Source organism: Ziziphus jujuba, chromosome 6 (genome assembly GCF_031755915.1).
Source record: "Ziziphus jujuba cultivar Dongzao chromosome 6, ASM3175591v1".
NCBI classification, from domain to species: domain Eukaryota; kingdom Viridiplantae; phylum Streptophyta; class Magnoliopsida; order Rosales; family Rhamnaceae; genus Ziziphus; species Ziziphus jujuba.
In genome coordinates, this window is record NC_083384.1 from 6,837,326 (window position 1) to 6,898,273 (window position 60,948).

A 60,948-nucleotide genomic window follows, 5' to 3' on the forward strand; every position below is an offset into this window, starting at 1 on the left:
AAAGATGTTTCTGGTGAGTTGGATGACATTCTGGATGAGTGCTCAATGGAGGCATCACTGCTGGAGTACAAAACGCAGAGGTTTGGATCTACCCAAAAGGTAAAAGCTTCTTTCTTGTCCTGTTTAAACCCAAAAAATACTTGGTTTCGTTTTCAAATTGCAAAAAAGATGGAAGATGTTTCAGAGAGATTGGATGATATTGCAAAAGAACGTGAGAAATTTCACTTGCGTGAGGTTGTTCAGGATCAGAGACGCGTCCAAATAAGAAACGAACGGGACACTGGCTCCATTGTTGATGAGAAACAGGTATATGGAAGAGAACAAGATAAAGATAAGATTGTGGAGTTTTTGGTAGAGTCCAATTCAAGCAATTCCAAAGATCGTCTCTCTACCTATGCGATTATAGGCATGGGAGGCATGGGGAAAACTACCCTCGCTAAACTTGTGTACAATGATCCAAGGGTTACTGACCATTTTGATCTGACAATATGGGTATGTGTCTCTGAGGACTTTGACGTGTGGAGATTGATAAAATCTATAATAGAATCTGCCTCTGGAAATCCTTGTGAAGCTTTGGACATGGATCCTCTGCAGAAACGCCTCCAAAACATGTTGGAAATGAAGAAGTATTTACTTATTTTGGATGATGTGTGGAATGAAGATAAAGATAAATGGGAAAGATTGAGAAATGTACTTGCTTGTGGATTAAATGGTTCTTCGATCGTAGTTACCACTCGTCTCGAAAAGGTTGCATCAATTATGGGAGCAACCCAAATGCATCATATATCTAGCTTGTCGGAAGATGAATGTTGGTTATTGTTCAGCCAACGTGCATTTCTCAATGAAAGCGAAAAAAGACCAAGTCTTGTGAAAATTGGAAAGGAGATTGTGAAGAAGTGCAAGGGAAATCCGCTAGCAGCAAAGAGTTTAGGAAGCTTAATGTGCTCCAAAAGTGAGGAACAGCAATGGCTTTTGGTCATGGAAAGTGAACTTTGGAATTTGCCACAACATGAAACTTCCATCCTACCAGCTTTGAGATTAAGCTACCACCAACTAACGGCACAATTACGAAGATGTTTTACTTTCTGTGCCATTTTTCCAAAGGATTTTGAAATAGTGAAGGAAAAATTAATTCATCTGTGGATGGCTAATGGCCTTATATCTTCCAAAGAAAACATGGAGGCGGAAGAGATGGGCAATGAAATTTTTAATGAATTATATTGGCGATCATTCTTTCAAGATGCTAAAAAGGATGAATGTGGCAACATTAAAAGCTTCAAGATGCATGATCTAGTACATGATCTGGCTCAATGTATTATGAAGGATGAATGCACAGTTACCAAGTCTGATTTCCCAGATTTCTTCTTTACATTTTGCAATGGAAAATCCTTGCGTACTCTACTGTTAATGGAGATTTCTAGCTTTATGGCTCAAGCTAAGTTGCCTCATCGCTTATATTTTCCTAGTTTACGTGCTTTTGATATAGAAGATGCTTTCATCTTGAAGTTGAAGTCCATATCTTCTCTAATCAGTAATTCCAAACATCTACGATATTTGAATCTTTCGAGAACTAACATTAGAATCCTTCCTGAGTCAATTTGTTTGTTGGTAAACTTACAGACTTTGGATGTAAGTGGGTGTTATAATCTTGAGAAGCTACCAAAGCATATGAGTCGCTTAAGGGGTCTACGTCATTTTTATATTGAAGGTTGTCATTCGTTAAATCACATGCCTCCTAACATTGGGAAACTAAGTTGCTTAAGAAGTTTAAGCAGGTTTATTGTGGATAGGAGAAGAGGATGTGATATAGATGAATTGGGAAGCTTGTTGAAACTTGGTGGTAGTCTGAGAATCGAACACCTTGAGAAAGTGAAGAGTCCAATGGAAGCCAAAAAAGCCAATCTAGTGGGAAAGACGAATCTCCAAAGGTTGCATCTGCGGTGGCCTGACTACCTAAATGAAAAAGGAGACCAAAAGATGAATCATGAGAAGATACTCGATGCTCTTGAACCTCCTCCGACTTTAAAAGATTTGTATATTTCAAATTTTAGAGGTGGACATTTCCCGCATTGGCTTAATGCAAACTTGGAAAATTTAGTCAGCATAAATTTCAGTTACTGCAGAAACTGTATGGAACTTCCTACAGCCATGGGGAAACTACCATCTCTAACATCTCTTTGTTTAAGTGCTATGGAATGTTTGCGGTATGTGGATAATGAATCCTGTGATGGACGGCTATTCGGCGGTTTCTTCCGATTAGAAACTCTCGTGATTGATTGTTTACGGAGTTTAGAAGGGTTGTCCAGGGTGGAAAGAAGCGACATATTCCCACGCCTATCCAATTTGAGGATTGTTGGATGCCCTAAATTGACCTCCTTACACAGTCTTCGGTCAATCGAGGAGTTATATCTATGGGGATGCAATGAGACACTGTTAGAATCAGTTTCGAATCGCCATACTCTAACGTTACTTAAAATATTTAATAATGATGATTTGGCTTCCTTTCCCGATGGGTTCCTACATAATCTCACCGCTCTCAAATCACTTGATATTTCAAGATTCAGAAAGCTTCAAGATTTGCCATCTGACATGCTTATTGACCTAACCGCTTTGGAAGAAATATCTATCTCTCGTTGCGATATGCTTGAGTGGTTTCCTACGGCAATATTTCAAGGCTTAATTAGCCTTAAAAAGATAGGCATTGAGAAGTGTAGAAGGCTGAAAAGCTTGTCAGATAGTTTTGAAGACCTTACTGCACTTGAATCATTGCAAATCCAAGGTTGTCCAAAGTTGGACACTTTCCCAAATGGTCTTAACAATCTTTCTTCCCTCCAACGTCTGACCCTAGTAGACTTGGCAGCTTTGCCTGAGAACTTAAACCATCTCCCCTCCCTCAAAGATATGGAAATTTCTGGGTTTCGAAATCTTGAAAAGTTGCCTGACTGGCTTGGAGACTTGACATCTCTTGAATCATTATCTATTGTCAATTGTCGACATTTGGAATATCTACCCAAATGTATCCAACACCTCACCAACTTACAGAGCTTGAAAATTGAAAATTGCCCTAAATTAACGGAACGATGTAAAAAGGAAATCGGAGAGGACTGGCACAAGATAGCCCACATTCCACGTATCCATGTGTGGTGTGGCCTGCTAGCTAGCGGCCAACCCATATGAGAAGACACTGCAGATTGTTTGTTCAACGTAGAGGTATTTGAATATAAGTCCCTCCCTGGCTTTATTTATTTATTTTTTGTTGGGATCAACTTTTTATGTTCTTTTCTCTAGCGTTTAAATATAAGAAGACACCGCTAGTATTAATTCTCTCTCTCTCTCTCTCTCTCTCTCTCTCTCTCTCTCACACACACACACACACACACACAAAAGAGTATCATTTATATGTGATACTTAAATAGCTTGCATATGGTTCATGCAGAGTATAGAGGGATAACGTCAGTTTGTATTGCCTAAAATCTAGCTAACCGACTTTATCATGTGGTTAACATTTACTATTCTATAATCATCCATTTTCTATTTTTTTACGGTCACCAGTTTTTACTTATTGTCCAAATAGTACTAAATTATTCTAGAAGCTCTGTTTTACTATAATTTCCTTTCTAGATGTTATTAGTATATGCTCATCATTAATTTTACCAATATGCAATATGTTAGTAATGCTGCAGTAATTTTGGACAGCAACCAGGTCCAGAAACAGATGGGTAAGTGGGCTAGAATTGAGGCCCAAGGGGAAGAGACCCAAGTCAAGGCTAAAGATGAAATTAAGGGAACAGGGGGTCATTTTGAAGCTGGTATCAAAGAGGCAGCCGTGAAAACGGGAAGAAGCTTTCAGGAGAGGCAGGCACGCTTCGGAATGCTAGGAAACGTGTGAAACCTCGCTGGCTCAACGATTTTGTGATGCCAGGGCAGAGTTGAGATTTTTACGGGAAGCCTTGGCTCATAACCGTTTCTGTTATCTGATTTCTGTTATTTTGCTATTATTTGTAATTTTGAATATTTGAAAAATTGTGTGAGGTGGAACTATAAAGTCTGAGGCAGCATTCTGTAAAGGTGTTGTTGAATGAAGAAAATCCTTTAGAGAGGAGTTGGGCACTGACTCGAAGAGTGCGAATTTCCATTAATTTGTATCACAATAGCTATAGAGCATTTTAACTCTATATTAAACCATGATCTGTGTTTTCTATCATTCTTACAAATCTTCATACAGAGACATATTAGTTGTTTTAAAATATATGTGAGTATTTGTTGCACTTGCTAACTAGGAAAGTTATATATCATTTTAACAACAAGACTATCCTACCTAGTTGTGTTACCATTTTTATAACGGTGCAAGTCTTTGGAGAACTTCTATATTCTATTTATTTATTTAAAATCTTTGTACTTTATAAAATATTCATTCTATATTTGATTAGTTTTGTCTGCCGGTCTCTATTTTTTTTTTTCTCTTCGAATTACTTACTTGATATGAAAGTCATGTTTGATTTAGAAACTTTATTTAAAAATCTATAGATGAATGGAAGGCTTTTATTTCTGATTAACTTCTGCCCAATGGATGTCAGTTATGCTATTTTTAAACGTTTGGCATTAAGAAACAACATGCATTGAATAGATGTAGTCGATGCGAAGAATTTTGAGAACAATGAGTGGCAATATTGTTAAAAACACATTATAAAGACCGTATTTAGGAGAATTTAACATTATTATTATTATTATTTTTTGTGTGGTCCCATTTGATTTATGTCACCAGGGAAATAAAATAATGGATATGTCAGTCACAATAATTCTGCTCCAAACTGTGAGCTGCCACCAGCTACTTCAGCAGCCACTGTAAGATTCTCTAATAGAATTTTCCATTTCATACTAAGTTACCATGAATAATAATCTTTAGTAACCTGTTTATTGCACTAGTCTCTGCCGGAAAACTGATAATAAAGCTCCTCATGCCCACTGGTGTTGCTGAATCTGCATTTCAGAAGGCAGAGGATGTGGTGCTTCTGTGGTGGGTGAAGAAGTCGGTGAAGTGGTTCAGAAATTTCAGGTTTGGTTTGCAGCTCCTGAGCAGAAAGTGAGGAGTGCAGGATCAGCCATAATGAAGAAAGTTAGCCGAAATTTCATGATATGGATTTATATTGTAAATGCTTTTTAGCATTTGTATTAAGTTATATGTTTACCATTTGCTTAGTTCTTCTAGCCTGAAAGTATTGAGACCATAGCATGTGTCTATAATTAATTAGTTAGACATATTTGCTATTTGTGGTTTCACCTTGTCTTTTTATTAAAAATTAAAATAGGGACAAATTTTTGTGTGGAGACTGATGTTTAAAGTTTATATATATGTAATCTTGTTTCTAGAGTTTTGCATTTTATTTTTGTTAATTAGTTGGAGCACCAAATTATTTTTCAACTTTCTTGGTTGGAATTCAATTTGCTATTATGACAATATGGTTGAAGATCTACTTACTGCTATGCTTGAGAATATCAAATAGTTGATCCAAAAAGAGTTTGGATTGCTTTGGCGGTGCCAACAGGGAGATGAAGAAGCTGTCAAGCATCCTCTCAGCAATCTGTGTTGTGTTTGAAGATGCCGAGGAAAGGCAGGAAAAGAGACAGGGCAATCAAGCGTTGGATTTAAATGCTTAAAGAATGTTGCAGATGAGTTGGATGACTTTTTGGATGGGGGTTCAATAGAGACATTCACTACTGGTGTACAAAAGGCAGAGGTTTGGATAACCCAAAAACTACGTTGTTTCCGTTTAGAATTCCACATGTTAATCTGTGGCCTCAAACTGTGAACAGCCTATACAAGAAGAAGTTTAGCTATTTACATAAAAGTTTGTCTTTTTTTTTCCACTTTATATTTATTTATTGTTTTTCAAGTGGAATACTGTTCATATTATTTGCAGTGAATTTAGAGCATTTTGACAATATACTAAATCTTCACAGATTGAATTGGTGAAGAAAAACGGAGTCATATCATAGCATTTGATTTGTTTAGTGAAGGAAAACAGAGTCATATTATAGTATTTGATTTGTTTTCAGTCATAGGTTGATTTCTCCTATGGTACACCTTTCCCCCATTCACGTACCAACTCGGCTAATGATTTAATTTATTATTATACTCCGTAGGAGAGTGTATGTATTACATGCAGTTTGATTAATTACTGATTCAGTTTGTGACAAAATTGGTGAAGTGGGATTAGAAATTTGAGGTTAATGACAAATTTTTTTTTTCTTTCTATTTTTGTGCATATTTTTAGAAAAACGAAGGAGTAGTGAATAAAAATATGGTATCCAAGATATGTATCAATCATTGAACCAAGGCAAATGCTTGGAGAAGGAACGATAAATATTAATAAAAAAAAATTATTCAACTGACTTTAATTTAGTTAACTATTCTCAGTTAAAAAATTTTTTCTTCGAGATGGTAACAATTTATTAAATATCTATTTTTAAAAATAGTATTTCTGTATTGTTGTTTCAAATTTAACATATATTTCAATAAATTATATGTATAATAATTTCATAAATTTCATATGTTTTATTACCTAAATTATAAATTAAACTACTTATAAATTAAAATTTATGAAAATAAATATATTAGTCAATGGGATTTTACAATATATATACTAAAGGTTTATTATAAATCAAAACATAATGCTAGAGATAAAACAAACAAAAAAGGAGGAGTAATGAGTTAATTATTGAACCAACCAAATATATAAACAAAACGAAAATGAAAAAGAGGAAATCTAAAGCTTAATCAAATGCAAAAAGGAATCCGCATTCATTCATTGATAAGAAAATATATAAACACAAGTTTACAACAGTAATTAACCTAACTTTCACCTAACATTGTAGTAATCATACTACCATAAGCAAAACCATACTTTAGCTATACAATACATCAGTTTTTTTTTTAGCAAAAAAACTGACTATAAACCAAACTAAATATATATTTCCATAAACTAAATATCAAAAAAAGAAACTAATGACTGCAGCAAAAGTGTCATTACTCTAACACATGTAGCCAATAACAGGATTTGGATATCAAAATGAGTTGCTGTGTACTATTAAGATAAATCATAAACAGCATGCTTGCTACGACCTTTATCTTAGGCAAAGAATTAGTGAACATAGGCAAACAACATTTGTGACAAACATCAGTTGTCTTCAAAAGCCTCAGCCAAAGTTGCTTCTTTTGATAGAAAAAGAATTGGATTCACTGAGGAAGTAATTGACAAAGTAGCAAAGTTCATGAAGTGAGTAAAAAATTTCATGTTTTTAAAATATTGAGTCAGCATTCGCAGTGCTGAGCAGAAAGTTAGCGATGCTGGATTTGCCATAATGAAGAATTTTTTTACAGGATACAAAAGCATATATATGGAGAAGTTGGTCAGAAGACAAAGTAGAAAGATGGAATTGTTGAAGAGGAATAAAAGTGGAAATTGGTAGATGACCATGCTCAAGTTTTATCCAAGAGTCTCCAAAGTTTCCGCACCAAGTGAGCAGCAGTCATCTAAGCGTAACCTACTCAAGGTTTGACCCTGTGATATGGACTCTTACTGTATATACGCTTTTTAACCTCTAAAGCATTTTTCCTCAATTAGTCGGACATGTTTGCAATATATGTTTTGCCTTTTTTTAATATATCATATACTCAATAAACACAACTATGGTTTTTATAGAAAATATCATTCTTTTTTGCATTAAAAGCACCGATCAGTGGTGAAAATCTGTTTGCCTTCAATGTATCTTCTTCTGAAGAGGAGAAGAGCAAATAGAAAAGGAGACACTTCAAAATATGCTACATACGAGCAAGGAAAAATTAGTATTCACATATTTATACAAATTATCTACACAGACTGAAATCTAAAACTGGTAGTTTGATAGGCTAAAACTGTACAGATTAAAAACTAAAGTTGGTGGGTAATATGATAATAGGTCTACTGAAGTAAAAGAAAGGAAATCGACTGCAAATTGTTTCTTCAGGTAATTAATTAAATAAAAGAGGCATTATGGTTTATTTCCATTTGATTTTTACTCGAGTAGAATGTTATCATGCAATGAATTTAGCAATTTTCACAACATTTTAAAGTCTTCTCATGTTGAATTAATGCAGAAACTGTAGGTAGAGATCCAGTCCTTGATAATAATTCTCACCATATTCACATATGAAACAATACTTATAAGTCACCATGTTTTCACCATATTAAGAGTCATTTTCAGTTAAAGAAGCTGAAGACCTATGTACCTGTATCCCCTGCATATGATTCCTAATTAATCCAAATTGCAGTTCATGTTTGATTTTCAATGTCTATTCATGACTCAACTCGGTTAATTATTTGATTCGTTGTTGTACTTTGGAAGAGTATGTTACATGCAGGGTGGTTTACTCATTCCATCTTGCTAGTTTTGGTGTTTGGTTTGTCTGGTATTCAAACTATAATGCTTTTACTATATGATCGTTTATACTGTAATATAACATGATAATGCTTTTACTTATGATTGTTTGTTCTGTAATATAACATGATAATCTATCCAAATTCCAAGTAAAGCCCAAAATTGACAAAGGAAACTTGCATTGAAATGTATAGCCATATACCTGGATTTTGAGATGATAATAGGTGGCAATACTTTTAAGCGAACTCATAAATAATGCATTTAGGAGAATTTGACGTACATTTTCCACTTGGTTTTTGGTGACATGCTTCAGTTTAAACTTTATGTATGGAAAATTTTCATTTCATGCTTACCATGAGAATGTTAATGAAAAATAATTGCACTAGTATCTGCAGGGGAACTTGTAACACAGCACCTGGTTATGCTGAATCTGCATCTTAGGCAAAGATGCAGACAAGAAGGAAAACAACTTAAGTGATGTTACTTCAACAGCATGAGCCAAAGTTGCTTCTGTTTTGACCAAAAAAAGAATTAGGTTATCAGGAAATAAGTGATGGTACTTCCACGTTTAGTAATGAAGTTCGTGAAGTGGATCAGAATGTTTTTACAGGTTGCAAAAACAACAAGGAGAGGTTGGGCATAAAACAAAGGAGAAAGTTGGGATGGTTGAAGAGGACTAAAAAAGGGAAAATGATTGATGAATATATATGCTCAAGTTCATCTATATATACATGTTGTTACAATTTCAGCAACACAAACATTCAAGAAATTAAATAATAAACTAGATCAAAACACCACAGAATTTATGAGGTTCGATTCAAGATTGAATCTACGTCCTCGGAGCTCCACAAGAAGTTCAAATGCACTATAACTGAATGTGTTTTACAGCTTATCTAGTTCTCTTTCTTCGTTTTAGAAGCTCCACCTAAAACCCATATACCAGACCCAAAATCCCCTTTTACAACCTTTCTCACCTCACAACTCTCACCCAAGAGAATACTAAAGAGAAAACCTTAAAGGGAAAGAGAAAGAGAACTTAAATTATATTAACACCAAAGAAAACGGTTGCTGCAGAATTGTTGCTGCTGCAGAACTGTTGCTGCTGTAGAACTATTGCTGCATATCTCTATTGCTGTTAGGACTCTTGGAAAGCCTTTACGTGACTGCCAGCTTCTCTTTAAACCACCAAGCCAAAACTCACAGTTTTGTTTAATGATATAAGGTTGAAACGATGTAGTTTTGATGACAGCAACTATGCAGAAAAAATAACTCAAGCTTTGACTTCTTTGAATCACATAACCAACAATCTCCACCTTGATTCAAATAAGTCAAGCAATATAAAGTGCATTGAACTTCCTTTGCTTCTCATCTCACTTTCTTCATTATCAACCTGTATCAATCTTGAGCAAACTTTTGCAAAACTCAAGCTTGCTCATAGGTAACACCTTAGTTCCCATATCTGTAGGATTCCTTTCTGTGGATATCTTTTCCAACTTTACCAAACCTTCCTCAACCACATCTCTATTAAAATGATATTTAATATCAATATGCTTAGTCTTCTCATGAAAAACTGGATTATTACAAAGTTAAATAGAACTCTGACTATTTGAATAAACCATTACCTTTTGCTCCAACAACTTCAACTCTTCTAACATGCCTTTCAACCAAAGTGCTTCCTTCATAGCTGCTGTTGTTGCAACATATTCAGCCTCAGCTGTGGAAAGAGCTACCTGAGACTGTAATTGTGATTTCCAACTAACACAATTGTCACACACAGTAAATATACAAGCTGAAGTAGATCTTCTTCTATCTCTATCTCCTCCATAATCAGCATCTACATAGCCTCTAAGTATCACACCATCTTTGCAATGATTAAATACTAAACCAAAATTTGAAGTTCCTTTCAAATACCTTAACAGCCACTTCACAGCTTCCCAATGTTCTCTTCCTAGATTAGCCATATACCTACTCAAAACACAAATTGCATGAGCCAAATCTGGTCTACAACAAATCATGGTGTACATGACAGAATCAACTGCATTGGAGTATGGAACATCAGCCATTTCCTCTTGTTCTTCTTCAGTGCTAGGACAAAGCTTTGCAGATAACTTGTAGTGATTTGCCAAAGGAACACTTATTGATCTTGATTTTGAAATTGAAAATCTAGAAAGGAGTTTTGGAATGTAATCTTCCTGATTCAAGAATAACCAATTCTTTCCTTTGTTTCTTTTAATACTCATTCCCAAAATCTTCTTTACAGGTCCAAGCTCCTTCATATCAAATTCAGCTTTCAAAGCTTCCTTAACTTGATTGATAGTCTCTAAACTTTGACTAGCAAGCAACATGTCATCCACATACAGAAGTAGATAAACTGAAAAATTAATATTTTCACCTTTGTAATACAAACATCTATCATAACTACTCCTCTTAAAACCAATTCTAATTACATAGGTGTCAAACCTCTTGTACCATTGCCTAGGGGATTGTTTCAGCCCATATAATAACCTTTTTAATAGGCAAATCAGCTCATGTTTTGAATTCTTCACCTCAAAACCTTCAGGTTGTTTCACATAAATTGTCTCATCTAATTCTCCATGTAAAAAAGCTGTCTTAACATCTAGCTGCTCCAATTCCAATTGAAAAAGCTGTCTTACTCTAATAGTTGTATACTTGATCACCGGAGAAAAGATTTCCTTGTAATCTATACCTTCTACTTGTGTGAATCCTTTGGCCACAAGTCTAGCTTTAAATCTTATAGGTTCTGAATCTGTCATACCTTCTTTCACCTTGAATATCCATTTGCAATCTACCAACTTCTAATCTTTTGGTTTGGGAACTAAAATCCATGTTTGATTCTTATGTAGAGATTCTAACTCCTCTAACATGGCATTTTGCCACTGCTTAGCTTGTTTACCTCTTACTGCCTTGGTATATGATTGTGGTTCATTTTCTGAAAGATCCTGATATGAAACCAAAGCAAACATATTATAATCAGAAGGATTAAATTTGGTTGGGGTTCTTACCACCCTTCGTTCTCTATCTCTGGCAAGTTGGTAATGTTGTAGTGGATTATACTGCTGTGAGATGACAGATCTTTGATTTTATTGAGGTGTTGTCTCTCCTTGAGGTACATCTACTACTTCCAGCGGTTGTACTTGCTGAAATTCACCTGTTTCACCTATTGGCTGTTGAGTTTCTTTACTACTTGGCTGGTTATAAGGCTCCACCTCAAACTGTACCGTATTTTTAGTAGGCGTTTTACTAGAATCTGCAACTTGGTCACTCAAACAAGGCATTATATCTTCCTTAAACAAAACATCTCTACTAATAATTGTTTTATAGCTTTTTGAGTCTCTAACCCATAGTCTATATCCTTTAACTCCCTCGGGATAGCCTAGAAAAACACATTTAACAGACCTAGGCTCAAGTTTTCCATCATTATGATGTACATAAGCTGCACATCCAAAAACTTTCAGTTTTGTATAATCTCCTGGGTGACCACTCCACTTTTCTTCTGGAGTTTTCAACTCAATAGCTGTTGAAGGGCATCTATTAACTAAGTATGCTGCTGTCATAATAGCCTCACCCCAGAAAAGCTTTGGTAAACCAGAACTAGTGAGCATACATCTAACCTTTTCTAATAAGGTTCTATTCATCCTCTCAGCAACACCATTTTGTTGAGGGGAATATGGAACTGTTTTGTGTCTCAAGATGCCTTTTTCTTTACAAAAATTATCAAATTCATAATTGCCAAACTCAAGACCATTATCAGTTCTTAAAACTTTGAGTTTCTTGCTGGTTTGGTTTTGTACTAAAGCATGCCAGAATCTAAATTTTGTAAAAGCTTCATTTTTATGCTTTAAAAGAAAAACCCAAACCTTTCTAGAGAAATCATCAACAATAGATAAAAAATACCTATTACCTCCATGAGTTAGTGTTGTTGAAGGTCCCCACAAATTTGCATGTGCATAATCCAAGATTGAGGTTGATTTGTGTGAGCCTAGCTTGAAACTCAACTTGTGTTGCTTCCCCAAAATGTAATACTCACAGAATTCTATTTTACTGATCTTATTTGTTCCAAAGAAACCTTGTTTGTTCAGTACTTGAAGCCCCTTTTCACTAATGTTCCCCAATCTTCTAAGCCATAGTTGTGTTTCATCATGACTTTCTGAACTTGTAGCCGCCGTAGATGTAACACCCCATCCCAAATCGCACCGGAATCTGTGCACGTTGACCGAGGTTGACCATTGACCGAGCGGGTCAAAAGTTGACTTTTTGCTCCAGTTGGAATTTTGAGTTGCCCAGGGTACCGTGGCGAAGTGCATGACGCCCTGAGTTTGTAGACTAGTAGCACGTCAAAAACGGAGCTACGGTTTGAAAGTTATGGGCGAAACAAATTGAAGTGCAAACTGTCCAAAAGGTGCCGAGAGTTGACTTTTTCTTGTGATGTAATTTTGAGTTGACTCTTGTATGGTTGTAAAGTACTCGTCGATACGAGTTCATAGACTAGCGGCACGCTTAAATCGGACATTTGGTTAAAAAGTTATGGACGTTTGAAATTCACCGGGTACCGTATTATTTTAATATATCTGGCTTAAGTGCACAGTAACGCCACGTGTCAGCTTCTGATTGGTCCACGTGGCATGAACAGTGTCACACAGGGGTTTTTATTTGTTAAAACTCTCGGGGAAGAGAGAGAAAGAGAGAGAGGAGAGAGAAAGAGAGAGAGAGAGTCGCCGGCCACAGGAGATTTTCAAATTTTCCAGCCGAGTTACTGCACACGCGCCGGCCAGCCAGGTTGCCCTCCTCATTTCAGGTAAAACCTCCAAATTTCACGGTGAACGGCCACCGGACGCGCCCGGATCGGACGTCCGAAGTTCGGCGGCGAGTTTTTCCCCTCCACCGCCGGCCACCGCAAATCGACCCACTTCCGGCCATTTTCTGGCCACACGCGCCGTACACCCATCATCCTCTCCTCAAGTCCGGCCGACCCACCAAAAATCACGGCCATCGGACCACCGACGCGCCGGGATCGGAGCGTTTTCCGGCTAGGGGCCGGAAATCTTCAAACGGTGATTTCTCCGCCGTCCGACCTCCGTTTTGCTCACCGCCGGTCCCGTTGAGTTGCTCTCCTCACGATCTACAAGTCTGCAAAATTTCACGACCAACGGCCACTGCACGCGCCGCCGCGGGCGACGGTTGCCGGTGACCGCGGCGGCTCGCCGGAAAGTACTGTTCCGGCGAGTGCCCAGTTTTCCGGCCGGTTCTAGTCCGCTGTGTTCGACCTCCTGAACCGAATCCGGCATCGGTTTCTGCCAATTCATGATGGTTTGGGAGAATTACGAAGCCGAAACCCGAAAAGCTTCCCAACGAAATTCCGACCCCGTCGGGTATGATCATCGGAAATTAAGACCGGATCTGTGATTAGCATCACTCGAGCTTCGATTCTGTATATAATTCGTAAATTTTAGTTATCGTTTGGTGTACGCTCCCCGGGTACCCATTTGGGGATTATCCGAATAAAATATTAATAATTGTGGTTTGGTACTGTGGATGTTTTAGGTGCACGTGCGAGTAGCGGAGTCGATCCTACGGAGGATCTTGATTGAGATACGTGCATAAGGTGAGTGACCCACCTTCAAATAAATTTTGGGAATTGAATTGTTGAATATATTATGTGTGATTTAAATATTTGGAATTTAATTTCTATGCCAAATATTTATTGGATTTATTGTGGAATTATTTATGAACTTATTGGATTTAAGAAAATGTGCATTTTACAAATTTATGCCATGTGAAATTATTTTATGGTTTTGAGGATTTTGAAATTGGTGTGGTTTTAATAGTAAAATGGGCACGATTTGATTTTCAAATATTTCAAAGAAAATATTTGGTTATGTTGGTGACTTCAATTTTTTATAAAATATGCCCATGGAATATTATGAGATTTGATTATGATATTTCGAGAAATTATTTATGCTTGGAAAAATGTGGATATTTGAATTGATGGATTTTGGGAGTTGGTGGATTTGAAAATCATGGAATTTATGGTATTGATTAGAAAGAAATTGTGGAGAATTTCCCGGTTCAAGCGGATAGATTATGCCCGCTATGCTTATGAAAAATGTGAAATTTGTTTTATAATTTAAATTTGTGGATTTTATGATTTTTGGATGCACCGTGCACGTACTGGTGTTCTGATTATATGTGCTATGGTATATGTGATATGGATATTGTGCACACGGATATGATTAGCGTGCAGGTGGGTGTGAGTAGCGCGCAGGTGATATTATGAGGGTGTCCTGTGGATGCCATCGGAGAGGGTGGCCACCCCCCTTTGGCCGGGACACCAGGTTAGCAGCGGCGCAGTGGGAAGCCACGCGACCGTATGCCGGTTTCTTTCTATAACCTCCTGTCTGGCGGTACCTCGGGACGCTGGGTACTGTTGGCGCCACTGGTATATAGTGGGTGCATCAACTGATTTTCGGAACTATGTTTTAAAAATAAAATGTTTTAAAACTATATTGGAGTTAAAATTAATTATTACTGTTCGGATATTTATTTGATGTCTTGGTTTTCGGGGAATATGAAATAAGGGTTTTGTGAAAATGTTTTAAAAGGGGAACCTTTCCAACTGAGAGAATTGTAAGGGTTTTGAGAGAAAATATTATTTCCAAATAATTATTATTTATATACCTATTACCGTAGTATTATATTGTATAGTAGTAGGGTCGCTCACTGAGATGATTAGCATCTCACACTCTTAAATTTCGTTCCTCTAGGTACCAGGTTGTCGGTGTTCATTCGGAGCGGACTTGATCTTCCTCGCTGTATTAGTTCATGCAGTACCTTGTTCTTTTTTTACTGCAGTTGTAATATTTCTTTCACTCTTGCTGTATTCTATACGTTGTAGTATTTCATAAAGCTCTGTATACTGTATGGGACACTTATGTATTTAAATTGCACTGGATTACTGTATTTTTATTTTGGAGTGCTGAAATTTATGGAACCAGTTTGTAGTATTGTGGGAGGAATAAGGGGACAATTATAGAAGTGAGTTTTCAGTGCAGGGAATCTTGTGGTAAGTAAATCCCTTAGGGGAGGTTCTGCCGGATTTTCCATTGGAGGGTCCGGTAGGGTTTCCCTGGGATCAGGGCTTGTCTAGGGTTCCGGGGAAGGAATTCTGGACGGGTCCTGACAGTAGAGCCTATTACTGTTTGCCTTTGAAGAACATATAGTCCATTCCTCTTGATACCTTTCATAACTGTCAAAGCTCCCTTTGAAATCTTCATTTGTCCATTTTCAGATTTGCAAGAGTATCCAGCTTCATCCAATACCCCGATACATGCCTCATATTGCTCAATATTCTAACCACTCCATTTGCCATTTTGATTGAGATATTGCCTATCCCAACCACATTGCAAGCCATATTGTTTCCCAATAGAACCTGTCCACCACTGATCCTTTTGTAGTTCCTAAACCAATCCTCTCTTGGACACATGTGAAAGGTGCAGCCTGAGTCTAGTATCCATTCTTGACTTGCTTGATCAGTTGATACAGCAAGAACATCACCAATTTCACTCTCATTGCTGGGGCTAGAGCAGCATCTCCATCTTCCTCAGATCTTTCTCTATTTTCTCTGCTTTCTTTGTTCTTCCTTTTGTAACAATCTTTGATAAAATGCCCTTCTTTTTGACAATAGAAGCACATTTTTCCTCCTGTTCTGGACTTAGATCTACTCTTCCCTCTAGATTTGCTTCTCCAATTATTATTATACTTTCTAGAATCTCTACTACCTTTTCTGCCTCTAGTAATAAGTCCTTCTCCATGTATATTTTCTTGTTTTTCAATTTTCATCTCCAATTCCTTGGATCTTAAAGAACTTATTACAATTTCAGTAGTTAGAACCTCTCTCCCATATTTAGTTACATTCTTTACTTCCTTGTAGCTTTCAGAAATTGAATTTAGTAAAATCACAGCTTGGTGCTCATCTGAAAACTTCTCATTATAGTTTGCTAAATCCAAGCACAACCTATTAAACTCATCTAGATTTTCATCTAAATCCTTAGAAGGATTCATCTTGAATCCAAAGAATTTTTCTAGAAGATATATTTTGTTGGGAAGAGATTTTACAGAATATAATTGTTCTAATTTTTTCCAAAGACCAAAGGTAGTAACTGAATCATTTACCTTTCTCAGAATACTATCTGCGAGATGGAGGATTATGGTGCTATAAGCTATCTCATCCATATCCTTCTTCTGTGATTCGGTCAGTTCTAGAGGGAAGGAATTGTCTAGTGCTTTTACCACTCTCTGCTGGACTAGAATAGCCTTCATCTTTTGCCTTCAGAGAAGAAAATCCCCTTTGCAATTGAATACTTCAAGTTCAAAAGTTGAACCCATAAGTTGCTTCTTAGGAATATTATCAAACACGTTGCAAGCAGGAATTAATTTCTCTAATCCTTGAATGTATTGAAAATGCTCTGATACCACTGTTACAATTTCAGCAGCACAAACATTCAAGAAATTAAATAATAAACTAGATCAAAACACCACAGAATTTACGAGGTTCGATTCAAGATTGAATCTACGTCCTTGGAGCTCCACAAAGAGTTCAAATGCACTATAACTGAATGTGTTTTACAGCTTATCTAGTTCTCTTTCTTTGTTTTAGAAGCTCCACCTAAAACCCATATACCAGACCGAAAATCCCCTTTTACAACCTTTCTCACCTCACAACTCTCACCCAAGAGAATACTAAAGAGAAAACCTTAAAGGAAAAGAGAAAGAGAACTTAAATTATATTAACACCAAAGAAAACGGTTGCTGCAGAATTGTTGCTGCTGCAGAACTGTTGCTGCTGTAGAACTATTGCTGCATGTCTCTATAGCTGTTAGGACTCTTGGAAAGCCTTTACGTGACTGCCAGCTTCTCTTTAAACCACCAAGCCAAAACTCACAGTTTTGTTTAATGATATAAGGTTGAAACGACTTAGTTTTGATGACAGTAACTATGCAGAAAAATAACTCACGCTTTGACTTCTTTGAATCACATAACCAACACATGTTAATATTTGTATTCAGTCATTTGTCATTGTGGTTCTGGATGCTTCATCCATGCTTTCCTTATTTGATTTTAATACTGTTTTTTGTATAATCTCGCAAATGTCCTGAATTAAATTTTTTTTTTTTCTAGTTTTAAAATAAAATAATATTCAATTCAATTTATGGCCGGATGAGTTTTAAATTTATAAGGAAAATGCTTTTTTTATAATAGTTTATTGGGGTTTCTAAACTGAAAATGTCTTTCATTAATATTTAATAATGTTTTTCATCCCATTTCCTTTTTTTCCTTCCCTTTTCCTTTCACTTTATTTTTCCCTGCACTTTCCTAACTCCAAACAGAGCCTCCTTAGAGAGAGAGAGAGAGAAAAAAAAAAAAAAAAAAGAAGGGGAAATTAAAAATAAAAATTAGAGATTGCCCTCACTAACTTACAAACAAACAAGTGTCCAACACCTCACCAACTTGTTGCATAGGTTGGAAATTAGCGATTGCCCCAGATTCCCACAACGATGCGTAAAGGACATTGAAGAGCACATGCACAAGGTAGCCCACATTCCTTGTGTCGATGCGTGGCCTCTAAATGACAAGCAGGATATACAAGATGTGCGGTCAGAATAAAAAGGAGAAGGCTGGCATAGTTGAAGAAGAGCACCATATTCCCAAATTCATTTATCCGAGTCTCACAAAGTACATGCATCAAGTGACAGTATACACATTTTTACATTTTATATTCAGTTATACTTTTACAACTTGCTTTATTCTTCTAGCCTGAAATATGTTTCCTCAAATTGGTTGGACAAGTTTGCAATTTATGTTTCGAATTTTCTTCCATTATAAAAATAAATAAATAAATAAATATAAATAAAAATTGTCACACAACTTTATTTGTTAGTGTGATTCGAGGTCATTCAGCATGTAGTAATAATAAAGCAAAACTATGCCACAGTAACTTTTTAGTATTATTGTTAGCACAAAAGAAAAAAAAAAAAAGCATTATACATCTATCTACTAACTTTTTCTATAATAGTTTTGGAATTGCTCCACAATAATAGAGCAAATGTACAATAATAAAGCAAAGTAGAAGACAGAGAAAATATCCCAAGCAAAATTATGCGTCACAAAAAGGTAAGCATAGAGTTCTTGAGCAGGGGGTGGTTGAGATTTGAGAATTTAATTTTAGAGAGTGAAATGGGATCGTAGTCATATATGTAAAGAAGCAGAAAGGACGCTCCAACAAAGAAAAAAAAAAAAAAAAAAAGCTATTAAAGTAAAACAGAGTAGGAAATCATATGCGATGGACTTAGATTTGTTCAACTCTAGCAATTTCTTATGAATTTTCTAAGAGACTTTCTAGTTTTTCATATTTATTTTATTGGGAACTCCTTTAATTTGGGCTGTGTTTGATTGAACCAACAAACAATTAGCAAGATTTAATTTCCAGCTTTTTCCGCAATAATTTTTTAACTGCCAGGAATATTCCTCAATAATAGAGGTAAATAAATATGAGGGTTATTTTCTATTGCCCTCTTTTTCAAACATTCCCCTCTAGCTTCGTCAAGTCATATCAGCAGGTTCCTTGAAATTGCATTTTATCATCAAGCAAGAGCTAATGCAATTTGAAATCTGTATTAAAACTACTAAATTATCGGTTTAACCGAATTATTAACGCGACAGAGATTATCAAAACCTTACGATGGAAGGAAAAGAACAAGAACATAGAAAGTCTGACACAAAAGCTTTGCTGGTAAAGTAAAGCAACATGGCAAGTAGGTCCTACACGCTTAGTGCTTCCAGGTTGAAGGTTCCTGGAACTTTGGCATTGACTTGGTTGACCTAACACTGTCTTCGTCATGGAAACTCATATCTTAATCTATTTGGTTGATGAACTAGCAAGCTTAATCCATTGTTTTTCTCAACTTTCTCTGTACTTGGAATTCCAATTTGCTACTGTGACAACATGGCTGAAGCTGTAGTTACTGTCATGCTTAAGAATCTCAACTCCTTAATCTGCAAAGAGTTTGGATTGCTTTGGGGTGTCGACAAAGAAATGAGGAGGCTCTCTAGCATCCTCGAAACCATCTGTGCGGTGCTTCACGATGCCGAGAGGGACGAGAGGCAGTCAGAAAACATGCCAATCAAGGATTGGCTGCAAAAGCTTAAGGATGTTTATGGTAAGATGGATGACATTCTGGATGAGTGCTCGATGGAGGCATCACGACTGGAGTACAAAAGCCAGAGGTTTGGATCAACCCAAAAGGTTAGAGCTTCTGTCCTATCCTTTATGAACCCAAAAAATATTTGGTTTCGTTATCATATTGCAAAAAAGATTCAAGATGTTTTAGAGAGATTGGATGAAATTGCAAATGAACGTTTGAAGTTTCACTTGCGTGAGCGTGAGGTTGTTGAGGATCGGAGACCTGTCCAAGTAAGAAAGAATCGTGAAACAGGCTCCGTAGATCAGAAACATGTGTATGGAAGAGAAGAAGATAAAGATAAGATTGTGCAGTTTTTGGTAGAGAATTCAAGAAGTTCCAAAGATCTCTCTGTCTATCCTATTGTGGGTATGGGTGGCTTGGGAAAAACTACCCTTGCTCGATTGGTGTTCAATGATAAAAGGGTTGGTGAGAATTTTGAGATGAAAATATGGGTATGTGTTTCTGAGGACTTTGATGAGAAGAGATTGATAAAAGCTATGATAGAGTCTGCCACTACAAATATTTGTGATGATATGGGCATGGATCCCCTGCAGAAGCGCCTACAAAGCATATTGGGGACGAAGAGATTTTTGCTTGTCTTGGATGATGTGTGGAATCACAACCGAGAGCTATGGGAAGGGTTAAGAAATGTACTTGCTTGTGGATCAAATGGTTCTTCGATCGTAGTTACCACTCGTCTCATAAAGGTTGCATCTATTATGGGAACAACACCAATGCATCGGTTGTCACGTTTACCAGAAGATGATTGCTGGTCAGTGTTTAAGCATAGTGCATTTCTAAATGAACGTGAAGAGCGACCAAATCTTGTAAAAATTGGGAAGGAGATTGTGAGGAAGTGCAAGGGAAATCCGCTAGCGGCAAAGACTTTAGGAAGCTTATTGCAGTTCGAAAGTGAGGAAAAGAAGTGGCTTTCCGTTATGGAAAGTGAACTTTGGAATCTGCCACAAGAAGAAACTCACATCCTGCCTGCTTTGAGATTGAGCTACCTTCATCTACCAATTGATTTACGACGATGTTTTGCGTTTTGCGCCATATTTCCCAAGGATTTTAAAATAGAGAAGGTAAGATTAATTCATCTGTGGATCGCTAATGACCTGATATCTTCCAAAGGAAAAATGGAGGTGGAAGAGATTGGCAATGATATCTTTAAGGAATTATATTGGCGATCATTCTTCCAAAAGGAGTACCACATTGATCGTTTCACGATGCATGATCTAGTGCATGATCTTGCTCAATACATTATGAAGGATGAAGTACTGCATGTTTCAGAAATTGATTGCCCTGATCATAACTTATCGAGGGTTCGCCACATGACATTTAATTCCTCTGAACCAACAATATTTGACATGCGTTCTGCTTTATACAAACCAAAATCCTTGCGTACTTTAGTGTTGATGCCGTCTGTCAATAAGTTTCCTTATGGCTTGTATTTTCGTTCTTTACGAGCTTTTGTTGCTAGACGGTCAAGCATAGAGTTATCATGTTTATCTTCTCTAATCGTTAGTTCGAAACATTTAAGGTATTTGAATCTTTCGGGAGCTCAGATCAGATTCCTTCCCGAGCCAATTTGTTCCTTGCAAAGCTTACAGACTTTGGATGTAAGTCATTGTTATAATCTTCAGAAGCTACCAAAGCATATGAGTCGATTAAGGAGTCTTTGTCATCTTTATATTGAAGGTTGTCGTTTGTTAAATCACATGCCTCCCAACATTGGGAAACTAAGTTGCTTAAGAAGTTTAAGCAGGTTTATTGTGGATCGGAGAAGAGGATATGATACAGATGAGTTGGGAAGCTTATTAAAACTTGGTGGTAGTTTGAGAATCGAACACCTTGAGAAAGTGAAGAGTCCAGTGGAAGCCAAAAAAGCCAATCTAGTGGGAAAGACGAATCTCCAAAGGTTGCATTTGCATTGGTATTACAACCTAAATGAAGTAGGAGACCAAAAGCTGAATGAGCAGGTACTTGATGCTCTTGAACCTCCTCCGACTTTAAAACTTTTGGAAATTTCAAATTTTAGAGGTGGACATTTCCCGCATTGGTTTAATGCAGACTTTGAAAATTTAATCAGCATAGATTTCAGTTACTGTAAAAACAGTATGGAACTTCCTACAGCCATGGGGAAACTACCATCTCTAACATCTCTTTATTTACGTGATATGGATTGTTTGCGGTATGTGGATAATGAATCCTATAATGGACAGCTATTCGGCGGCTTCTTCCGCTTAGAAACTCTCAGGATTCTTTATTTACCAAATTTAGAAAGGTTGTCCAGGGTGGAAAGAAGCCACACACTCCCACGTCTATCCAATTTGGATATTGGTGGATGCCCTAAACTGACCTCCTTACACTATCTTCCGTCAATCGAGAAGTTATATGTAACGAAATGCAATGAGACAGTGTTAGAATCAGTTTCAAATCTCCATACTCTAAAATCACTTTATATATCTGATAATGATGATTTGGCTTCCTTTCCCGATGGGTTCCTGCATAATCTGACCGCTCTCAAATCACTTGGGATTTCAAGATTCAGAAAGCTTCAAGATTTGCCATCTGACATGCTTATTGGCCTAACCGCTTTGGAAAAATTATCTATCTCTCATTGCGAAATGCTTGAGTGCTTTCCAACGGGAATATTTCAAGGCTTAATTAGCCTTAAAGAGATACACATTAAGAAGTGTAGAAAGCTGAAAGGTTTGTCAGATAGCTTTGGAGACCTTACTGCCCTTGAATCATTGCAACTCCAAGGTTGTTCAGAGTTGGAAACTTTCCCAGATGGTCTTAACAATCTTTCTTCCCTCCAACGTCTGACCCTAGTACGATTGGCAGCTTTGCCTGAGAACTTAAAGCATCTCCCCTCTCTTAAATATATGGAAATTTCTGGGTTTCCAAATCTTGAAAATTTGCCTGAGTGGCTTGGAGACTTGACATCTCTTTCTTCATTATCTATTAGCAATTGTCGCAACTTGGAATATCTACCCAAATGTATCCAACACCTCACCAACTTACAGAGCTTGGCAATCGGAGATTGCCGTAAATTAAAGAAACGATGTAAAAATGGAATCGGGGAGGACTGGCACAAAATAGCCCACATTCCACGTATCCATGTGTGGCCTGCTAGCTAGCGACCCACTCATACAAGAAGACACGGAAAATTGTTTGATCAACGTAGAGGTATTTAAATATAAGTCCGTCCATGGCCTTTTATTTTTATTTTTTTATTTTTTTTTTTATAAATCAACTTTTTATGTTTTTTTCTCTAGCATTTAAATATAAGAAGACGCTGCTAGTATTAATTTTTTTTTTTTTTTTCAAATCTCTCTCTCGCACCGGAGTATCATTTATATGTGATTGTTTGGGAGATTTGGCATGTATGTATTTTTGGTTAATTGATAAAATAAGACCCGATACACAAGCGGAGATGAATAGAATAAGTGGAATGAATAGGCGATACTTGGTAGAAGTAGTTGATTATTAGCTAGCTACTTAAATAGCTTACTTATGGCTCATACAGATTTATAGGGGGACGATGTCAGTTTGTATTGCATAAAATCTAGTTAATTTACTATAATTTCCTCAGTTTACTATAATTTCCTCAGTTTACTATAATTGAAGGTTTAATAAAGCTCCTCATGCCCACTGGTGGTTCTGAATCTGCATTTCAGAAGGCAGAGGATGTGGTGCTTCCAGGGAGGGTGACGAGGTCGGATAAGTGGTTCAGAAATTTCAGGTTTAGTTTTGCAGTTCCTGAGCAAAAAGTTAGGAGTGCTGGATCATTCATAATGAAGGACGTTAGCAGAAATTTCACGATATGGATTTGTATTGTAAATGCATTTTAGCATTTATATTAAGTTATATGTTTATGATTTGCTTAGTTCTTCTAGGTTGAAAGTATTGAGATTATAACATGTGTCTACAATTAATTAGACATATTTCACTATTCTTGGTTTCACCTTCTCTTTTTATTAAAAATTAAATAACTTATAAATGGGCACAAATTTTTGTGTGGAGATTGATGTTTAAAGTTTATATATATGTGATCTTGTTTCTAGAGTTTTGCATTATGTTTTTGTTAGTTAGTTGGAGCACAAAATTATTTTTCAGCTTTCTTCATTGGAATTCAATTTGCTTGTATGATCTACTTATTGCTTTGATTGAGAATATCAAATCCTTGATCCAAAAAGAGTTTGGATTGCCTTGCGGTGTCAACCGGGTAATGAAGAAGTTCTCAGGCATCCTCTCAGCAATCTGTTTTGTGTTTGAAGATGCCGAGGAGAGGCAGTGAAGAGACAGGGCAATCAAGAATTGGCTTCAAATGCTTAAAAATGTTGCAGAGGAGTTGGATGACACTTTGGATGAGTGTTAAATAGAGGCACTAGTAGTGGTGTACAAAAGGCAGCGGTCTAGATCAACCCAAAAGTTAGGAGCTTCTTTCGTATCCTCTTTGAATCCAATAAATACTATCTCATCTCTGTATTGCAAATGAGCATATTCAGTTTCACTTGCATGTTTCCAAACAGTCATCACAATCTTTCTTCCCTTCAATATCTAAGCCTCTCAGGCTATGGCTACTCCAATCAAGATGAAGATGATAATTCGCATAATCTCACTGTTCATCCTACAACTTTGTCTGAGGCCTTACAGCATCTCCCTTCCCTCCAACTGAATATATATCAGATTCCAAACCTCTCATTGTTGCCTGACTGGCTTGGAAACTTTACATCTCTTTATTCATTATCTGTAAGAGTTTGTCCCAAAGTGTCATCTCCACCAAGAAGTACCCAAAATCTTGCCAATTTAAAAGATTTGCAAATTTCATAGAGCAATGTGAAAAGGAAACAGGAAAAGATTGGCATCAAATTGCCCACATTCCACGTAAACACTTGCAGTCTCCAAGCAACTGACTGGCATAAGAAGGTCTTCCAAATTGTTGCCTATGGGGGCATTTTACCAGAGGTTTCTATTGTATCAATCTATCTTTGTGTGGTTCCTGTTGAAGAGTATACTCGGGGGTGGGGTGTTTACCAAAAACACAGGTCTCCGCAAAGTCGTAAGACCATGTATGGTGGCTGATGGTGACAATCACAGGTCGTGATGACTATTTTTCTTGAGAATATATGAATGGCAATAGTAGTTAAAGACAATATGTAATATGTATCACAGAGAAGTTTACACACTTATTGGTTTATGCTTACTAGTTTCACTTTAAAACTTTATGTCATCAGGAAAGGGGAGATAAAGTAGTGGATATGTCTGTCAGAATAACTCTGGCTCCTGAGTATGAGCTTCCACATGCTACTCAGCACTTCCTTTAAGATTCTCTAATGGAAATATCTATTTCATACTTACAATTATAATGTTACTAACCTGTTATTGTACTAGTATCTGCAGGAAACTGGTAACAAAGCTCCTCCTGGTGCCGTTTCTGCACTTTACAAGGCATAGGATGTTGTCAGGGATTCTTTTCTTTTACTTTGGTCAAGTAATGACCAAAATTTTGCATCAGCTGCTTCGTTCGCCTTACGTGGTCAGTCTCATACACTTTGAACTCTATGTAAACATGGAGAAATGCCCTAAATTGAACTTAAATTGTCTTCGGTCAATCAAAGATTTGAAAATATGGGAATCCTGTGAGACACTTAAATTCAATTTAAAATCTCCATACCCTGGCATGATGATTTGGCCTCCTTTCCTATTAGGGTGCTACAAAATCTCACCATTCTCCGATCACTTAAGATTACAAGATTCAGCTAATTGCGCTAAGCACTTTGGATCTGTTACCTGTCACTTCTTGCCATATGCTTGAGTATTTTCCAATGGAAATATTTTAAGACTCAAATAGCCTTACAAGTATCACGTTCAGTGAAGACTGTATCATGTTCAACAGTGAACATGATTGTCCAGAGTTGGAGGCATTCCCAAATGGTCTTAACAATCTTTCTTACCTCTGACATCCGGTGCTGTCATGTTCACAAAATCTCGGTGTTCCTCATCCTAAGTTACAAAGTTGCCTGAGGCCTTACACAGCATCTCCCGTCCCTCCAATTTATGAATATATTTTAAGTTGAAAAAGGTTAGATAAAAAATTTGTATTGTGTTAGAACCAATAAACAATTAGAGAAATACTACAAAAGAAAGGATTTAATTTCCTTCATTGGCTATTATTTACACAATTATTTTGAACTCCAAAGAATATTCCACGATAATGAAGCCAAAATTAAAGAGTCATCGTCTTTTGTCCGTACCGCCTTAGAATACACACTGCAGTAATTTAATATTGTTAACATGCAAGTGGAGCTATATGCTGCTGCAGATTGAAAGTTCCTGGAGCTTTCTTGGCATTGACTTTTCTGTACCTAACAATCTTCATAAAAAACACTCATATGTTAAGCCATTTGGTTGATAAAGTAGCAAGCTTAATCCATTATTCCTCAACTTAATTTCTTCATCCGAATTCATTTGCTACTGTGACAATGGCTGAAGCTTTACTTACTATCATGTTAGAGAATCTGAACTCTTTGATCCAGAAAGAGTTTGGATTGCTTTGGGGTGTCAACAAAGAGATGGAGAGGCTGTCTAGCATCCTCTCAACCATCCATGATGTTCTAGAAGATGCAGAGGAGAAGCAGTTAAGAAACAGAGAGATCAAGAATTGGCTGCAAAAGCTTAAAGATGTTTCTGGTGAGTTGGATGACATTCTGGATGAGTGTTCAATGGAGGCATCACTGCTGGAGCACAAAATGCAGAGGTTCCAAAAGGTAAAAGCTTCTTTCTTATCATTTTTAAACCCAAAAAATATTTGGTTTCGTTTTCAAGTTGCAAAAAAGATGAAAGATGTTTCAGAAAGATTGGATGATATTGCAAAAGAACGTGAGAATTTTCATTTGCGTGTGGTTGTTGAGGATCAGAGACACGTCCAAGTAAGAAACAAACGTGAAACTGGCTCCATTGTTCATGAGCAATATGTGTATGGAAGAGAAGAAGATAAAGATAAGATTGTGGAGTTTTTGGTAGAGTCGAATTCAAGCAATTCTAAAGAGAGTCTCTCTACCTATCATATTGTAGGTATGGGAGGCATCGGAAAGACTACCCTCGCTAAACTTGTGTACAATGATCCAAGGGTTGTGAAGCATTTTGACATGAAAATATGGGTATGTGTCTCTGAGGACTTTGACGTGTGGAGATTGATAAAAGCTATAATAGAATCTGCCTCTGGAAATGCTTGTGAAGCTTTGGACATGGATCCTCTGCAGAAACGCCTCCAAAACATGTTGGAAGGGAAGAAGTTTTTACTAGTTTTGGATGATGTGTGGAATGAAGATCAAGATAAATGGGAAGGGTTGAGAAATGTACTTGCTTGTGGATTAAATGGTTCTTCAATTGTAGTTACCACTCGTCATGAAAAGGTTGCATCAATTATGAGAGCAACACAAATGCATCATTTATCTAACTTATCTGAAGATGAATGTTGGTTATTGTTCAGCCAACGTGCATTTGGCAATGAAAGTGAAAAACGACCAAGTCTTGTGAAAATTGGAAAGGAGATTGTGAAGAAGTGCAAGGGAAATCCGCTAGCAGCAAAGAGTTTAGGAAGCTTAATGTACTCCAAAAGTGAGGAAAAGCAGTGGCTTTTGGTTATGGAAAGTGAACTTTGGAATTTACCACAAGATGGAACTTCCATCCTGCCAGCTTTGAGATTGAGCTACTTTCAACTAACGGCTCAATTACGAAGATGTTTTGCATTTTGTGCCATTTTCCCCAAGGATTTTCAAATTGAGAAGGAAACACTAGTTCATCTTTGGATGGCTAATGATCTTATATCTCCCAGAGGAAACATAGAGGTGGAAGAGATGGGGAATGAAATTTGTAATGAATTATATTTGCGATCATTCTTTCAAGATGCTGACAGGGATGGACTTGGCAACGTTAAAAGTTTCAAGATGCATGATCTAGTACACGATCTGGCTCAATGTATTATGAAGGATGAATGCACAGTTACCAAGTCTGATTTGCCAGATATCTTTTCTACGTTTTACAACGGAAAATCCTTGCGTACTTTACTGTTAATGCAGATGTCTAGCAGTATGGCTCAAGCTAAGTTGCCTCATCGCTTACATTTTCCTAGTTTACGTGCTTTTGATATAAAAGATTCTTTCATCTTGAAGTTGAAGTCCTTATCTACTCTAATCAGTAATTCCAAACATCTAAGATATTTGAATTTTTCAAGAACTAACATTAGAATCCTTCCTGAGTCAATCTGTTTGTTGGTAAACTTACAGACTTTGGATGTAAGTGAGTGTTATAATCTTGAGAAGCTACCAAAGCATATGAGTCGCATGAGGAGTCTTCGTCATCTTTATATTGAAGGTTGTCGTTCGTTAAATCACATGCCTCCTAACATTGGGAAACTAAGTTGCTTAAGAAGTTTAAGTAGGTTTATTGTGGATAGGAGAAGAGGATGTGATATAGATGAATTGGAAAGCTTATTAAATCTTGGTGGTAGTCTGAGAATTGAACACCTTGAGAAAGTGAAGAGTCCAATGAAAGCTAAAAAAGCCAATCTAGTGGGAAAGACGAATCTCCAAAGGTTGCATCTGCATTGGTATTACAACCTAATGAAGTAGGAGACCAAAAGCTAAATGAGCAGGTACTTGATGCTCTTGAACCTCCTCTGACTTTAGAACTTTTGGAAATTTCAAATTTTAGAGGTGGACATTTGCCTCATTGGTTCAGTCCAAACTTTGAAAATTTAGTCAGCATATGTTTAAATGGCTGGCAAAACAGTTTGGAACTTCCTACAGCCATGGGGAAACTACCATCTTTAACTTCTCTTTATTTACGTGGTATGGATTGTTTACGGTATGTGGATAATGAATCCTATAATGGACAGCTATTTGGCGGTTTCTTCCGCTTAGAAAATCTTCAGATTCATAACTTACCGAACTTAGAAAAGTTATGCAGGGCTGAAAGAAGCGACGTATTCCCCCGCCTGTCTTATTTGCACATTGACGGATGCCCCAAACTGACCTCCTTACATTGTCTACAGTCAATCCAGGATTTAAATATATTGGGATGCAATGAGACAGTGTTAGAATCAGTTGCAAATCTCCATACTCTAACATCACTTTACATATCTGATAATGATGAGTTGGCTTCCTTTCCTAGTGGGGTCCTGCATCATCTCACCGCTCTCAAAGCACTTAAGATTGTAAGATTCAGGAAGCTTCAACATTTGCAATCTGACATGCTTATTGGCCTAACCGCTTTGAAAGAATTATCTATCCGTTATTGTGATATGCTGGAGTGCTTTCCTGTGGGAATATTTCAAGGCTTAAATAGCCTTAGAAGGATGCGCATTGAGAATTGTAACAAATTGAAAAGTTTGTCAGATAGTTTTGGAGACCTTACTGCCCTTGAAACATTGGAGGTCAGTGGCTCTTCAGAGCTGGAGACTTTCCCAAATGGTCTTAACAATCTCTCTTCCCTCCAACGTCTGACTCTATCAAAGTTGGCAGCTTTGCCTGACAACTTTCAGCATCTCCCCTGCCTCCAAGACATGAGTATATCTGGGTTTCCAAATCTTGAATTGTTGCCTAACTGGCTTGGAGACTTGACGTCTCTTTGTTCATTATCTATTAGCAATTGTCCCAGCTTGGAATATCTACCCACAAGTATCCAATTCCTCACCAACTTACAAAGCTTGCATATTGGAGATTGCCCTAAATTAGTTGAACGATGTAAAATGGAAATGGGAGAAGACTGGCCCAGGATAGCCCACGTTCCACGCCTCAGCATGTGGCCTGCTAGCTAGCGACCAACCCAAATAAGAATATGCTGCAAATTGTTTGTTCTAAGTACAGGTATTTAAATATAAGTCCCTCCATGGTTAACATCCTATAGAAGAATAAGTTAGGTGTTCAAATAAAAGTTTGTGTGGTTTTCTTTTACATTTGATGTTCTTTTCTCAAGTGGAATATTGTTTATATTGTATGCAGTGCCTTTTGGAGCATTTTAACAATATATTAAATTTTCGCAGGTTGAAAGAGTGAAGAAAGCAGTCATATCAGAGCATTTGATCTATCTTCAATCACAGGCTGAGTGTTTCTATGTCCTTTTACTCATTGTCACCATATTCACACACAGAGATAAATCAGCTGTTTTACTTACAAGGTATCACTAAGTAGTTCTTCTTTAACAATATATTTGAATATTTGTTGTTATACTTGATAACTACTAATGTTTTCTGTCTGATTGATCTGAAATATATAATATAACCTGATATACTATCCCAATTGAAATTAAAGCTCAAAATTATCAATTGAAATATGCATTGAATAGATATGTCCAGTACCTGGATTTTTGGATTATAACGAGTGGCAATACTTTAAAGAGAAATCGTGGAAAGCATATTTAGAAGATTTTAACATACTTTTTGGCACTTGGTTTGCACTGAAAAGTTTCAGTTGAAAATTATTTCATCAGGGGGAAGCTACAATTATGAATGTCTGTGACAATAATTCTGCCACCAGAGTATGAGAAGCTGCCACCTGCTATTTCATCAACTCCAGTAATTGTCTCTATTGGAAACTTCCATTTTAATACTTAACATATTAATGTTACTGACCTGTTTATTATGACATTGCACTGGTATCAGCAAGAAAGTAGTAATAAAGGCTCCAGGTGGTGCAGGTTCTGCATTTCAGAAGGCAGAGGATGGGGCTAGCAACACAGGTCCAATGAGGCAAACAACTTTGATGACATAACAGCTTCAGGTCTTAGATGTTTTTACAGGTTGTCTCCATCAAGGCAGATGAATGTTTTTACTGGTTGTGCTGGATCTGCCTTAATGAAGAATGGATTTACAGGTTGCAAAAGTATTTGGAAAAGTTGGCCAGAAGACAAAGGAGAAAGTTGGAATGGTTGAAAAGGAGCAAAAAAGGAAAATGATAGATATGACCAAACATGCTCGAGTCCATCAGTCTCAGTTGCCGAGAGACATCTGTACCAAGTGAGCACCAACCTTTGAAGACTGAGCCTGCTTAATGTTTGATATTGTCACGATATGCACTTTTAACTAGATCTTATCATTTGGTTCGAGTACTGGCGTATCATTTATATGTGATTGTTTTGGTGATTTGGCATGTATTTTTGGTTAATTGATAAAATAAAACCCAGTAGTTATTGATTTAACAGGTATGATACACAAGCCAAGATTGGTAATAGAATTAGTATTAGTAGAAGGAATAGGCAATACTTGGTATAAGTAGTTGATAATTAGCTACTTGAATAGGTTACATGGCTCATACAGATTTATAGAGTAGTTTGTATTGCCTAAATCTACTAAACCGACTTTATCATGTGGCTAACATTTACATTCTAGAATCATCCATTTTCTATTTTTTACGGTCACTAGTTTTAACTTAATGTCCAGGTAGCACTGGATTATTCAATAGAAACTCAGTTTCTTATAATTTCCTCTAAATAGCTAGAATTTTTTAGCAGCTGCTTACCATTAATTTTACCAATATCCAGTGGCTGATAAGCATTTTAACAATGTATTAGACCCTGTTCTCTATTTTCTATATAGAGCATTTTAACAATATATTAAACCATGTTCTCTATTTTTCTATCATTCTTACAAATCTTCAGACCGATATATTAGTTGTTTTACAATATATGTGAATATCTGTTAGACTTGCTAACTAGAAAAGGTATATATCATTGTAACATGAAGACAATCCTAGCTAGTTAGGTTACTTTTCTATATCATTGTAACATGAAGACAATCCTAGCTAGTTAGGTTACCATTTTTAATAACAATGCAAGTCTTTGGAGAACTTCTACATTCTATTTATTTAATCTTTGTACTTTATAAAATATTCATTCCACATTTGATTAATTTTGTCTGCTGGTCTTCTTTTTTTTTTTTTTAAATTACTTGCTTGATATGAAAGTCATGTTTGATGTACTAACTTTATAAAAATCTATAGATGAATGGAAGGCTTTTGTTTCTGATTTTACTTTTGCCCAGTGGATGTCATTATGCTATTTTTAACGTTTGGAATTAAGAAACAACATGCATTGAGTAGATGCAGTAGATGCAAAGGATTTTGAGAACAATGAGTGTCAATATTGTTAAAAAGACATTATAAAGACAGTATTTAGGAGAACTCAACATTCTTTTTTTTTTCCATTTGGTTTGTGTCATCAGGGAAATAAAGTAGTGGATATGTCAGTTACAATAACTCTGCTCCAAACTATGAGCTCTGCTCCAAACTATGAGCTGCTACTTGCTACTTCAGCAGCCCCTGTAAGATTCTCTGATGGAAATTTCCATTTCATACTCAATTACAATGTAAACTTTGGTAACTTGTTTATTGTACTGGTATCTGCAGGAAAACTGATAGATAAAGCTCCTCATGCCCACTGGTGATCCTGAATCTGCATTTCAGAAGGCAGAGGATGTGGCGCTTCCATGGTTGGTTACAAATTTGGTGTAGTGGTTCAGAGATTTTCAAGTTTGGTTTTGCAGTGCCGGAGCAGAAAGTTCGCACTGCTGGATCTGCCATAATGAAGAACGTTAGCAGAAATTTCATGATATGGATTTGTATTGTAAATGCTTTTTAGCATTTGTATTAAGTTTTATGTTTACCATTTGCTTTGTTGTTCTAGCCTGAAAAGTATTGAGACCATAACATGTGTCCCCAATTAGTTAGACATACTTGAATTTGCGGTTTCACCTTTTCCTCTTTGTAAAAATTAAAAAGATTGTAAATAGATAAAAACTTTTGTATGGTGACTGATGCATAAAGTTCACTGTTCGTTATATATGTAATCTTGTTTCTAGAGTTTTACATTTGGTCATTGTTAATTGGTTGGTGCACCAAATTATTTTCTCAAGCTTTCTTTGTTGGGTTTCAATTTGCTATTGCGTCAATATGGTAGAAGCTGTCCTTACTGATATGATTGAGAATCTCAACTCCTTTATCCAAAAATATTCTAGAATGCTTTGGGGTGTCAGCTGTGAAATGGAGAAGCTCCCAATAATCCTCTCAACAATCTATGCTGTGCTTGAAGAGGTGGAGGAGAGGTGGTGAAGAGACAGGGCAATCTAGAATTGGCTTCAAAAGCTTAAAGATGTTGCAGCTGAGTTGGATGACATTTTGGATGAGTTGGATGAAGTATCCAACACCTCACCCGGCTTACAAAGCTTGGAAATGAAACTTTGCCCTGTATCAGTGGAACGATGTAGAAAGGTAACTGGAGAGGACTGGCACAAGATAGCCCACATTCCACATGTTGATATGCAGAATCCATGCTACAGGCAATACAGGCTGCAAATTGTTGCTTCAAGTTCAGGTAATGGTTTCTTTGCAGATGATATTCTTCTCTAGTAGAATGTTTTTATGCAATGAATTTAGCATTTTCGTAACATGTTATAATCTATCCATGTTGAATTAATGCAGAAACTGTATGAAGAGATCTTGTCTGTCTATCATTCACACGATGTTTGCATATGAGAAAGATATATTGGTTTTTTTAACTGGAAGACAAATTGAACTTCCTGTTGTTGACCATTTACATTATAACTAGCTAACTAACTTTTCCATTCACTGTTTGTTTTCTTTTTCTTTTTCCTTTTAATTTATTTGTTTAATTACTTTGGTGCCGTAATAAACTTCTTAACTAATGGGATTTTTGCCTTCCATCTGCCACTCCTAAAAATACCATTTAAACTGGTTCCTGTTTCCTTGATCTTTTTACATTGCAAGTTCAAAAAGAATTTTAATCTAAAAGATGCATATATATGCAACTCCTATATAAAAAAAAAAATTATATGAAAGAAGTATAGAACATGTACATATGTACAATGGTGGTAGATATCTGTCAATAACTCTGGCTTCAGAGTACGAGCTGCACCTGCTGCTTCAGCAATCTCAGTAAGATTCACTAGTGAAAACGTCCATTTCATACTTTAACAATGTTAATAATCTGTTTGTTCCACTAGTATCTTCTGGAAACTGATTATGAAGCTCCTGGTGGTGCTGGTTCTGCGTTTTAGAAAGGCAGAGGATGTGGTTTAGCAGCATGGTTGCTAAGACCTTAGACAAAGATGCAGTTTACTAGGCAAAGGAAAGGAAGCAAACAACAACAACCAAAAAAATAATAATAATAATAAAATAAATGGTAGAATACTATAGAAATTTATTCTTTTATTTGGTGCTCGAAGTTCATCAACCTGAATCTCCTAAAGCATCTGCATCAAGTGAGCAGAAACTGTTTGATCCTCTGTCATGATATGGACTTGTATTCAGTTATTATTCTAGCCTGAAAGTGTTTCGAGTTTCTCAACTAGTTAGGCATGTTTCCTATTTATATTTTGACATTTCTTCCATTAAAAAATATAGGGGAAAAAAATTAAAAAAATAAAAAATAATACTTTTATTAGGAGACTAATTTTCTTTTGTACTTCTGTTGGGTTATTTGTCATTGTGATTCCAAGATATTTGGTATGTAGAAATTATTTGTCGAGGGCTTATAAAATATGCCTTAAGCTTAAAAGTACATGTTTCTGAGCTCGACAAGTCTGGATGCTTAAATCCATATTAATTTCCTTATTAATTATAAAGCGTTTTTGAGATAACCTTGCAACTTATATGGATTTTTTATCAGCTAATCAGTCTAAGTGGCCTAGACAATAAATTGTACTTTCATTAATCATGTATATTATATTGTTTTCTAGTTTTAAAATAATAAACAGAAAATTTTTGGAATGTAATAATTTTATGTAATTTATTAAAATAAAAAATATTAAATTAAATCACCACCAGATGGGCTCTAAAATTCCCCTCTTCGTCCACAAAGCTTTGATTTATTTTTGTTTTTTGATTATAGAAAAACAAACAAGAAAACAAAAAAACAAAAAATTGTAAATCACTTATAAATACTGCTGACAACATATAGAAAGATGGAACCCCTTTTGTAAGTCTCTATTGGGGCCACCCCATACATCCGATGGTATCAAACTTAAACGAAGCAAATACCTGGAAGCAGTTCTACCACTCTTCCAAAGCTTACAATTTTTATTTTCATTTTTTATGAGGCCTAAATTTGTAGGACGATGTAAAAAGGAAATTGGAGAGGAATGGTACAAGATAGCCCACATTCCACATGTCTGCTTGTGGAATCTAAATCGACCAATAGCGGATTCAAGAAGAGGAAATTGCTGCTTCAAGTTGAGGTATTCGGGGGAAAAAAAAAAAAAAACTATTCTTTTAGCATCCTGTCTATTCTACTTCTACTTATTAACCCATTAGCCCATCTCCTACATTATAACCAAACTATTTATATCTGATTTGTTCTTGTATACCCAAATACTTTCCGTGGCCCATTTTGTTTTTCCTAATTAAATAAAAAACCCATCAAGTGCTAATTGTTCCAATATCCTAAAATAACCACCATTGTCAATTAAAGAAATTTGGTTCTTATTAAAAGAAATTGTTAAACTCTAGGAATTCCTTATGAATTTTCTATGAGATTTTCTAATTTTTCCATTGACATCATATTTGTTTGAGTAGGGACATGCTTAATTTCCTGATAACCACTAGTAAATATTCCACAATAATAGAGATAAAATAGAAGAGTTATTTTGTCTGTTATTATTATTTTAAATATTCTGCTGTACAGAATACAAAAATGTAATGTTGCCTAGTTGGCTTAGCTAAGTCTTTTCGGGTCACGTGTTGAGGAAAATCAGGCCAACCAACGTGCGAGCTGGGGCCTAGTGTAATATGCTGCTTGATTATCAAAACCAAAATAATGGAAGAAAAAGAACAAGAACAGAGAACATGTCAAAAAGTAAAGTCAGCTGGCCTATATGCTTGCCGCTTTTCTTGGCATTGAATTGGTTGACCTAAAAATCTTCGTCAAGGAAACTTATATCTTAAGCCATTTGATTGATGAACTAGCAAGCTTAATCCATTATTTCTCAACTAAATTTCTTCATTGGAATTCATTTGCTGCTGTGACAATGGCTGAAGCTTTATTTAGTGTCGTGTTTGAGAATCTGAACTCTTTGATCAAGAAAGAATTTGGATTGCTTTGGGGTGTCAACAAAGAGATGGAGAACCTGTCTAGCATCCTCTCAACCATCTGTGCTGTGCTTCAAGATGCTGAGGAGAGGCAGATGGGGGACAGGGCAATCAAGAACTGGCTGCAGAAACTTAAAGATGTTGCGGATGAGTTGGATGACATACTGTATGAGTGCTCAATGGAGGCATCCCAACTGGAGCACAAAGGGCAGAGGCTCGGATCAACCCAAAAGGTAACAGCTTCGTTTTTATCCTGTCTGAACCCAAAAAACACTCTGTCACGTTATAGAATTGCAAAAAAGATGAAACATGTTTCAGATAAATTGGATAAACTTTCAAAAGAGCGTATGAATTTTCACTTGCGTGAGGTTGTTGAAGATCGAAGATACGTCCAAGTGAGTAACAAACAAGAAACTGACTCCTTTGTTGATAAGAAACATGTGTATGGAAGAGAAATAGATAAAGATAAGATAGTGGAGTTTTTGGTAGATAATTCGAGAAATTCCAATGATCTCTTAATCTATCCTATTGTGGGCATGGGTGGCATGGGAAAAACTACCCTTGCTAAAATAGTTTTCAACGATGAAAGGGTTAGTGAGCATTTTGAGACTAAACTATGGGTATGTGTTTCAGAGGACTTTGATGTGAAGAGATTGATAAAAGCTATAATAGAATCTGCCACAGAGAAGGTTTGTGAAGCTTTGGACATGGATCCCCTAAAGAGACGCCTCCACAACATTTTGGAAAGGAAGAAGTTTTTCCTTGTTTTGGATGATGTGTGGAATGAACATCAAGACCACTGGGAAAGTTTGAAAAATGTACTTGCTTGTGGAATAAATGGTTCTTCGATTCTGGTTACAACTCGTCTCCAAAACGTTGCAAGAATTATGGGAACAATACCAATGCATGAGTTGTTTGGTTTACCAGAAGATGATTGCTGGTCAGTGTTTAAGCATCGTGCATTTGGTAACGATAGTGAAGAGCGTCCAAGCCTTGTAAAAATTGGGAAGGAGATCGTGAGGAAGTGCAAGGGAAATCCGCTAGCAACAAAGACTTTAGGAAGCTTATTGCGGTTCGAAAGTGAGGAAAAGGAATGGGTTTCTATTAAGGAAAGTGAACTTTGGAACCTTCCACAAGATGAAACTTCCATCCTGCCAGCTTTGAAATTGAGCTACCTTCATCTACCAATTGAATTACGACGATGTTTTGCATTTTGTGCCATGTTTCCTAAGGATTATCTTATAGTTAAGGAAACATTACTTCATCTGTGGATAGCTAATGACCTTATATCTTCCAGAGGAAATATGGAGGAGGAAGAGATTGGGAATAAGATATGCAAGGAATTATATTCGCGATCATTCTTTCAAGATGCTAACGACGAAGGATTGAGCTGTTTCAAGATGCATGATCTATTGCATGATCTGGCTCAAAGTATCATGGAGGATGAATGTCGTGTTATAGAGAATGATCGCCCAGTTAATTTGTCAAGAGTCCGTCACTTGACATTGAGTTACTCTGACCCACCATTCGACATTCTTTCTGCTTTATGCAAAGCGGAATCCTTGCGTACTTTAAAGTTGTTGAGTTCTGTCAAAGAGATCGGAGCGCGCAAGTTTCCTCATGGCTTGCATTTTCGTTCTTTACGAGCTTTTGATGCTGGATGGACTAAGTTGACAAGCATAGAGTTACCATCTTTATCTTCTCTAATCGTTAGTTAGAAACATTTAAGGTATTTGAATCTTTTGGGAACTAAGATCAGATTCCTTCCCGAGTCAACTTGTTCCTTGCAAAGCTTACAGACTTTGGATGTAACGGGTTGTCATAAACTTAAAAAGCTACCAAAGCATATGAGTCGCATAAGGAGTCTTCGTCATCTTTATATTGAAGGTTGTTTGTTAAATCACATGCCTCCTAGCATTGGGAAGCTAAGTTACTTAAGAAGTTTAAGCTTTTTTATTGTGGATAGAAGAAGAGGACGTGATATAGATGAATTGGGAAGCTTATTAAACCTTGGAGGTAGCCTGAGAATCGAACACCTTGAGAAAGTAAAGAGTCCAACGGAAGCTAAAAAAGCCAATTTAGCTGGAAAAATGAATCTCAAAAGGCTAACTTTAGAATGGGGCTTAAATATTGATTCCACAGAGTCTTATAAGGAGAAGACGGCTCAAGTGTTGGAAGCCCTTGAACCTCCCCCAGGTTTAGAATTTTTGAGAATTGATAATTTTAGAGGTATGCGTTTCCCTCGTTGGTTTAGTAATAATGGTGCAATATTTCAAAATTTGGACAGCATTGAATTCTTTGATTGCAAAAACTGTTCGGAACTGCCTACAGGCATGGGGAAACTTCCATCTCTGACATGTCTTGGAATGTACAGAATGGATTGTCTGCGGTATGTAGATAATGAATCTGAATCCTTTGGTACTGGAGAGCTAGAGGGAGCTGGTTACTTGCAATTGCAAAAGCTGCGCATTTCTTGTTTACCAAGCTTAGAAAGGTTGTCGAGATCGAGAATGGAAAGAAGGGACATTTTTCCACGCCTGTCTTCTTTGAACATTGAAGGATGCCCCAAATTGACCTCCTTACATTGTCTTCAGTCAATCCGGGAGTTAAGTATAAAAGGATGCAGCGAGACAGCGTTAGAATCAGTTTCAAATCTCCATACTCTAACATCACTTGAAATATGGAATAATGATGATTTGGCTTCCTTTCCCGATGGGTTCCTACATAATCTCACCGCTCTCAAATCACTTAAGATTTCAGGATTCACAAAGCTTCAATATTTGCAATCTGACATGTTTGTTGGCCGAACCGCTTTGGAAATATTATCTATCTCTTCTTGCTATACGCTTGAGTGCTTTTCTACGGGAATATTTCAAGGCTTAATTAGCCTTAAAGAGATACGCATTGAGAACTGTAGAAAGTTGAAAAGTTTGTCAGATAGTTTTGGAGACCTTTCTGCCCTTGAATCAATGGAAATGAGACTTTGTGAAGAGTTGGAGACTTTCCCAAATGGTCTTAACAATCTTTCTTCCCTCCAACATCTGATCCTGAAAGGTTCTTGGATGGCAGATTTGCCTGAGAACTTACAGCATCTCCCTGCTCTCAAACATATGCTAATTTCTGGGTTTCCATATCTTGAAAAGTTGCCCGACTGGCTTGGAGACTTGACATCTCTTTCTTCATTATATATTATGTTTTGTCCCAACTTGGAATATCTACCCACAAGTATCCAACGCCTAACCAACTTACAAAGCTTGGATATTACAAATTGCTTTAAATTAGTGGAACGATGTAAAAAGGGAATCGGAGAAGACTGGCACAAGATAGCCCATGTTCCACGTATCAACGTACGTTGAAGCATGGCTTGCTAGCTAGCGACCAACCCACATATAACGAGACACTGCAAATTTTTTGTTCAAAAGTAAGAGTTATTTAAATAAAAGTTCCTCCGTGGTTTTCTTTCTCATTAATTAATTTGATTTTTATTTTTCTCCCAAGTACTGGAATATCATTTATATGTGATTGTCTTGGTGATTGGGCAAGTATATATTTTTGGTTAATTGATAAAATAGGACCCCATAGTTGTTGGGTTAACATGTACGTACCATACACGAGCGTAGATGGGCACTAATAGAAGTAGTTGATTATTGGCTACTTGAATAGCTTACATGGCTCGTACAGATTTACGCATGGGCAATGTATCAGTTTGTATTTCCTAAAATCTAGTTAACCGACATTATGATGTGGCAAACATTTACTATTCTAGAATCATCTATTTTCCATTTTTTACAGCCCTAGTTTTAACTTAATGCCCAAGTAGCACTATATTATTCAACAAACTCAGTTTCCTATAATTTTCTAAATATCTAGATGTTTTTAGCAGATGCTCACCATTAATCTTACCAAGATGCAATGGCTATAGAGCATTTTAACAATATATTAAACCATGGCGATAGAGCATTTTAACAACAAAATTCTAAAGATAAGGGAAGGCTTTTGTTTCTGATTTTACTTCTGCTAAATGGATGTCAGTTGTGCTATTTTTAAACGTTTGGCATTAAGAAACAACATGCATCGAGTAGATGTAGTCGATGCAAAGGATTTTGAGAACAATGAGTGACAATATTGTTAAATAGACATTATAAGGATTGCATTTAGGAGAATTTAACATTCATTTTTTTCCATTTGATTTATGTCATCAGGGAAATAAAATAGTGGATATGTCAATCACAATAACTCTGCTCCAAACTATGATCTGCCACCAGTTACTTCAGCAGCCCCTGCAAAGATTCTCTAACGAAATTTTCCATTTCATACTAATTACCACGAATGATAATGTTTCGTAACCTGTTTATTGCAAGAGTATCTGCAGGAAAACTCATAATACAGCTCCTCGTGCCCACTGGCGTTCATGAATTCGCGTTTCAGAAGGCAGAAGATGTGGTGCTTCCATGGTGGGTGACGAAGTTGGTGAAGTGGTTTAGAAATTTCAGGTTTGGTTTTGCAGTTCCTGAGCAGAAGGTCGCAGTGCTGGATCAGCCATAATGAAGAAAGTTAGCAGAAATTTCATGATATGGATTTGTATTGTAAATGCTTTTGAGCATTTGTATTAAGTTATATGTTTACCATTTGCTTATTTCTTCTAGCCTGAAAGTATTGAGACTCTAAGGCGTGTCTACAATTAATTAGACCAATTTGCTATTTGTGGTTTCACCTTCTCTTTTTATTAAAAATTAAAACAACTTGCAAATAGATACAAACTTTTGTTTGGAGACTGATGTGTCAAGTTTATATATACGTTATCTTGTTTCTAGAGTTTTGCATTATGACAGTATACTGTCAATTTGCTATTATGACAGTATGGTTGAAGATGTGGTTACTGCTATGCTTGAGAATCTCAACTCCTTGATCCAAAAAGAGTTTGGATTGCTTTTGGGTGTCAGCAGGGAGATGGAGAAGCTCTCAAGCATCCTCTCAGCAATCTTTGTTGCGCTTGAAGAGGCATAGGAGAGGCAGTGAAGAGACATGGCAATCGAGAATTGGCTTCAAAAGCTTAAAGATGTTGCAGTTGAGGTGGATGGCAGTTTAGATGAATGTTTAATAGAGGCATCATTAGTAGTGTATGAAAGGCACAGGTATAGTTACAACACATAAGTTTTTGAATCCAATAAATATTGTATCATCTCTGTATTGCTGTAGATTGGATGAAATTGCAAAAGAGCATATTCAATTTCACTTGGATGTTTCCCAAACGGTCATAACAATCTTTTTCCCCTCAAATATCTTGGCCTATCAGGCTACCGCGATCCAGATGAAGGTGATAGTTCGCAAAATCTCACTGTTCCTCCCACAATTTTGCCTGAGGCCTTACAGCATCATCCTTCCCTCTGACATATGAATATATATCGGTTTCCAAACCTCTCATTGTTGCCTGACTGACTTGGAAACTTATCTTTATTCATTATCTATAAGAGGTTGTCCCAAGGTGTCATCTCTACCAACAAGTATCCAAAATCTTACCAATCTACAAGATTTGAAAATTTCATGCTTTCCCAAGTTGGCAGAGATATGTGAAAAGAAAACAGGAAAAGATTGGCATAAAATTGTCCTCACTATACATATACACCATGCAGTCTCCAAGCAACTAACTGACATTAGAAAATCTTGCAAATTGTTGCCTTAAATCTTCTCATATACATATATATATATATATATATATATATGTATATTGAATCAATGCAGAAATTGTAGGTAGACATATCGAGTCCCCTGTGTCATCATCTTCACCTTTTTTGCTATGGTGATTATCACTAATTGTGATGATTATTTTCTTGAGATTATAATGGATAGCAAGGGTAGTTAGAGACAATATAAAACATATATCTCGGAGAAGTTTACACAGTTACTGGTTTACGCTGACTAGTTTCACTTTAAAATTAACGTCATCAGGGTATGTCTGTGAGAATAACTCTAGCTCCAGAGTGTGAGCTTCCACCTGCTACTTCAGCATTTTCTTTAAGATTCTCAAATGGAAATTTCCATTCCATACTTACAATTATAATGTTACTAACCTGTTTATTGTACTAGTATCTGCAGGAAACTGATAACAAAGCTCCTGCTGTTGCCCATTTTGCATTTCACAAGGCATAGAATGTGGTTAGCAATATGCTTGCTAGGGGCTTTATCTCAGGCAAAGATAAAGTCAACAAGGCAAAAAACTTATAACAAACATTCAACAGCCTCAATCAAAGTAGCTTCTTTTTACCATTTAGAAAAAAGAAGTTTTGGTACTTTCATGGTTAGTGACAAATTTGGCGGCTGATTAACGGTGAAAAACATCTTGAAGCTGTTTTGTTAGCATGATTCAAGGTCATTTGGCATGTTGAAACAATTTTTTGGGGACTTAAATTATCCAGTTAGCAACTTAGCATTTAAGTATCATACATTTGAAAGAGTGGTCAGTGGATTCAAAAGATGCTCTCCCCAATGGGAGATAAGACAAAACCAGATTTAGTCTGTTAAACCACAATAACACAATGCATAGAAAAATATCTATATTTTGGAATACTTCACAATAATAAAGAAAATAGTAGAAGTTAAATATCTTGAACCAAATCATGCATCAGCTGCTTCCTTGAACTTTGTTTAGACAACATTTTTTTTCTTTATTTTATTATCCAAAAATAATAATATTATTATTATTATCGTTCATTTAGCTAACAATCTATAATTCTAGTTTCAGGACATTCTAAGTACGCATAGTCTCACACCTAATGATTTAAGAAAGCACATAAACATTATTGATTTATTGTCAGGTATTAGGCATATGTAAAGATGCAGAAATAGGCATCAAGAAAAAATGACAATTAAAGTAAAAACAGAGTAGGAAGGCTTATGTTAACTGGAATTTGTTAAACCGTAGCAATCCCTTATATATTATAGCTTTTCCATTGATATTGACAATTTGTTTGGATAGGAACTTTTTTAATTTCGTGATAACTACGGTGAATATTCTACAATAACAGAGGTAAAATGTAAGAGTAATTTTTATTTTGTTAGTACTTAGTACCACTCCAAATACTCCACCGTATGAACAATCATGCCGAGTTAGCTTAGTCAAGTGTTTTTGGGTCAAGTTGAGACAAATTTTTCACATCAGCTTGTTCCTTGAATCCTGTTTTAATTGTATGGGAGAAAAATAAAAGAGAAATTAAGGCACCAGCTTTTTTGCAAGTCAAGTCAAGCAACATGCAAGGTGGGACTATATATGCTGCTTTCAGTTTGAAAATTCCTCGAGCTTTCTTGGCAGTGATTGCTTGAACCAAACAGTCTTCCCCAAAGAAACTCATATCTTAAGCCATTTGATACATGAACTAGGAGCTCAGTCAATTATTTTATCAACTTTCTTTCTAGTAATTCAATTTGGCAATATGCGACTTTGATAATATGGCTGAAGCTGTACTTATTATGCTCGAGAATCTCAACTCCATGATCCAGAAAGAGTTTGGATTGTTTTATGGTGTCAACAAAGACATGGAGAAGCTCTCCAGCTCTCTTCTAACAGTGCGTGCTGTGCTTGAAGATGCTAAGGAGAAGTAGTTAAGAGACAAGGCAATAAAAGATTGGCTGGGAAACTATATATATTTTACTTTTTCTTCTACTATGTTGATTTACAGAAGTACATGAAAAATGAAGTACATAAATTATCTAGTGAAGCTATGCATATAATTAACCAGATAGGGAAAAACCTCTAGTAAAATTTCTAGCCAAATTCAAATTGCCAATCTCAACATGCATTGAATAGATGTAGGCGTTACCAGGATTTTTGAGATTTTAACATGTTTATTGCACTAGTATCTTAAGGAAACCAATAATAAATCCCTTAGTGGTGTTGCTGATTTCTGCATTTTCAGAAGGCAGAGGATGTGGTCAGCACTCAGCAGCATACTTGTTGACGGCTTTATCCTACGCAAAGATGCAATGATGCATCACTACGAGCCAACCAACTTTGATTAGAAAAAGCAGTTGTTTTCAAGAGGTTTATCTGAGAAAATGAGTGGTAGCTAGAATGATTGTGGTCAAGTTCATTTATCTGAGTATTCTAAAGCATTTGCTCCAATTGGTTGATCCTATGATATAGACTTGTACTGTAAATACCTTTTATATGAATTTTAAAATGTATTTTTGTTATAAATTCTTGATCATTGTTACTTATAATTACTAATAAAGTTTTACAAAGTATTTTGAAAAAACGTGCCTTGGATTCTAAGTTCTAAACCAGTTGAGAGCTCCACTTTAGGACTAATCCCTTTTGACAAATGAAAGAAAAGAAAAAATAAGTTAATACAAAACAAAACCTTAATGAGCTTGTTGGGATATATTAATGAATCAACCAATTTCCTGCCTATTAACTTATATTCATACGCCATACAGGCTCCACCAAACAAAGACAGTCTGCAAGTTGTTCACGAACTAATGTCTTTAAGCTCCACATGTGATCCAAGGGACCACCAATTTTTTTTTTTTCCTTTCTTAGTTTTTGGTTCTTTATGGATGCTTGTTGTATTATTCTACCATATCTACATCACCATTTAAATTATAAATTTTAGAAACATACTTTTTTTATAACAAGTAGTTGGATTGAATGATGCATAAACCATTATTAATTATTCCTTCAATTATTAATTTTAATATATCAAGTCTTACTTTAGAAAGCTTAGGAGTTAAACTAATTTTTGAAGTCAAAGAGGAATGTTTTGGATGACAAAGAACCAAAAATAATTTTCTTTTATAACAAATTAAAAACTTACAAACTTGGATAGGTTAGAGAAAGAAATTGCATTGCCTCTACGAATAATTTTGTTCTTTCATACTCGCGAGGAAGGAGTGGAAATATGAACTTTCTAATAGAAGAACAACGGTTTTGGCCACTAGATTCATTATGATTAATGGTTAGGGGTTTCAATTTCATATGTCTTACATAATTCAATTCAAATTATCAAATTAAAAACTAATAAAGCATATTTTTCCTGCATGTTTTTAATTAATGTCAAATACTGGAAGGTATTTGAACTACGTGTCATTACACAATTAGATTAAAATTAACTAAAGAATCAAAATCAGAGTCAAGTGGCATATCAATTCCTTAATTATAGAAACCTATCCAATCAAGGAATTACAAAACCATCCATCATCGAACCATGTTAAGCCACCTATATTACTAACCCAAAATCATGCAATTCATTTGATTTGATGATCTCCATCTCCATTTCCAATCTTTCCCCACTTCTCAAAACCTTATCCAAACATTTGGGCCCATTTATTCTTCCATAGTGGGCCCATGATTTCTAATAATAATAAAATTAAGGGGACCACATGCGTAATCGTCTCACACCTCACAAAGATATATAAGAAAACGTCAAAAATTAGAAATTAAAAAATAATTAAAAAAAATGGAAATTTGGCCCAATACCCTCGTAGAGGTTAATGATTTTTGCTCCCTCACTTGATATCTTTTTTGTTCTACCCCTCAATATCCATTGTAACCTTCAAACAAAAAAAAATTACTTACATATCCTATTATATTTTAAACCAAACAAAAATCAACTTTTTCTAAACGTTTTTACACAAACACACAAATACAAAAAACCAAACAAACAGCTTTACACGAACACTCAAATACACGAAAATCCCAAAATTTCATAAAAGTGTCTCAAATTTTGCAAAAAAATTGGATGACTGTTCACCCTCGGTAATTCCCGAGGAAATCGTCAGTAACCAACAAATACCCTTTGGAAAAATTACCGACGGTTTCGTCGGTAATTCCCAAGGGTGTACAGTCCATAAAATTTTACCAATTTTTTGGGCCCCACAAGTCCCATAACGTATGTTGAATGCAAAAACATGGCAAATAGGGATTCTAAAATTATACTAAGTAGAGAAAATCCCAAAATTTCATAAAAGTGTATCAAATTTTGCAAAAAAATTGGATGACTGTTCACCCTCGGTAATTCCCGAGGAAATCATCGATAACCAACACATACCCTCTGGAAAAATTACTGACGGTTTCGTCGGTAATTACCGAGGATGTACAGTCCATCACATTTTACAAGTTTTTTGGGCCCCACAAGTCCCATAACGTGTGTTAAATGCAAAAACATGCAAAATAGGGATTCTAAAATTATGCTAAGGAGAGAAAATCCCAAAATTTCCTAAACGTGTCTCAAATTTTGCAAAAAAAATATGATGACTGTTCACCCTCAGTAAATACCGACGAAACCGTCGGTAATTTTTCCAGAGGGTATGTGGTTGGTTACCGACGGTTTCCTCGGGAATTACCGAGGGGGTACAGTCATCCAATTTTTTTGTAAAATTTTAGACACATTTATGAAATTTTGGGATTTTCTCTGCTTAGCATAATTTTAGAATCCCTATTTTGCATGTTTTTGCATTCAACACACGTTATGGGACTTGTGGAGCCCAAAAAACTTGTAAAATGTGATGGACTGTACACCCTCGGTAATTACGGACGAAACTGTCGGTACTTTTTCCAGAGGGTATGTGTTGGTTACCGACGATTTCCTCGGGAATTACCGAGGGAATACAGTCATCTAATTTTTTTACAAAATTTGAGAACTTTTTAAGCAATTTTGGGATTTTCTCTCCTTAGGATAATTTTAGAATCCATATTTTTCATTTTCTTGCATTCAACACACGTTATGGGACTTGTGGGGCCCAAAAAAATTGGTAAAATGTGATTGACTGTACACCCTTGGTAATTACCAATGAAACCGTCGTAATTTTTCCAGAGGGTATGTGTTGGTTACCGACGATTTCCTCGGGAATTACCGAGGGTGAACAGTCATCCAAATTTTGGGATTTATTTGATACACTTTTATGAAATTTTGGGATTTCTCTACTTAGCATAATTTTAGAATCCCTATTTGCCATGTTTTTGCATTCAACACACGTTATGGGACTTGTGGAGCCCAAAAAATTGGTAAAATGTTATGGACTGTACACCCTCGGGAATTACCGACGAAACTGTCGGTAATTTTCCAGAGGGTATTTGTTGGTTACCGACGATTTCCTCGGGAATTACCGAGGGTGAACAGTCATCCTATTTTTTTAGAAAATTTAAGAACGTTTTAAGCAATTTTGGGATTTTCTCTGCTTAGGATAATTTTAGAATCCATATTTTTCATTTTTTTGCATTCAACACACCTTAGGGGACTTGTGGGGCCCAAAAAATTGGTAAAATGTGATTGCCATACGGTTTCGGTAATTATCGACGAAACCTTCGGTAATTTTTGAATCAAAAACAAATTGAACATTTTCATTTTTTAATGCCGTTTGATCACTTACTTTACCAGAATTTATCATTAATAATGCTACATTTAGCATGTTATTGGTTGGAACACACATGATTGAAGTTGCCGGATGGAATTGTTGTGAGTCTTTTACGACGGTGTACAAATGTCAATTACCGATGATGCATTGGTCATTACCATTGGGCAGTAATATCATCCATGCAATAGTAAGAAACATACAAACAACTGAACCAAAAACTGAAGACGGAATGATATGTTATCAAAACAATACGACAGATGAATTTGACAATAAAAGAACACATAAAGCCAACGTCCATTACGCCAAAACACACGTTACGCGGTTGACCAACTAATTGCATTCCTGACTACATTTCATACACACCCATACCATATAACATGGCCTCATTGTCTGAATATAGCATCATGCGATTGATGGGCGTTCGTTTCAGTGGTGCTGTTGGTTGTTAATGCTATCAAGAGGTACGGCGGCGGAGCATGATCGGCTGCTGTGACCAACATGTTTGCACCTCCCGCATCTATATTGATGACACTCCTCTCCTTGAGATTGAATCCTCTTCTTTCTCGGTCTTCCTGACTGTTTGCCAATTTGAGGTGGAAGTACAACCTGGTTTATGACATCATCTGGAGCATGCCCCTGACTTTTATCTCCAAGTGGATATATGGTTTTCGAATATGCATCACGGAGTGAGTCAACTGAGTAATGCGCCGAGCAAAGGAAATATGGAGAGATATGTCGATGCTTACATGCTGCAATTGCATGGACACAAGGAAATCCATCAATGTCAAATTCCTTGCATGAGCACGTCTTATTTTCTAAGTTAACAACTCCAATGAACATGCCATGGCCAACAACTTGAAACTCATATAAGTTCATTAGCATAACACGTAAGCCTCTGCCATTATTTGAGCGGTCCTGCATGATTTTTTCCAACCAAGTAGTAACAGGAGTTTGCATTGCAGTAGCGTTAGTTCGACATTCATACCACCACCTTTGCAAGACATCACGAATGTGATCTAGTAATGGCAAAACAGGTTTATCCCTAGCATCAATAAGCACAAAGTTCATGCTCTCTGCAATGTTAGTTGTCATTATGTTGTATCTATTGCCCAGAAAATGTGATCTAGCCCAATATAATATCAACCAATATAATATTAAACACGGTAATCACATAATAAAAGCATTAAAAGTTAACTAAAGACTATAACTGTAGATATTTAGATATCATAAAACATCAACAGCAAGTAGACTTCTCATATAAAACATTTAATATGTCCCCAAGAAGATAATAATCATCAAATGCGGCTCCTACCATGGACCTACCAATAATCCAAACCACAACAGTTGTGGTCCTTGTGGTCCTTAAAATTTTGAATAAAAACCTAAAGTGAAAGAGCTTCATGGTATCATAATATGCTGACAACACAAATACAATTGAGTGAATAATCTTCCACCAGTTCCTTTCACCCTAAAGAGAAAAAAGTTCATCCCACATAACAAATAGCAGGGAGGATTGAGCATTTCTTAAAAATTAACAATGTTTCAGAACATGTGACAAATAAATTGCTTAATTTTTAAAATCCTAAAAACTAGTTATTAAGTGCACAATAGAAAAAAGGTTCTTAGATAAAGGTGGAAATTCTGTGGTTCTGTAAAATAAAGTAGAAAGCTAAAGCATGGTTATTAATTTGAACATTGTTATACAGATAATGAGGATACATTAATAGTTCCAACCAAGTCAGAGATCCAAATGCCAACTCCCTATGTGTAGAATGTACAAATATACAACAATGAAAGGAACTCAATGTTGACCTTAATTTGAAGGTCAGCAAATATGAACTGAACAAGAAGAATATAGGTAATAATACTATTGCACTACTTTGGCCAATATAGGAACCAAATGGACCTCCAAAATTCAGAACATCTAAATTTTTTAGTCTGGCTAATGATGAAATGAGGAAAAGCAACATCTAAATTTTGAAGTGCATGTAAATGTTGATATCTATTTGTGCAATTTCAATTGGTTTACTCGTTTTTTCATATGAACACCTTATTTTACATTCATTGTGATTTTGCCTGTTTTCTAATATCTTTTCTTGGCTTTTTTTCCCTTAATGTGTGTGTATTTGTCAATACAATAGATAATATAGTGGTGGCTAACTTCCAAAAAGCATAATTGATTCGCAGCCAAACCGAGGAACTCATATAAAATGTCTTCCTTGCATAGCTCCCATAGTTTTCTATTATTATAATACGTTAACCTATCATTGAATCTTTTAACATGAAGTGCAGAGGGAAATGATTCCACAACATCATAATAATATAAATACAAAAAATATCAACAAAGAAAATGAAGAACAATATTTGTGAAGTATCTTTTTGACACAAGAATAATTTACTTGAATAAAAGATATTAAAGTAATAATAATAATATAAATAAAAATAGAAAGAAAAATGCATGCTGATACAAAAAAATAAAGGAAAAACAAAGTGCATTTACATTGGATATTAAGTGTTATGAAGCGGTACGAATGCAAATACTTTAAATCGAAAAACTCATTCATAGAACTCAAAGAAAGGCACTGAAAACAATATCACTAAACAATTCACTTCGTAAACCATGATTAATGCTGCAGAATAACACTACCCCAGGAAAACTTAACTCGTAGAGCCCAAATCCAACTAAAGCTACCAAAGGAACAGCTGAAAGTGGACTCAAAAACTTGAAGAATAGATATAGAAAATCTAATTAACAACAGCTTAAGAATTCCAATTGTTTGTAGGACAAAACTATTTTGAAGAAAACATTAAAAGGCATCAGTGCAAACACTCAACAGCCTTAACAAATATTTGACAATAGTTTTTATAGTCGAGTTCTATTACTTCACTTTCCTCTCCATTTTCTTCAATCTATATTCCTAGCCAAACCACTTAAAACCATTCTGAATAGGATCATTACAAAATTGTTCAAGATGGTGATAAACAGGATTGGCACACGTCCTATGTATGCACAATCATACAAAGAAACCAAAAGATATTACATGTTACTGTTTGCATTTAGATGGAAATTTCAATTTTTAAATAAAGAGAAGCACTAAAACAAAAGTTAACATCACACTGATAGAACATATTCTCTAAATGAATCAAAGAAACCAAGTTGGCCAGGAAGAGTTTCCAATAACCTACTAAACGGGTGGCTAATATTGATTTAGATTTCCCATTTTCAAAAGAAAAAGTCAAAGAGTAGTTTTAAATTCTCCAAGATTCTTCATATGCTATCACCATTAATGCAAGTACCTTAAACATTTTTTAGCACAAGAAGAATTACGTGTATCATGCAATCAAATTAATCCAATCAAACAACCAATATCAACCAGGAAGACCAGATTGTTTATACCTTTATGTACCTTCACAAATTTAGTTCCTTGATCTTTTCTAATAGTGGAACAACAGGCTCTATGACAATATAGATAGCAACCTTTGTCGTATTACCACAAAAAGTTTTAGTCTCCATACTATGAAGGAATGATAAAATATTTGGTTGTTTGACCTGAAAAGAACAAATGTGACCTTTTTATACTAGTAGGTATCGCAGAAAAATTCCTTTATAGAAGGCTAGTAACAGAAGGATAAAGTAGCTAGACAGGGAAACAAAACATGTATTAAAGCTTTAGAAAAATAGGCATACTATCAAACAAAATCTATGGACTCTGAAAAAACAACCATGTTGAGTTAATGCTTGATAAAATCAAAAATTTAAACATTTTTTTACAAAAATATTACACTTAAATTTTATCAGATTATTGGATTTCAAATTTCAGGGATGTGAGAATCTTTCATATCAATTCCCTCTTTGATTTTGATAGGTGTATGTGACAAGAAAATCCACAATGCATCAATCCGCTAATATCTAAATTCAAAAAAGTAGCAACCAAAATATTGAAAATTGCAAATAGAAGAATATTTAAACCAATCCAAGAAACCAAAGAGAATAAGAACTTTCTCAAGAAAAATACTAACCACATCAAAGAGTAAAACAGATGAGAACTTATAGTTCTGACACTTTACACCATTACGACCAGCAGCTAAATGTCCATCTTGGGCATTACTTCCAGAAAGAGAAAATATACATATAACAGATCCATCATCCTAAAATACCAATTAAAAGTATATCAATGTATCATGTATTTATATATGATAAAATTTTCTTAGATTAGAGGAACTGGAGATTAAAATTCGTAATTGACGTATAGGAAATAGCCAATAATAAGATCTTAGGAAGATCTGAGCATATAGACACATCCAAGACTTTAATAGAACAGGTTATGGAATAGCTTCACTACTAAAATTTTCTCTTCATTTGTATGAGCAAAAGCATTATATAATTTCTACCACACACACGCAACCCAATAAAACATATCAACAAACAGTTAAAATGCATATGATTTTGGCCCCAAATAATAAAACCCAAAAATAATAGCATTCTAAAAACAAGTTCAGTAATTAATAATTGCTATATCCCATGTATAAGATCCATTAACTTAATATTTTCAATTGTAATAATCAACAAAATTTCCAGAACAGCTAATAAAAACAAAAGTAAAAGCAGACCCAAAAAACTGAACGGAACAAAAAGTAAAAGAAGATTTAAGGGGGCTGAATGATCATCGTCACCTGATGAGGTTATTGTTTTAGTTGTCTCAGTGAGTCAGTGAGAAGCAGAGGAATGGGAAGAGTGGTGAGAAGAAGAAGAAGCAAAAGAAGAAGAGGAAGGAGGAGTTTGTTGTAGACCAGCTCGTCGACTCTGAGGCTAAGACCGAGAAGGGCATGACAGAGCTGATTGCTGAGCCTTGGATGCTTCCTCCACTCGCTCCTCCTCCTGAAGAACTCCGATTGTCCCAAAACGCTTCGCCATTCTCTCTCACTTTCTCTTCCTCTTCTTCTTCGTGCTCCGTTTAGGGGAAAAATGGCGTAACCTTACATCTTCATTCTTCCTTTTCACATTTGCAAAGGGTAATATGGGGATATTTGAAAATAGAAGGGTAAAACAAAAAAGGTTGGAAACGGGTGGGTAGTTTTCATTAGAGCCTTTAAAACAAGGGTATTGGGCCAAATTCCCCTAAAAAAAAAGTGGAGAAAGACCAACCCAATCATGAACAATCCAAGTAAAAAGTTAGATGATGAGTTGGTGACACTTTCACTGTAACGTACCTATGATTTACAATTATATTATGTTTTATAAATATCATTTTAATTGTATAAAATTTTTTTGAATGGTTAATAATTATTTACTTGTTCATATATCGTTCCGTTCTCTGCTTTCATCGTTGGCGTTCTTTCTGATATCTACGCATTTCACCGCTCCACCAGAAATTCTCTCTACCCCTACGCCAGCTTGGTAGTTTCTACCATCTGTCCAGAGTTGAGTCCCGGGATTTGACGGCGGACTTAAAAAGCCATCTACAGACACTTTACGCCCAATCATTCCTGATAACGCTTGCATCCTCTATATTACTGCGGCTGCTGGCACAGAGTTAGCCAATGCTTATTCCCCTGATACCATCATTATTTCTTCTCCGGGAAAAAAAGTTCACGACCTGTAGGCCTTCTACCTCCACGCGGCATTGCTCCGTCAGGCTTTCGCCCATTGCATAATTATTGTATTCTGAATTCAATGGTTTCAATAAACTCCCTATAGCAGTTCGTCTTAGACCAGATCTATAACTACTCTCAACGGTTTGTGTAGCCATGGGTCCTATTTTATATTCATTGAGATCTGTTGACTTTGTATACCACATATATATTATATATATTTATTAAACATAATAATATTATACATACATATATATGTGGTATATGTATAAGCTAACATGCTATGCCCCTATTTCTATCATTTTTAGCGTGTAATTTTGAATACTTGAACGGTCGATTTTTTTTTTTTTTTCGTTTTAGCTTTCACCTTTCCGAATGAAAACACCGGAATGTTTCATTATGATTTGGATTGCGTTTATATAGACTGGATTGCCCTTCTTTTTCTTTTTTTTCTTCTTTTTTTTTAGTGTTTTTTATATTATTTATTATTTTATTATATAATATATATATATATATACAATAGTTTATATAATAAATACAGAATGATAATAATATAGAATCAAATTCCATTTAAAACATTTAGATAAAATAAAAGCATTTATATTATATAATTAGATTATATAAAATGTACACATATATGTTATATATAATTCTATAATCATATAACATATATGTATAAAAAAAAGACTCGAAAGAGATATCAACAATCCAATCTACACAATCTGCAAAAATCTAGTATATAAATCCAATATAAATGAAATAAATATAAAAAATCCAATATAAATCAAAATCTAAAAATGGAATCTATATTTGTTAATATGTTTAACATACATTTTTTAGATTTTTTGAACAGATTTATATAATTAATATATGTTTAATAGACATATTCGTATTGTTCATAGAGAAATCTCTTATCAACAATAGAACAAGATCCATTTTGCATCATAGCTAAGGGATTCCTTGGTTCGGGGCAAGTTTAACTATCAAATATTAACAATGACATACAAAATTTGTAGAAAAAATATTCTTTTGCATATCTTTCAATTTTTATTTATGTTCTATTTTTTATTTTATATTATTTATACAAATATTAAATTTTTTATTATAAAAAAAATGATTAATAGATAAACTTATAAGTTGTGATAATAATTTTTTTAAGAATATAATAAATAGATTTATCTATTGTAACTTTGGATATTGTTTGTTAAATGTGAATTTTTTTTTTAATTTGCTTAGTTATTGGAACGTAATTAAAAGGTAAAAAGAAAAATATCAATAATATTAATTTAATAAATTTTTTTTTATTAAAAATCAATAATATTTATAAAAAATTTTGATAAAAAATTAGCAAAAAAATTTATAGATATTTTGAAAATTTATGTGAAATTTTATAAAAATTTTAAAAATTTTCATGAAAATTATGAATTTTTTAACTAAATTACGAAGAATTTAATATAGATATTATGATAGAAATTTATATGAAAATTATGAAATAATATAAAAAAATTTAGTAGATATTATGTAAATTATATCCGTATTTATTTTAAAATTAAATTTTTTTCCGATGTATTAAAAAATAACAATTTAGTAAAAAATTTATGAAAATTTTTAATATTTTAAACTATGATAGTGACCAAAAATTTGCATCATCTTCCTTTGACAGCAGAGCTGCAGAGGTCTTCTTTTGTGCTATTTGGTCTTGGGATGTTCGTTTCGATGTATCTTCTTTGTTATATGGAGATTTACTCTTTTGATTTTCAATAAAACCTCATCTTTTTGACCAAAAAACCGAAATAAACCATAGCAGGAAGAGTTATGGAATTAAACTTATTTAACTCCACGAATCCCTTATGATATTTCTAAAAGATTTTCTAGATCTTTTGTTGATATAACATGACTAAATTTTCGCAAAGGATGTGGAATTGACATCTGAGTGAATTGACTATATATATATATATATATATTTAGATAGATAGGAACTGCGATAATTTCTCGGTGATTAAGTGTTGATGTATAATGGGACTTTCAAAAATATGACAAAAAAGGAAGGGATGGTATATACTAAGTTGAAAAAGGTTCGATAAAAAATTTGTATTGTGTTAGAATCAATAAACAATTAGCAAAATATTAGAAAAAAGGAAGGATTTTAATTTCCTTCATTGCCAATTTTTCACGCAGTTATTTTGAACTCCAAAGAATATTGTAAAATAATAAAGCCAAAATGCGAGAGTAATTGTCTTCTTTTGTCGGTGCCGCTTTAAAAGAGAATACTATGCAGTTATTTAATACCGCAAACATGCAAGTTGGGCCTATATGCTACTTTTTGAAAGGTCCTGGAGCTTCCATACCATTGACTTTTTCTGTGCCTAACAGTCTTCGTCAAGCAAACTCATATCTTAAGCGTTTGGCTGATGAACTAGCAAGTTTAATCCATTATTTCTCAAATTAATTTCTTCATTCGAAATCATTTGCTACTGTGACAATGGCTGAAGCTTTACTTACTGTCATGTTTGAGAATCTGAACTCGTTGATCCAGAATGGGTTTGGATTGCTTTGGGGTGTCAACAAAGAGATGGAGAACCTGTCTAGCATCCTCTCGACCATCTGTGCTGTGCTTCAAGATGCTGAGGAGAGGCAGATACGGGACAGGGCAATCAAGAATTGGCTGCAAAAACTTAAAGATGTTGCTGATGAGTTGGATGACATTCTGGCTGAGTGTTCAATCGAGGCATCGCAACTGGAATACAAAGGGCAGAGGTTCGGATCAACCCAAAAGGTAACAGCTTCTTTTTTATCCTGTCTGAACCCAAAAAATACTCTGTCACGTTATAGAATTGCAACAAAGATGAAAGATGTAGCAGATAAACTGGATAAAATTTCAAAAGAGCGTATGAATTTTCACTTGCGTGAGGTTGTTGAAGATAGAAGACTTGTCCAAGTTAGTAACAAACCGGAAACTGATTCCTTTGTTGATGAGACACATGTGTATGGAAGAGAAAAAGATAAAGAGAAGATAGTGGAGTTTTTGGTAGATAATTCAAGGAATTCCAATGATCTCTCAATCTATCCTATTGTGGGTATGGGGGGCATGGGAAAAACTACCCTTGCTAAAATAGTTTTCAACGATGAAAGGGTTAGTGAGCATTTTGAGACTAGACTATGGATTTGTGTTTCAGAGGACTTTGATGTGAAGAGATTGATAAAAGCTATAATAGAATCTGCCACTGAAAAAAATTGTGAAGCTTTGGACATGGATTCTCTAAAGAGACGCCTCCAAAACATTTTGGAAAGGAAGAAGTTTTTCCTTGTTTTGGATGATGTGTGGAATGAACATCAAGACCATTGGGAAAGTTTGAAAAGTGTACTTGCTTGTGGATTAAATGGTTCTTCGATTCTGGTTACAACTCGTCTCAAAAACGTCGCAAGAATTATGGGAACAATACCAATGCATGAGTTGTTTGGTTTACCAGAAGATGATTGCTGGTCAGTCTTTAAGCATCGTGCATTTGGTAATGAAAGTGAAGAGCGACCAAGTCTTGCAAAAATTGGGAAGGAGATTGCGAGGAAGTGCAGGGGAAATCCGCTAGCAGCAAAGACTTTAGGAAGCTTATTGCAGTTCGAAAGTGAGGAAAAAGAGTGGGTTTCCGTTAAGGATAGTGAACTTTGGAACCTTCCACAAGATGAAACTTCCATCCTGCCAGCTTTGAAATTGAGCTACCTTCATCTACCAATTGAATTACGGTGATGTTTTGCATTTTGTACCATGTTTCCTAAGGATTATCTAATAGTTAAGGAAACATTAATTCATCTGTGGATAGCTAATGACCTTATATCTTCCAAAGGAAATATGGAGGTGGAAGAGATTGGGAAAAAGATATGCAAGGAATTATATTTGCGATCATTCTTTCACGATGCTATGAACGAAGGATTGGACTTTTTCAAGATGCATGATCTAGTACATGATCTGGCTCAAAGTATCATGGACGATGAATGTCGTGTTATAGAGAATGATCGACTGGCTAATTTGTCAAGAGTTCGTCACTTGACGTTGAGTTACTCTGACCCACCATTTGACATGCTTTCTGCTCTATTCAAAGCGGACTCCTTGCGTACTGTAATGTTATTGAGTTCTGTCAAAAAGATTGAAGCGCACAAGTTTCCTCATGGCTTGTATTTTCGTTCTTTACGAGCTTTTGATGCTGGATGGACTAACTTGACAAACATAGAGTTATCATGTTTACTTTCTCTAATCGTTGGTTCGAAACATCTAAGGTATTTGAATCTTTCGGGGACTATGATCAGATTCCTTCCCGAGTCAATTTGTTCCTTGCAAAGCTTACAGACTTTGGATGTAAGTAATTGTCGTGATCTTGAGAAGCTACCCGAGCATATGAGTCGCATAAGGAGTCTTCGTCATCTTTATATCGAAGGTTGTCCTTTAAATCACATCCCTCCTAACATTGGGAAGCTAAGTTGCTTAAGAAGTTTATGCAGATTTATTGTGAATAGGAGAAGAGGATGTGGTATAGATGAATTGGGAAGCTTATTAAACCTTGAAGGTCGTGTGAGAATCGAGCACCTTGAGAAAGTAAAGAGTCCAACGGAAGCCAAAAAAGCCAATTTAGCTGGAAAAATGAATCTCAAAAGGCTAACTTTAGAGTGGGGCTTAAATGAATCCACAGAGTCTTATAAGAAGAAGACGGCTCAAGTGTTGGAAGCCCTTGAACCTCCCCCAGGTTTAGAATTTTTGAGAATTGACAGTTTTAGTGGTATGCGTTTCCCCGGTTGGTTTAGTAATAATGATGCAATATTTCAAAATTTGGACAGCATTGAATTCTTTGATTGCAAAAACTGTTCGGAACTGCCTACAGGCATGGGGAAACTTCCATCTCTAACATATCTTGGAATGTATAGAATGGATTGTCTGCGGTATGTAGATGATGAATCTGAATCCTTTGGTACTGGAGAGCTAGAGGGAGCTGGTTACTTGCAATTGCAAAAGCTGCGCATTTCTTGTTTAACAAGCTTAGAAAGGTTGTCCAGATCGAGAATGGAAAGAAGGGACATTTTTCCACGCCTGTCTTCTTTGAACATTGAAGGATGCCCTAAATTGACCTCCTTACATTGTCTTCAGTCAATCCGGGAGTTAAGTATAAAAGGATGCAGTGAGACAGTGTTAGAATCAGTTTCAAATCTCCATACTCTAACATCACTTGAAATATGGAATAATGATGATTTGGCTTCCTTTCCCGACGGGTTCCTACATAATCTCACCGCTCTCAAATCACTCAAGATTTCAAGATTCACAAAGCTTCAAGATTTGCAATCTGACATGCTTATTGGCCTAACCGCTTTGGAAGAATTATCTATCTCTTCTTGCGATATGTTTGAGTGTTTTTCTACGGGAACATATCGAGGCTTAATTAGCCTTAAAAATATGCAAATTGTGAATTGTAGGAAGTTGAAAAGTTTGTCAGATAATTTTGGAGACCTTCCTGCACTTGAATCATTGAGGATCAGTAAATGTCCAGAGTTGGAGACTTTCCCAAATGGTCTTAACAATCTTTCTTCCCTCCAACGTCTGACCCTATCAGAGTCTAAGTTGACAGCTTTGCCTGAGAACTTACAGCATCTCCCAGCTCTCAAAGGTATGCGAATTTCTGGGTTTCCAAATCTTGAAAAGTTGCCTGACTGGCTTGGAGACTTGACATCTCTTTCTTCATTATATATTATATCTTGTCCCAAGTTGGAATATCTACCCACAAGTATCCAATATCTCACCAACTTACAAAGCTTGAATATCACAAATTGCCCTAAATTAGAGGAACGATGTAAAAAGGAAATCGGAGAAGACTGGCACAAGATAGCCCATGTTCCACGTATCAACGTGCGTTGAAGCGTGGCCTACTAGCTAGTGACCAACCCACATATAACAAGACACTGCAAATTGTTTGTTCAAAGGTAAGACTTATTTAAATAAAAGTTCCTCCATGGTTTTCTTTCTCATTAATTAATTTGATTTTTTTTTAATTTGTATTTTTCTCTCAAGTACTGGAATATCATTTATATGCGATTGTCTTGGTGATTGGACATGTACGTACCATGCACGAGCGTAGATGGGTAATAGAAATAGTGGAAGGAATGGTCAACACTTGGCAGAAGTAGTTGATTATTGGCTACTTGAATAGCTTACATGGCTCGTACAGGTTTACAGAGGGACAATATATCAGTTTGTATTTCCTAAAATCTAGTTAACCGACATTATCATGTGGCAAACATTTACTATTCTAGAATCATCCATTTTCTATTTTTTACAGCCACTAGTTTTTACTTAATGTCCAAGTAGCACTATATTATTCAACAAACTCAGTTTCCTATAATTTCCTCTGAATATCTAGATGTTTTTAGCAGATGCTCACCATTAATCTTAGCAATTTGCAATGGCTATAGAGCATTTTAACAATAAAATTCTAAAGATAAGGGAAGGCTTGTGTTTCTGATTTTACTTCTGCTAAATGGATGTCAGTTGTGCTATTTTTAAACGTTTGGCATTAAGAAACAACATGCATCGAGTAGATGTAGTCGATGCAGAGGATTTTGAGAACAATGAGTGGCAATATTGTTAATAGACATTATAATTTATTTTTTCGGATTTTGAGAACAATGAGTGGCAATATTGTTAATAGACATTATAATTTATTTTTTCCATTTGATTTATGTCATCAGGGAAATAAAATAGTGGAAATGTCAATCACAACAACTATGCTCCAGCTGCCACCCGTTACTTCAGCAGCCCCTGTAAGATTCTCTAATGAAATGTTCCATTTCATACTAATTACCACGAATGACAATATTTAGTAACCTGTTTATTGCAAGAGTATCTGCAGGAAAACTGATAATACAGCTCCTCATGCCCACTGGTGGTCCTGTATCCGCGTTTCAGAAGGCTGAGGATGTGGTGCTTCCATGATTGGTGACAAAGTTGATAAAGTTGTTCAGAAATTTCAGGTTTGGTTTTGCAGTTCCTAATCAGAATGTTAGCAGTGCTGGATCGGCCATAATGAAGAACGTTAGCAGAAATTTCGTGATATGGATTTGTATTGTAGATGCTTTTTAGCATTTGTATTAAACCCTTTGCTTAGTGCTTCTAGCCTGAAAGTATTGAGACTATAAGATGTGTCTACAATTAATTAGACATATTTGCTATTTGTGGTTTCACCTTCCCTTTTTATTAAAAACTAAAAAAATTTGCAAATAGACACAAACTTTTGTGTGGAGACTGATGTGTAAAGTTTATTTATACGTAATATTATTTCTAGAGTTCTGCATTATGTTTTTGTGAATTAGTTGGAGCACCATTACTTTTCAACTTTCTTCGCTGGAATTCAATTTGCTATTATGACTGTATGGTTGAAGATGTATTTACTGCTATGTATGACAGTATGGTTGAAGATGTATTTACTGCTATGCTTGAGAATCTCAACTCCTTGATCCAAAAAGAGTTTGGATTGCTTTTGTGTGTCAACAGGGAGATGAAGAAGCTCGCAAGCATCCTCTCAGCAATCTTTGTTGTGCTTGAAGAGGCAGAAGAGAGGCAGTGAAGAGACATGGCAGGCAATTGAGAATTGGCTTCAAAAGCTTGAAGATGTTGCAGTTGAGGTGGATGACAGTTTAGATGAATGTTTAATAGAGCATCACTACTAGTGTATTAAAGGCAGAGGTCTAGTTCAACACATAAGTTTTTGAATCCAAGAAATATTGTCTCGTCTCTTTATTGCTGTAGGTTGGATGAAATTGCAAAAGAGCATATTCAGTTTCGCTTGCAGGTTTCCAAACGGTCATAACAATCTTTCTTCCCTCCAATATCTGAGCCTATCAGGCTACCACGATCCAGATGAAGGTGACAGTTTGCAAAATCTCACTGTTCCCCCCACAACTTTGCCTGAGGCCTTACAGCTTCTTTCTTCCCTCTGACATATGAATACATATCAGTTTTGCCTGACTGGCTTGGAAACTTATCTTTATTCATTATCTCTAAGAGGTTGTCCCAAGGTGTCGTCTCTACTGACAAGTATCCAAAATCTTAACAATTTACAAGATTTCCAAATTTCAAAGATTTTAAATTTCACACTTTCCCGAGTTTGCAGAGAAATGTGAAAAGAGAACAGGAAAAGATTGGCAAAAAATTGTCGCCACTAAACATATACACCTGCAGTCACCGT

General features: G+C 35.7%; 7 protein-coding genes and 1 long non-coding RNA gene across 17 annotated transcripts in view; all 8 read left to right on the top strand.

Moving 5' to 3' along the window:
- The window catches only part of LOC107431144 (disease resistance protein RGA2), a 4,586-nt gene extending 282 nt beyond the window's left edge, over nt 1-4,304 (top strand). The window contains exons 1-2 of the mRNA XM_048463634.2: nt 1-3,210; nt 3,697-4,304. The exon at nt 1-3,210 is cut by the window's left edge and continues 282 nt beyond it. Coding sequence (XP_048319591.2) covers nt 1-3,177 — 3,177 coding nt within the window. The 3' untranslated portion in view covers nt 3,178-3,210; nt 3,697-4,304. The remainder of the gene's footprint in view (nt 3,211-3,696) is intronic.
- A 172-nt stretch (nt 4,305-4,476) lies between these two features.
- LOC132804156 (uncharacterized) lies at nt 4,477-5,914 on the top strand. The gene is made up of 2 exons (XR_009639301.1): nt 4,477-4,845; nt 4,927-5,914. It is a non-coding gene; the product is annotated as an uncharacterized LOC132804156 (long non-coding RNA).
- Nucleotides 5,915-19,091: 13,177 nt separating this feature from the next.
- LOC107431149 (disease resistance protein RGA2) lies at nt 19,092-23,758 on the top strand. 2 transcript variants are annotated; one of them, XM_060818302.1, is made up of 2 exons: nt 19,092-22,868; nt 23,310-23,758. In XM_060818302.1, exon 1 carries the CDS (start codon nt 19,439-19,441, stop codon nt 22,817-22,819), a length of 3,381 nt encoding a protein of 1,126 aa, XP_060674285.1. In that variant the 5' UTR covers nt 19,092-19,438; the 3' UTR covers nt 22,820-22,868; nt 23,310-23,758. The 2 variants fall into 2 exon arrangements, with proteins under 2 accessions (XP_060674285.1, XP_024935130.3); XM_025079362.3 differs by having other exon boundaries at nt 23,360-23,758.
- A 140-nt stretch (nt 23,759-23,898) lies between these two features.
- On the top strand, nt 23,899-33,047 carry LOC132799070 (putative disease resistance protein RGA3). Of its 8 annotated transcripts, none has more exons than XM_060818310.1 (6): nt 23,899-29,554; nt 29,731-30,261; nt 30,384-30,466; nt 30,560-30,702; nt 31,906-32,004; nt 32,090-33,047. In XM_060818310.1, the coding sequence occupies exon 1, from the start codon at nt 26,168-26,170 to the stop codon at nt 28,316-28,318; it is 2,151 nt and encodes a 716-aa protein (XP_060674293.1). In that variant the 5' UTR covers nt 23,899-26,167; the 3' UTR covers nt 28,319-29,554; nt 29,731-30,261; nt 30,384-30,466; nt 30,560-30,702; nt 31,906-32,004; nt 32,090-33,047. The 8 variants fall into 8 exon arrangements, with proteins under 8 accessions (XP_060674293.1, XP_060674292.1, XP_060674290.1 ...); XM_060818309.1 differs by having other exon boundaries at nt 29,731-29,864; nt 30,177-30,261; nt 30,375-30,702; XM_060818307.1 differs by having other exon boundaries at nt 29,731-29,864; nt 30,177-30,261; nt 30,384-30,702.
- A 2,326-nt stretch (nt 33,048-35,373) lies between these two features.
- On the top strand, nt 35,374-40,598 carry LOC107431151 (putative disease resistance protein RGA3). The gene is made up of 2 exons (XM_048464632.2): nt 35,374-39,206; nt 39,988-40,598. Exon 1 carries the CDS (start codon nt 35,572-35,574, stop codon nt 37,501-37,503), a length of 1,932 nt encoding a protein of 643 aa, XP_048320589.2. The 5' UTR covers nt 35,374-35,571; the 3' UTR covers nt 37,504-39,206; nt 39,988-40,598.
- On the top strand, nt 37,633-40,792 carry LOC132803968 (putative disease resistance protein RGA4). Its single transcript, XM_060817836.1, has 4 exons — nt 37,633-39,010; nt 40,158-40,306; nt 40,432-40,454; nt 40,645-40,792. Exons 1-4 carry the CDS (start codon nt 37,633-37,635, stop codon nt 40,790-40,792), a joined length of 1,698 nt encoding a protein of 565 aa, XP_060673819.1.
- Nucleotides 40,793-55,019: 14,227 nt separating this feature from the next.
- LOC132804167 (putative disease resistance protein RGA3) lies at nt 55,020-56,471 on the top strand. The gene has a single exon (XM_060818263.1). The coding sequence runs from the start codon at nt 55,209-55,211 to the stop codon at nt 56,469-56,471; it is 1,263 nt and encodes a 420-aa protein (XP_060674246.1). The 5' UTR covers nt 55,020-55,208.
- An 18-nt stretch (nt 56,472-56,489) lies between these two features.
- Nucleotides 56,490-60,057, top strand: LOC107431211 (putative disease resistance protein RGA4). Of its 2 annotated transcripts, none has more exons than XM_016042095.4 (3): nt 56,490-58,687; nt 59,453-59,524; nt 59,603-60,057. In XM_016042095.4, the coding sequence occupies exon 1, from the start codon at nt 56,490-56,492 to the stop codon at nt 58,620-58,622; it is 2,133 nt and encodes a 710-aa protein (XP_015897581.3). In that variant the 3' UTR covers nt 58,623-58,687; nt 59,453-59,524; nt 59,603-60,057. The 2 variants fall into 2 exon arrangements, with proteins under 2 accessions (XP_015897581.3, XP_015897580.3); XM_016042094.4 differs by having other exon boundaries at nt 59,614-60,057.
- The last annotated feature ends 891 nt before the right edge of the window (nt 60,058-60,948 follow it).

What these genes read in the sequence shown, in the direction of transcription:
- LOC107431149 (XM_060818302.1), top strand. Translation starts at nt 19,439, where the DNA reads ATGGCTGAAGCTGTAGTTACTGTCATGCTTAAGAATCTCAACTCCTTA.
- LOC132799070 (XM_060818303.1), top strand. Translation starts at nt 26,168, where the DNA reads ATGGCTGAAGCTTTACTTACTATCATGTTAGAGAATCTGAACTCTTTG.
- LOC107431151 (XM_048464632.2), top strand. Translation starts at nt 35,572, where the DNA reads ATGCTTGCCGCTTTTCTTGGCATTGAATTGGTTGACCTAAAAATCTTC.
- LOC132803968 (XM_060817836.1), top strand. Translation starts at nt 37,633, where the DNA reads ATGAGTCGCATAAGGAGTCTTCGTCATCTTTATATTGAAGGTTGTTTG. An exon ending in CTTGGAATATCTACCCACAA is followed by an intron (nt 39,011 to 40,157) that starts GTATCCAACGCC and finishes GAGTATCTGCAG; the next exon opens with GAAAACTCATAATACAGCTC. An exon ending in TTGCAGTTCCTGAGCAGAAG is followed by an intron (nt 40,307 to 40,431) that starts GTCGCAGTGCTG and finishes TATTTCTTCTAG; the next exon opens with CCTGAAAGTATTGAGACTCT.
- LOC132804167 (XM_060818263.1), top strand. Translation starts at nt 55,209, where the DNA reads ATGGCTGAAGCTTTACTTACTGTCATGTTTGAGAATCTGAACTCGTTG.
- LOC107431211 (XM_016042095.4), top strand. Translation starts at nt 56,490, where the DNA reads ATGTTTCCTAAGGATTATCTAATAGTTAAGGAAACATTAATTCATCTG.